Source organism: Vigna unguiculata, chromosome 2 (genome assembly GCF_004118075.2).
Source record: "Vigna unguiculata cultivar IT97K-499-35 chromosome 2, ASM411807v1, whole genome shotgun sequence".
Taxonomy (NCBI): Eukaryota; Viridiplantae; Streptophyta; class Magnoliopsida; order Fabales; family Fabaceae; genus Vigna; species Vigna unguiculata.
The window spans coordinates 21,279,113-21,336,798 of NC_040280.1; the positions used below are offsets into that span (position 1 = coordinate 21,279,113).

At 30.0% G+C, this 57,686-nt stretch overlaps 4 protein-coding genes across 5 annotated transcripts; 2 read left to right on the top strand and 2 right to left on the bottom strand.

Moving 5' to 3' along the window:
- Nucleotides 1-26,211: 26,211 nt before the first annotated feature.
- On the bottom strand, nt 26,212-31,101 carry LOC114171610 (single-stranded DNA-binding protein WHY1, chloroplastic-like). Its single transcript, XM_028056531.1, has 7 exons — nt 30,885-31,101; nt 30,703-30,803; nt 30,505-30,603; nt 27,452-27,546; nt 27,218-27,291; nt 26,815-26,912; nt 26,212-26,590 (listed from the first exon to the last, which is right to left on the bottom strand). The coding sequence occupies exons 1-7, from the start codon at nt 31,069-31,071 to the stop codon at nt 26,471-26,473; spliced, it is 774 nt and encodes a 257-aa protein (XP_027912332.1). The 5' UTR covers nt 31,072-31,101; the 3' UTR covers nt 26,212-26,470.
- A 346-nt stretch (nt 31,102-31,447) lies between these two features.
- Nucleotides 31,448-33,317, top strand: LOC114166856 (plant-specific TFIIB-related protein PTF2). The gene is given in 2 exon segments (XM_028051729.1): nt 31,448-32,023; nt 32,026-33,317. Coding segments are annotated over 2 exon segments (1,593 nt in total). The 5' UTR covers nt 31,448-31,488; the 3' UTR covers nt 33,084-33,317.
- A 9,179-nt stretch (nt 33,318-42,496) lies between these two features.
- Nucleotides 42,497-48,521, top strand: LOC114173830. Of its 2 annotated transcripts, none has more exons than XM_028058464.1 (13): nt 42,497-42,700; nt 42,791-42,852; nt 43,383-43,454; nt 43,560-43,638; nt 43,820-43,890; nt 44,137-44,238; nt 45,079-45,168; nt 46,161-46,235; nt 46,513-46,545; nt 46,739-46,816; nt 47,136-47,204; nt 47,388-47,500; nt 48,234-48,521. In XM_028058464.1, exons 1-13 carry the CDS (start codon nt 42,640-42,642, stop codon nt 48,253-48,255), a joined length of 927 nt encoding a protein of 308 aa, XP_027914265.1. In that variant the 5' UTR covers nt 42,497-42,639; the 3' UTR covers nt 48,256-48,521. The 2 variants fall into 2 exon arrangements, with proteins under 2 accessions (XP_027914265.1, XP_027914266.1); XM_028058465.1 differs by having other exon boundaries at nt 47,139-47,204; nt 48,234-48,509.
- Nucleotides 48,522-52,296: 3,775 nt separating this feature from the next.
- LOC114174263 (probable pectate lyase 3) lies at nt 52,297-54,961 on the bottom strand. The gene is made up of 4 exons (XM_028059071.1): nt 54,617-54,961; nt 53,849-54,515; nt 53,025-53,267; nt 52,297-52,737 (listed from the first exon to the last, which is right to left on the bottom strand). The coding sequence occupies exons 1-4, from the start codon at nt 54,835-54,837 to the stop codon at nt 52,513-52,515; spliced, it is 1,356 nt and encodes a 451-aa protein (XP_027914872.1). The 5' UTR covers nt 54,838-54,961; the 3' UTR covers nt 52,297-52,512.
- Between the last annotated feature and the right edge of the window lie 2,725 nt (nt 54,962-57,686).

Below are 57,686 nucleotides of genomic sequence, written 5' to 3' on the forward strand. Positions count from 1 at the left end.
CCAATTTCCTTCTTCATCTTCATTTCCATTTTGTGCATGGCAGCTCAAATTCTGTATATTTTTTTATGACATAATATCCTAGTTTTCTTACAAAGGCGTAGGATCAATGATCAATGTCATATCTCTATAACTAGATAGCTTTCTTCTTTTCATTTTCATTGACATTGTTAATAATAAAACTGCGTACAACCATTTTACATATTTTTGTGATTTTAACGTGTTTAATTTCAGTGCACTCTCACACTCTCATTTCAGTGAACAAAAACCAATAAAAAAATCATAGTAAATATTATTTAAAATAGTTATCATAAAAATAAACAAATTTATGATAATTTATTATTAAATGGCAGTGTGAGATCAATTGCTATCGAGCTACACTAAACCAAAATAGCTTGTCTTGTTCGAACATTAATTGATTGAAAAAAGAATGTTAATTTGATAACACCAAGTTGTAAAATTTGAGAAGACGTGTGCTATAAAAAATTCTTTATGATGCTGTAATAATATTTCTTATTCTTACGCATTAGGTAACAAGTAATATCTTTTACATAACAAGGATATTTTATAATTACAATATGCAATCTTAGAAACACGATTTAATTATTGCTATGAATAGTAAAAAATTAAGCAAACTTTAATTGTTAGTTAAAGACATGTGACCAAATCTCCAGTATTTGATCGGAGTAAAACTGCGGAACGGAAGATGTACTTCTTGGTTAATGTTAAATTTCAAAACTTCTAACCGTTTTTGATTGGCATTTTCGGTTTACGTTTTAATAAAATTATATTAATAAATTTTCTTATTCAAATATATTGAATTTTTTTGCTTGCATAAAATTTCTTTTAAACTATATTTTGGTATTATGAAGTCTGGATACAAATAGTATTTATAATTCATGAGTTGATACCAAACTTTTTTTTGTTTCATTTATGAGTTCAAAATGGTTTCACAGAATCACTAACAAAATCTCATTAGGATGACATGTGAGTTGAATTTTTCACAATTAGATTTTTTTTATGTGTGTGCATGTGCGTGTGTATGTGCGTGTGTGACTTAATTACAATTAATTTGAAAAGAGAAAACTATTATAATTAATTGAATATACTACTATATCATGTGATTCCACAACCATATGGTGATTATTAATAAGTGTGAAGAATAATTAAATTTTCCATTTTAAATTGACATTTATCATGTATCAAATAATTTATTTGTGTATAAAACAAACATCCTTAACTTAAGATACAAAATGAGGTATTTAGAATTGGATTTGTATAAATTATAATGATATTTTACTCAGTGGTGGAACTTGAAGAAAAAAGTTAGGGGTGCCAAATTAAATTTGTTATATATAATTTTCTTTTAGTTAGAAAAAAAAAGTTTTTCATTTTTTCTTCTCATTTCCTCTTCTTAAAACAAACACATAATAGTAGAATTCAAATATATATGACTATTATTCGCTATTATATCATGTTATTATATCATGATACCAAACCATGAATATCATTTTAGATCAGCCATTTGTACCTCATCAATTTGATTCGGTGGGTATTGTCAAATTTGAAGACGCTTTTTTCTGGATCGCGTTCTAATGAATTTTTTAATTCATTATATATAACTCTAGGAACTTTAGAGATTTGATTTTCATTGTCTTGAATTCTTGGTTCTCATGAAATTTCTCATGAAAAGTTTAGTTAACATATATGCATTTTTTTTCATCACAAACCTTCTTTAAATAAAGAATCAATTTTTTTACTCTTTATCATAATTTTTCTAATATAAATTTATCATATCTCACCTATTTAGAAAAAGATAAAATTTATATTCAGAAATCACAATTATCACAATGCAAGACATAACAAAACTCATACCACTTTAATTAAATAAGCAACACGGTATAAATCCAAAACTTAAAAAAAAAATTTACCATAGGCAGCAGAAAACACAAAATCCCTAAATTTCATTTATAATAATTTGGGAAAAGGTATAATTAGGGTTCATACCAATTTTATAAAAGAATCTTTAAAATCATAATTAGATTTATACTAATTTGTGATAAACTTAATTTGGAGAAAGATCCTAAAAAGAATCATAAATCTATCTTCATAAATCTATCTTGTTGTATTTATTTCTCTTCACACACTTTCACGATAATTTACACTGTAAACAAATCTTATAGCCAAAACAAAATCTTAATCTCTTTTATAAATCAATGTCTCCATTAAATATTTTATTTTATCCTTTATTATAATTTCCATAATATAAATTTAATATAAAAAATATATAAATATAATTGAATATATATATATATATATATATATAAAATAAATTCCAAAAAAAATATATTTGGGGGAGGCGTGGCTCCCCTCGGTCAAAGCATAGTTCCGCCCCTGATTTTACTGTTTTGCAATGAATATAAAAGTAAATATCAAGTATGCAGCTAAGCCACAATACTAGAGTTGAGTCATAGAAGTAAAAAAGATAGAACAACATATTTTGACTTTCTGGATGAGCACAACAAAAGGAATCTAGCCTCGTACGGAAACTCTCTTTGCAAGAAAACATAGAGCCCAAATCCATGAGGTTGAACAGCCAAGAAAACTCTTCCAAGAAGGGAAAGTCACGTGCTAAGCACCATGACAAGTGGTTGAGCGGAAAAAGAAACCCACTTGTGAAGTAACCCTTGTGGCTGAGCACCGCCAAAAAATTTCTATAAATAAAGACCTTGGGTCTTCATTATAACCATTGAGTGGAGGCTGAAAATGTAGCAGTAGTATAGAATAGGGTCTGTGAGGCACGAGGGAGGTACTTTTAGTGTAAATCTTATGTGCAGATGTTGCTGGAATTGCATTGTATATTTTATGAGTACCTGAACTCCCTCATGCTCAAGTTTGATGTAATCAATTCTAATTCTATATAATCCTACTTCTTGGGTATTTATCTTTGTTTTCATTCAATTGTTTGTGCTTTGATTTATGCTTAATGATGACTGACTTGACCACTCATCTATTTAATTGGTTTGGATTGAGTTGGGAAATCAGTAACTATGGTCTAATCAAATCATCATACATGTACTGGTGCTTATTTAAGAATAGCCCGAGGGGATGATGAGGGAAAGATTCATGCACATTAAAACAATGATTCATTCTACCATTCTACTAGGAGTTGAGGAATCACAATGGGTTTGAAGTCCTTAGGTTCTAGTGTATCAAGGATGGACCTATATCTACATAGAAAGAGTACTCCCAATACCTTGAATGATTTTCATAGTAAGTAAACAAGATGATAGTGGCGTAGTAGAAGATGAGATGAAACCATTTCAAAGCTCCTACTTCACTCAATCTATCTAATAACTACTATTTATTTTTACTTGCACTCTTTATCACAGACTAAAAACTCAAAAATCAAACTACCAATATACTTGTTGGGAAATGATTGTTGAGAAACTATCGTCAATTATACAACCTATTGTTATACCTCATGGACAATAAGAACATATCATTACATTTGGTTTATAATTACTTAGTTTATAGAAATGAAACATAGACGTGATCCCTTAATAAGTCCTTCATACTCAGTAAAAGATATTTTTTTTCTCTTCAATATTTTAATTGTTTTTAAAATTCTTATGATAAAATTTTCAATATTCTAAAAATTGAAAAATTTTAAGGAGTTTACAAAATTAAGCAAAGACCTTGGGGAGTTGGATGATAAATTGATAATTCAACATTTTTATCATATTCATATTCGTACTATGACATACACGATGAATTTTAAATTTTACCACATTAAAAAATACATAATACTTGTCTTTTTCAGTCATAGTTGGGAACATTAATGCAAGAGCTCATAAAAAAGTAATTGATATACACAAGTGCAAATTTTTTTGATATGGGATTACGGGCCAACCTGCACGGACTCGGGCTTCTGCGGACCAGACCACTACAAGCCTACAAGTTCACTATTCTATCTCACTTCACGTTATTTTTTTGGGACTGCAGGCCAGCCCGACGGACAGACCCATATTGTCACCTCTAAGTAGATGGGTGAAAGAACTCCTCGTAATACTCATAGTCCTCCTGGTACATTAAAATATATAATTTAATATATTTTATGTTTTTAGCTATTTCATATTTACTTTTACCATATAATTCCTATGATTTCCAAACTTGTACACTACAAACGCTAAATTGATTGACAGCATAGTATGGGATGATTCAATATATCACAAATTGTTAGCGGATCAATTTATTAAACAAATATAAATTTCACTACAAAAAAATATTTAAATAATATCTAAGTTCAGAGAAAAAAATAATTTATTTGATAATAACTAATTTAGATACTAATTTTTTTTTAAAATTGATTGTTATTTAATAATTTTTATACTGATTGTTAAATTTAATATAAAATATTCAAAATATTAAGTATTAAATAAGAATGAAATATGTTGTACTCCCATAATATTAGCCAAACAAACTATTTTGTATCTTCTAAATGATAATAGACATCCACTAAAAATAAATTTTGACAAGTATATGGTAAAATAATATTTATTTGTTATTTCTGAGTTATATACAACTAAATTCTAGAATCTAAACATATAATAAAAAAAATACAAGAAAACATATTAAGAATTGGTAAAGAAAAGATAATATTTGTCAATATGTGCTGAAGTTAGCAATTCATATATAATATTCACATTCAGCCTTACCATATTGAGAAAGGAAGGTTAATATTTGCCAAACGTATTTTTTTATACATATAAAACGTATTGACAAAGGCTAATAAATCACGTTTAATTCATATAATCATCACAATAGAAAAGACTACTAAATCTTTGTAAAATAAGTGAAATTCAAATATTTCATTTTAAAAGTATATAATCATCTCAATAACAAAACCTATTATAAAAACTTAGAGTATTATGTAAAAAAATAATAATAAAATCAATGTCATAGTATTAGAAATAAAGGTTAAATATGTTTTTGATTCTTCAACTTTTGATGAAAATTGGAATTAGTCTTTCTTGAAAATTCTGAACCAATTTAGTCCCTTAACTTTATAAATTTTTGGATTTAATCATTTTAACCAAATTTTATTAAATTTATTTGACACTTCAAACACATTTCATTATAAAACATATTTAATCCTAGAAATAATAACAGAAAATAATCAATCACAGACTATACTTATGCAGTTAAGTTGAGAGTTGAGCAAATAATTTCAAAAATACTACACTTTAAAAGATTCTATGTATTTTTTTAAAAAATAAAAACTTATTCAAAAAATTAATTAATCTTTTTACACTAATTAATTAGCACCTACTTGAACTACAACTAACTAAGATATTATGATAAGTTGACACTACTTTGAATTAATATTTTCATTAACCTTTTAATACATGTAAGTAACTTTTTATAATAAAAGGAAGTTTTAATGTTACTTTTAATTGAAATTGGAAGTTTATTTGCATTAGTTATATTATACAGATTAGTGAAGTTATTATATATATATCTCTTTCATGAGATAAAATTGAAATTTGGCATACTAGAAAATAATATATAAAAAGAATTAGAATATTGTATGCATGATTAGTTGAAGAAATGTTTTATGTAAAAAGAGAAGGGATAGGAAAATGATGAATAGGTATTAGAATTTCTTTTGTGACATCTCAAATAAAAATTTACAAGGTATAACACATTTGGCTCGTACATAGCATTGCAGAAGATGAAGGTTTTCTTGACCATATATTGCAACATGACAAGCCATAGACATGTGTATGTGTTGTGTCCCACTTCATACAAATTGAAAACATCTCCCATATGAAGAGCCAAAAGAAAAAACCTAGGGAAGCATAAGTTGCGTGCTTAATTTTGTTTTGCACAATAAACACTAAAACCGGCTTGAAAGGTGAAGTTTGCAACCACATATACATACTTTAAATTATTGAGGTGTTTGTACACTTTAAATATAGAGACTTTAAGTACTCTAATATATTAAAGGATAAGATTTAAGCCTAACTCAAGTTTCACAAACCGGCTTATAAGGTAAGATTTGTACCTTACTTATATACTATAAAATTACTTTATCTCTAATCGATGTGAGACTTCCAAAAAACACTGATAATATAAATAGTGAAGAGTAACAATGCTGTTTGAAGAAGAAAAGAAATTAGTTCAGTTGTTGGTTGAACCCAAGAGTTCCCCCAAACACTTCATTGAAAGAGAGAAAGAAATGCATATATATTTTCTTATGAAGCGTTCAGAGGAACTCCAGGAGACAACCAACAGAAATTACATATAGCTATACATGTTTCTCCTCTGCACAAAGGCACAACAACTGTGGTATTTATGGTGGAGATTTTCATGTTCATTGACCAAAAGAAACATGAATTTTTTATGTGGACATAGAGAGTTCAACGTAAGAAAGGTTCTGTTTTTTTCTGAACCTGGCCAGGATGTTGGGCAAGAATGGGAGTGAGTGATTGAGTGCGGTCGATGCTGCTAAAGTAATTTGAAAGATATAACACATAATAAGATGCTTTGTCCTACCAAGTCATTGTCATAGTCATCAACTTTAAAGCTAGGGCAAACATAGGAGGTGATCCATATGTTTTTATAAAACATCATATATTTTTATAAAACATATGGATTAGAACGTAAATGTTGTTTATGGGAATCTAAAACAAGTAACAATATAAATATATTTTTATAAAAGGATTAGAACACAAGTCATCCATATATATATAGACATATGTATTTTGCTAATAAAAAAAAAAACAGTTCGAACAAAAATATAACTGATTATTTTTAGAAAGATAGTAAGTTTAACATGACTAAATTTGCGATATGATTTATATTCATGCGCTCAAAAAGTCTAGAAATATACAATGCCACACCCTAGAATATATTTATTGAATTGTTGTTCATCATTTAATATATTATCATATTCAATACTCTCCAAAGTCTCGTTTTCTTTAGACCTTAATTATAAGTGTTTTTTATTTCTAATATATTCAATAGTCTTGTATTAAAAGTTGAAATCAAATATAATTTAAAAGTACTTCCCTTCTCTCTGTCCTTTCTGAAAAGAGATCCAAACTCTAAAACAAACATTATATATCTCGAGATGTGACTATTGATTCTAGGATGTTTTTTTAACAGAACTGGGGTCGGATCATTGAAGCTCTCTATAAAAACGAACCTCATTTTCCAAATAAAGTCATGAAACCTATGTCAGATTTTTACAGTAGGAAGAGATTTTTACATCGATCTTTCATTACTTTGATCCTGGAATGCGAAAATCCAAACGTGTAAATATATTGGAAAGAATACTTACTAACAGGCTGAAAAAAGTATTGAGCAACTTCATAGTGGAGGTTTCAAAGAATGCATTATTTCTTGAGAATAAGAATATGTTGAATGCAGTACTTTTAAAAATTAAGTGGTTGATGATATAAAAAGAAGAAACAACGTGTAATTAATACTGAAAGTTAACTTTAGTATATAATTAATTTAAAAAAATGATTAAGAATTTTAAATTTGAAAAAAATATTTGTAACACTAATTACCTGTTTAAATTAATTTTTTTAATAAATACACATCATAATTTTTAAAGATTTTTTTTATTAAAATGTAAAATTCTTTATTATATAAAAAACTAAATATAAAATATGTTATAACGAATCAGTTATTTACTTTAATATAAACAAGTTTAACTTTACATATAACTTTTTAATTATGTAAATATGTTTATAATTATTTATAACGATGATAATGAAATGTCAGAAAAATGAGGTTGGAAAATTGTTCTCCAGACAGGGGTCGCTGTTAGAGATGGCAACGAGGCGGGACGGGACAGGTTTCGCTATCCCATATACTCTCCATAAAAAAATGTTGGTAATAGTCCAAGTATGAGTCAAAAAGTCCCACATTAGATAGAAAAGACAAAGTTAAACACTATATAAGAATAAAGACCCATAACAACATTGTCTTAAGGTTTTGGGTTAAAATGGTGTCTAAGATCTTATATGTGTAAGACTTATATGTGTAAGACTAATGTCATATAATCATATAGAACCACAATCTCTCAATATCCATAACCATGTTTATAACTATAACTCATAACTCATATATGAAATAAATATAACCAACAGTGGTATCAGAGCCGAGGGACTCACCCTTAGGTACTTCAATATTAATTTTAATTAATTTTTATAAAATAATAAAAAATTACGGTTAAGGAAACATAATATTATCAAATATTTAATATTAGGAGGATGATTGTTTCTTCGATATCAAATACTTTGAAATAAATTAAATTATAATTGTTTACATTTTAGATTAGAATACCAAATAAAATTTCATGAGAAACTAAACATTTTAGTTGATAAAATTTAAAAATATTAAAAAAAAATAAAAGGAAAACAAATATTCAAATTAAAATATATTTTAAATGTTTGTTTATTTCAATTTTTTAAATTCTAATGAATCTCTTTTTTATACACTAATAAAAATTATAATACATCATTTGATCAAAATGACGCAAAGAATAAATAATAAACATAATAATAAAATTTTGACATAAATCTTGTATCTTTTGAACTCCAATATATGTTGGATGATAATAAAAAAATATCCATGGCAATTACATTAAATTTTTATACTGTAGTAAATAAAATTTATTTATACAATTATAGTGAAAAATTTACAGTATGATTGATAATGAGTTAGAAAATAAAAAATAATTAGACAAAATATATTGAAATAGTATTCTACATGATGAAAATAAACAACAAATAAAAATATTAAAAAATTAACAAATGTGTGTCTTAGAAATAATTTGAGAGACTATTGAAATAAATCGTACAAACAAAAATAAATGTGTAATTAAGAGTATGATAAGATGAAAAATACCTTAGAAATCTAAGAAAATTTTTCAAATATCAATATATATATACTCAATGGTTGAGAAATAACAAAAATTGTTTTAGCAAAACAAAAGAATTCTTCAAATGAAACACAAATGAATAATAATAAGTAAATAATTATTTTATATTACCTAATGAAAGATTTATGTTATTAAACACTTAAATAGAAAGTACTAAACATTCTTATGTGAAAAGAAAATATATAATAAATAAAAATATTAAAAAATAATAAAAATATTCAAATGTGAGACATAAAAATTTTTAATTGACATACATCATTTTAACATAATTACATAAAGGTTATGATAAGATGAAAAATATATTGGAAATACGAATGAGTTTCATGATAAATCAAATCATTATAAAAAATAAAAAATTGAAAGTACACACACACACACACACACACACACACACATATATATATATATATATATATATATGAGTTATTTAATTAATTGTGAATATTTTAATAATTTAAATGGAGATAGAGATATGGCGGAGACTGGTATTATGGTTGGGATATGTACATCCCCATATCCATCCCCACACCCAATTGAAAAAGTTGGGATTCCCCATACCCATACCCATACCCAGTCAATGCGGGGATTCCCCGTCAAAATGGGGACAGGTTCGGACAATACCCACGGGAACAGATTTATTTGTCATCTCTAGTCGGTGTCATTTTTAAACATTTATTTATGATTACATTTCATTTTCACAGTTAATTATTCATAGAAATTATATTTATTTTGTACACTGATAGTAAAGGATGTCAATGGGGCGGGTAGGGTACGGGTAGTAGCTCCCCCGTACCCTACCCGCTGGATAAATATTTGCCCCGTACCCGTACCCATATCCGTCGGGTATCCGTTATGCGGATACCCGTCTATTTTTTTCATATCCGCGGGTATCCACGGGTATCCGCGGATATTTACAAAAATATTTTAAAAAATAAATATTTAACCATAATTAGTTCTTAGATCAACAAGTCCCCTTTCTCCGATTGATTCTTAAAAAACAAACAAATAAAAAATCACTACCAATTTATATTTTAGTTTATTTTTGAATAAAATATTAAAAAAATTACTAACTTCATTAATGTCCACCTCTTGCAACATTGTATAAAGTTTCATGTTGTCCAATTTTAATCTAGAAGAGCCTTAAAACATCAGTACAAATTTCTAACAATCAATTAATTAAAATATCTAAGTAAAAGTGTTAATTTCATTACCTTCCATGTTGGTCCATAACCAGTCTTAGAGACACATCAATACCTCCACAGTATATGGAAGTAATTTACTCATTTGTGGGGTAAGAATCTGACCACCATTATTGGATGAAGACTCATAATGTTGTTTAATAATATATATATATGGTAAAGTTTAGCGGGTACGGGTATCCACGGGTACGGATACTATGATACCCGTACCCGCCCTGTTAATATGCAGGTATCAAAAATACTCATACTCGCGGGTAGTGGGTATCCATTTTTAATATCCATTTCCTACCCGCACTAGTACATGGAAGGAAAACGACATCAGTTATTTTTAACTTTTGGCTTCGGGTTCACACCCGAGGCATATATTGCCGAGGTAAAAAGACACTTCTTTATGCCTCGGTTATCAACCCGAGGCATATTCCATAGTTACTGCCTCGGTTTCCACCAACCGAGGCCTAATTGTGTACCAAAAATAAAAAAAAACTCGGGTCTTCATTTTCGTCGTTACCTGTGGGTGCTTCAATCACACTGAGAAAAAAAGAAACAGTTGCGAAGCATTGTAACATTAAACTTAGAGAAAATACCATGGATTCTGATGGAGGTAAAACAATAATTTTATTGCTGGAATGAAAAGAAAAAATGGCATTTGTGTGATTCAATCACTGCCAATAGCATAATTTTTAACACAAACATAAGCCCAGAACATGGAATGGCATAAACAATGACAAAATGGCATAAACATTCTTTCTTAGATCTGACCTCAAATTATCAACATCAATCAATATCACAAACCATAGCAATGACAATTTCATTTACTTCCATCAATAAATAAAAGCAATTAAAAGACCCAACCAGTAGTTGATCCTTGTAAAGCAACCCATAAAACACCAGATCCGGTGACGACGAACTTCATGCTCGGAGAAGACGAAGATGCAGCGGCACTGGAACAATCTCGTCGACGGTGAAGTGGCAGTGCAGCGGCGGTGCAGGCAGAACGAACGGCGCACTTGAAGAGTGGTGATGGTTGCTCGAAGAAGAAGAAGATGCAGCGGCGGCCCTGAAACAACCTCCTCGACGGTGTAGTGGCGATGCAACGGCGGTGTAGCGGCAATGCAGCGGTGGTGAAGCTGAAACGAACGGCTGGCGCGCTGCTCGGAGAAGAAGAGTGGAAGTTGTGTGCGGGTTGCTCGAAGTAGAAGAAAATCACGAGTGTTGCTGCTGCAGTGAAAAGATTTGGGGTTTTTGTTAACCCTACAATGCGATACTGCCTCGGTTAATTCGAAACCGAGGCATATTGCTTCTTATATGCCTCGGTTGGCAGGAGGACCGAAGCATAAGGTCCCTACTGCCTCGGTTATAAAATAACCGAGGCATAAAATGTGACTTTAATTACAAAAATGCCACCGCGTGTTTATATGCAGTGGGTGCACAGGAACTGAGGCATATACTGCGAGATAAAAACTCTTAAATATACTAGTGCCGTTGCGGATTTTATCCGCGGATACCTGCGGGTACGAATTTTTTTTACATCCTTAATAGTAATCTTATATTTAAATTATTTTAAAGTGACGATTTAAAATTTTACCAAGAATTTCAAAGTACATTAAAATAAAATATCACTCACATTAAATACGTATTTAATATTATATATTAAGAATACAAATTAATTAAGAATTTCAGTGTACATTAGTGATTTTTTAGAAAGCGTATCATACTAAATAATAAAAGAATAAAAGAATATCCACATATTAAAAGTCAATGTCATAACATGGCTGTTAGGTAACAGTTTTTAGGAAACAAGAATGAAACATCTATTGGTTGATACATGAAAGAAATCACTAGCAGTATTGGATCAAAAGCGTATGAGATTTTTATGTTCAATCATTTTTTTCATGTTTTTGTAGTAGGGTCTAGTATTTGCTTTGTATGTATGGACATGCAATATTCTTAATCTTTGTATTATTTGAAAATCTCAGGTTTATGCACAGTAGACCTAGTATGGGAGAGAAAACCTTAAAACTTTTTTTTTTTGTTTTCTTTTTGTACTGTGTATACAGGTTGAGGTAACCCAATTATCTCATTAATTTAATTTATTTTTTTTTTTCGATAAAAAAAATAACATTGGCATTTTTGCATTATATATGTTTATAAGTTTTATAATCTTATGTTCTGAAAATTTGAATAATACTATTTATGTAAAGTTTAATGTTTATATATATATATATATATGTATATATATATATATATATATTACAATCTCACTTGATTAATTTTCATAATATAATAATCACCTTTGTTTAGTATTTGGATGGTCTGTGATGCTCCGACACGATGGTTGGACGGCGCTTCCCGCCCCCGAAGCGGACACGGACACGGAGGCGCGGCGGACACCTGCACGACACGGTGTCGGAAGCTTCTCCATGAATCAGACTCGGCCAGTTCTCAGACACGCGACCGGCGGACATCTCTGGTTGTTTGGATGCGCGACTGATATGAGATTCAAAGAATTTTTTTCGCATATCTGAGCGAAAAATGGATGTTCACGTTTTGCTGTTTCACGATGTGTTCACAATTTGCTCTGTTCACCCTACCTAACATCATTCTGATATTTTATTTGATTGGCATGATATTTTTGTTTGTTATTTTTTTAGAGAATAAAGGAAAATCTAAAAAATTAAAAATAAAAAGGGAAATAAAAAAAATAAAAAATAATCTTTCATACATTCTATTAAAATAAACCCAAAAAAATTTAAATAAAAATGGAAATAAAAAGATAAAAAATAATCTTCTATTCTGTTAAAATAAATCCAAAAAGATTTAAATAAAAATGGAAATAAAAGAATAAAAAATAATCTTTCTTACCTTCTATTAAAATAAATCCAAAAAAATTTAAATAAAAATGGAAATAAAATGATAAAAAATAATCTTCCATACCTTCTATTAAAATAAAATAAAATCAAGATGATGAAAAAATAAAATCAATAAGAAAAAAATATTCTATAAATTATTTTAAAAGTTTTTTTTTTATTATGAAATAAAATTATTAGATTTTAATATGTATATTATCGTGTCCGTGTCTTATATTTTTTCAATTTTACCGTATCTCCGTATCCGTGTCGTGTCCGTATCCATATCCGTATCCGGGTATCATAGGATGGAATTCAGTTCTCTAGTCCCACAGAAACCTTTTTCATTATGCCTATTTTTTAAATGTATACTACAGTACATTATTAGTATTTGCATAAATATCATTTTTGTTTTGGGAGGTTATTCTGATATGTTAGAACCTTGACTACAATTTCAGCTCAATTTTTCTGGACTCGTAATAGAGATATAATATATATATATAATATATATATATATATATATATATATAATATATCTATATATATATATATATAATATATGTATATATATATATATATATACATATATGTATATATATACATATATGTATATACATGTATATATATGTATATATATATATATATGTATATACATGTATTTATATATATATATATATATATATATATATATATATATATATATATATATATATATATATATAGACTTATCTTATTTTTCAACAAGTTAAGACAAACAACTCTTTCTTCTTAGTTATTTCAACAATTATCCATTTCAGATTAGATTTGGGAAAACTTTCTTCATCAAACAATATACATTCATATATGTGATAATTGAATGGCTTTTTAAATGAGTAATAATTCACAGATATCAAAAACATTTATTAACACTAGAGAGAAAATGAAAATGATAAGTTTATAAGATATGTAATGTGATAAGAAGACAAAGATGAAGAGAAAACTATAAACCAAAATTAAGGTGTCCACTAAAAAAATCGTTAAATAAAAATCAATTTTAGAGAAAAACTAACTAATTTAGATCCATTTTATAGATTAAAAGTTATTGTGTCTAAAAGTGTTTATTATAAATAAAAAATTATAATTAATTTGTGAATTAGAGTTTAAATGGTTTTCTAATATAGGTTAGTAAGATTTTAATTACGAAGGATTTAGTGTCTAAATTAATTTCTCTAGTTTAAAATTAGAGATTAATTTAGGATCAATAATATTTAATAGTTAAAATCTTGATAACTAATGTTATAGTCTAATTTAGACTATAATTTACAAAATTAATTATAAATCTTTATTTACAATAAAGATTATTTTAAATGTAAATATTTTTTTATTTATAAAATAATATCTAAATTAATTAACCTAGTAACTAATTATTTTTTATTATTAATTATTCTTTAATGATTTTCTTGTGCTCTCCTGAATATTTTCCTATTTAAATATGCTCATTTTCTCCTTTGAAGACACATGATTAGTCAAGTACAATTGTAGCATGGACCCTTATTAAGTCAGTTCCGAATTGCACGAGTTTCCTAGAACTATTGTTTCTATGAAACAAAATTATCACAAGTCAATTTTTGGCAACATCTTCAGCAACTATGGGGTGACTCTAGGTATTCAAAAAATTCTAATCCATTATCAAATTCAACTGCAATTATTCATTTTAGTCGATTTTATTTATCAAACGTTGCTCACTCTCACTCAATTCAATCTGACTCTATTCTGAAATTTACTTTGAATTTATTTGGATTTGACAGAATACGATATTTTAACTGAATCCTATGAGCAACAACTCTTTGAACATGACTTGATGGGCAGTGTGAAGTCTTGGACAAATATCTTTAAAATGTATCTAAGATGCTTTACTCTTGGAAACTTGTAATGAATGGACTAAACTATTATCATTGAAAATTATTTATCGTTGAGATCCTCCCACACTAAAATATGTCCCTGTAAAATGACCTAGTTTCAGTTCACAACTATTTAGTGCAATATTATGTCATCGGTTTGGTTACAGTTGAATCTCTGCAAATTTTAAACAATATATGAAAAACTATGCATATATTACAAAATAAGGTTTGAATGCGTTAGAAGTGGAACAGGATATCCAAGAAAGTTCGTTAAGATAGGTTCTAACCTAGCTTTGATATCATGTTAGAAGTGATTTTTAAGTCTAACTCAACCCTATAAAATTGACTTGTAAAGTGAGAATTGCATCTACTTATATATTATGAATTGACTTTATCTCTAGCCAAGTAAGTCTTCCAACAGAATATACACCCAATACCGGCTATAATAAACTTAAGAATATTACACAGTTCTTTGAAGAAACTAGGGAATAAGTTATTTCTGCATTCGAATATGGAAGGTGTGGTGTGGAATAGAATATCAACTTTTGACAACATGGCTAAGAAGGGATCATATATCACCAGGACTTGAAGTTATGCGTAGGGTTTTGTGTTGAAAATGAAACTGTGTAATCACATTTGCTCTTTTGAGACTGAGTTCTTCATCACACAAAAAAGGATAGATAAAAGAAATAGTAAAATAAAAGGATATATAAAAGGGCATATATCAAAAAGTTATACAAACAGAAAATATTATAAATATGAGGTGTCATCTTCTAAGTAGTGTTGGAATATTGGAAATGAAAAAATAAAAAAATGAAAAATTATTTAGAAGATAATATCTAAGATTGTAAGAGAAAGTTGTCAAATTTACTAGTCAAAAAATTATTTTTCTATAAATAAATATATAGTAATATAATTTAAAGTAACAGGAAATAAAGCAGGTCATCCCCCATATGCTACTTTTACTGGAATATATGCATTAAACTTTGGTGAAGATAACGCACAATGTAAAGCTTGTGCTTACCTTTATAACCAAAAAAGGAAAAGGTTTTGAATGAATCATAAAAAAAAAAATTGCATAAAAAAAGTTCCAAAATATATATTTTAAACAGTTTCTGCAGTTAGCCTATAAACTATACATATACCCTTTTTTTTTTCTATCAGCAAAGTCGACTAACATTATTAAGGTACAACGGTAATGTTTTACATCATACTTTTCTTACAATAGTGACAAAAGAACCACTATCCAAAAATAATTCAATGCGTTTCTCCATCATGTGTGTAATATTGATAATTCTGGTTTGAATCCGGCGATAACATTACCATTAAAGAACTGTGCTCTGCAACTCGGGAACGAACCACTTCCAATCTTACACTGCAATCATAATGAAAAACATATGCTGATAACGTAAATTATGCTATGTTGGTTTGTGAATGAAGTGAAATCTTGTTCAGTTGTTGGTTTGCAGTGTTGGTTAAGCCCAAGAGTTCCCCCAAACACTTCATTGAATAAGGCTTAGAACGTTTGCACTAGCTAGCCCTTCACATGAAGCGTTCAGAGGAACTCCAGGATACAGCCAACAGAAGATCAATGAAACAGTTATACATGAAATGCAACAAAACTTGTCTTGAATGGACAAAGACACAACAAAGTGTTGTATTTAAGGTTGAAATTTTCGTGTGGGTTGATGAAAATAAATGGAAATATTGTGTGGAGGTGGAGAATTCTACGTAATGAAGGTACTTTTATTTCTCTGAACCTGGACGGGATGTTCGCCAAGGAGCTAAGTGGTAGTGATGGAGTGGGCTCGTTGTTGCTGCCAAGAAAGTGATTCAGAACATCATAAAAAAAGATTACATTCCTTCTTCCCTTTCTAGTCGTTTTCGATCATTTTAAAAGGCCATGTAAAATATAACAGGTTTTACAGTTACTTGTAGATATGTTTAGGAGAAAAATAGGCTCAGCTTTATACATTGACCTAATATTATGAGGTCTATCATACTTTTCTTTTCATTACTTTTTTTCTCTCATTAAATTCTTTATGATGTTCTTTAAGTTTAGACGTGTTAAATCTACGTATTTTTTTCTTAAATTTAATAACATTTTATAAAAGTGGATATACTGTAATCACACGTGAGGCTTTTTCTTATTCTTTTTATTTGAGACCGATTTGAAGTGAAAATTGTAAATATGGGTTGATTTTTTTTTTTATTAAAATAGAGTGCAGTCATTAAGAATCAAAATGATTTTACAAGTAAAATCGTCATGATATAGACCAATTTATTTCTATTTTAAAAGAAAAATAAAGTCATCATGAGTTATGAAAGTTTCAGTGTATCAGTCAAGTGAAGTTGTGATAAGTCCTGATGACTTTATTTGTCTAATACACTCAAACTATAATGAGTTCGATGACTTTACTTTCCTGATATATTATAATTATTAAAACTTGTGACAACTTTGTTTTTTTCCAAAAAAGAGAAAAGAAAAGTTGAATTGTATCGTAACGATTTCAAATTTGATATCAGTCGCACTTATGACAACTTCATCTGTTTTAAAAAAAAAAGACAAACAATCCATATTTACAAATTCAACTTTAAATCAACCCTAAAATAGAAAAAAAATCCACATGTGATTAATATAAAGATTAAAAACGCTTATTTTAAAAAGGAGAACTATTTTTATCAGTAAAATATAATATATAATATGAGAATATTTGGAATACCTCGTACTCATATACAAATTTTATTTACAAAATTAAAAGAAAGAAAAAAATATCCTCAAAATTTCTTAACAAAACCCACCTGTCAGCATACTGATACTGAAGATAGATCCTCGTCCAAGAATCAAGGTCGCAAAATATTCTTGGTGAAACAAAAGAAAATTAAAAAAAATAATATATATATATATAAATATATATATATATATATATATATATATATATATATATATATTAGATCTAATACATTGTACGTATATGACAAATACACCAATCTGAAAATAAAAAGTTTACTTTGTATTTTTATGCCTCATTCATGCCCACACCGTTAACTAGTCATGAATTTCTAATTAAACTATAGATAACATATAGATCACATTGAAAGAATTATATAAAGTATTACTTAAAATTTCATTACAACCAAAATTCTATTAATCTTGCAAACATTAATTAAACAAAAAGTTGATAAAGATAAAAAAAGTATTTTTTAAAACTTATAAAAAGAAAACAAATATTTAAGTTTTAAAATATTTTTAAATGTCTCTTTACTATGTTTATCCATATATATTTTTTTGTCTTTTTATATAATAGTAAATGTTATAATAAACCACTTAAATGACATTGCACAAAATAAAAAGTATTAAACAAATAATAATTAGATGTTATGCATGGATTTTTTTTCATTTTGAACTTCAATCTATGTTAAATGTTGATAAACAAGATACATAACAAAGATATTAAATTATTATATTATACTAAATAAAATATTTGTATACAATTATACGGTGGTATAATTAAATTACACTTGTGAGAATGAATTAGAAATAAAAATCATGAAAAAGACATTTCACGTAAAAAAATAATCAATAAATAAAAATATCAAAAGAAAGAAAAAAAATGATAAAAGGTGTCCTAAAAACAATTTGATATAATTAAATGTATAACAAGATGGAAAGTAACTTGAAATGTAAAGCTTTCCAAGTATCAAAGTAGTCATATTATTGAACGATATAAAAATTGTTTTAACGAGAACATTTCTTCAAATAACAAAAACTAAGGGTAAAAAAGAATAAACAAAATAAATTTTTTTCATTACCAACACTTGAAATTATGAATCAAACATTTTTATATAAAAAGTAAACAAAAAATAAAATTATTAAAAAAAATTAAATTATCAATTTGAAACTTAAAAGCTATTTTATTGATAATACACCACCATAGTGTACATATACATTAGTAAAAAATTTCATATTATATGTGATTTTTCTTGCAAATATGTTAAAAATGTTTACAATTTTTTCTAAGAATCTTAATTAGCATGTAATTTCTTCGTATGCAATTATTTCTTACAAAATTATAAAATTCATAAGTATTACCTATAAAATTTGTTGTGAAAAGTGTTTTATACAAAATATTTTGCAAAAAAATTGACAGCAATTTCTTGTAAAAAAATTTTCATAACAAAATTTATAAGTATTTCTTACAAAAAAAAATTCAAAACAAAATTGACAGGAAATATGAGTTTTTTTAGTAGTCTTAATAGTTGAAATATTTTCTAAATAACTTAAAAGTGGTTGTTAGATGAATTTTTAATAATAATGAATGTCAAGAGGTGTACTATAAATATGAGTATTGATTTTTAGAAAATAAAATAGATCGTCATAATGAGAAATAGATAAATAGGCTATATAATTCAATTCCCTTAAAATTTAATTGTAAAAGAAAGTTATAAACTTTTCTTATATAAAGAGATATTGGAAAGAAAGAAGACACTCAAATATAAAGAGAAGCCGAACACCACCTTAAGTGAGAGAGAATGGTGTTGTAAATGAAGGATTTTCTAAAACAAAATTCAAGGTAATTGGTAATGTGATGAATTTTTTACAGGTGAAGGTTAATTAACAAAAATAACCTTTTCTATCTAACTTCTAATATCAAGTACATCTTATATCTCTACAATTATTTAATATGTTTTGTTTTATGATAACCTTGATAAATATTTAGTATTTAAATATAACATCTATTATATGTTTTTATTTCATGAGTTTTGTGTTTAGTTCATTTGTTTTGTGTTTAGTTCATTGGAAGTTGGTAAGTGTTATGTGTTTTGTGTTCTGTCAAGTTAGGTATATTTTTCTTTTTCTACAATTATTTTGTAAGAAAATGGAAGATTGGAGAAGATTTCAAAATTGTCTATCAAGACTGTCTTGTCCAACTACAGCTTCAACACTCGCCTAGCGAGAATGTTGTCTTGCTCAGCGAGACAGAGCGGTTGGACTTGATTTTAACGTAATTCTCATCCAGCGAGAGATCAGACTCGTTCAACGAGCAAACAGTTTATGGATCGGTTAAGCGTCAAGAATGAAATGAAAAGAGGTAGTTCTTTTGTGTGGAAATGCAGAGACACTCTGAAACTCAATCAAGAGCACTTCTAGGGTATGTTCTAGATGTTTAAGAGTAGTTAATCTCCCATTTCATTAGGATTGAATGTAATGAATTCATACTCTTTGTAACTTTTTCTATGCAAATATATTCTATTTTGTATTCAATTGTTCTATCTTAATAGTTAATATGTATGGTAGAATATCATACTATTTGTTGTTACCGAATCATTAGAAAGTGAATTAAAACTTAGACACGGATAGAAAATCCAAAAAATTGGGTTCTAGGAATACACATAATCTCTTGGTCATTCTAAAAATCTTATCTTAATGCAAATTATTTACTAAAATAATTAAAGAATTAGAGTTTTAATATATAGTTTTAGAACTTGCTTCTAAGAAATTAGATGAAGTATACTTTTACTGTGAATGCAAATACATTAAAGATATATTGTGATATTGTTACATTAAATTGGTTCATGAAATCTAATCTTAACGAAACTTTTCCTTAATCACATCTTTACTTTTATAATTTTGAATATTTTTCTTTTAGATTGAATCAACAATATTTTTCACAATTGCTAAAATCAATAAATAATTATAATTAGAAAAACAAACAAAAATCTCTTAAAAATTTGATACTTTGACTTCCATTTTACTACTTCTAATTAATACACTTGTCAAAAAGTTAACATTTTATGAAGAAGCATGACCTTTCCCAAGTATGAACAACACAATTAATGTCTACACTTTGAAGAAAGTTATTAAAATATAAAAGGATAACATTGGGCATAGCGTATATATTTCAGAAGAAGTCCTCCACAATGAAATTAGGGCTTAAGTCCAACAAAACAAAATCTTATAAAGGAGGCAAACTTATCGCATAGTTATGGCGTTCTTGAAATATATATGAATATTTAAAATTAAAAGATTAATTTAGATCTATACAATTTAACCATTGATTTCTAAGTTTTGAAGGCACTAAGAAACAGGATTTTGGAAAGAACATGGAGTTATTCTCACATGTTGTTTCATCCCTTATCTCTAGCTATTTCTGTGGCCATTATTGCTGAGTTCTGCTATAGAAGGGTAAAAGTAATTTCAACAGTATCAAAAAACACTTCAATGTTGCAGTAGATCAATCTAAAAAACATTTCCCACAACCAGTGTTGTATTTAATCAATTGCCTTTTGGATCCAATCAACCTGAATAAGTGAAGCAGCTTTTCATGGCTGACCTGAAACACAAAATGCTTTCAAAATGTTGAATTCTGAAACCATAATTCATTAAATAATTTGGAGCAAAAAGAACACAAGATGACTACAGGTCGAGTTCGAACACATGAAATGGATTTTTTTTTCTCTCTTCATTGTTAGCTGAATCCAAGAGTTCCCCCAAACACTTCATCCAAGAAAGACCATCTTTTCCGATTAAAGAGCGGTAGCCTCTTGTATGAAGCGTTCAGAGGAACTCCAGGAGACACCCAACAAAGATCTGTCCACATATGTTTCAATGTTTTCTTTTCTCTTGGCTCAACAAATGCACACCAAGTAGTCTATTTATAGTAAAGATATTTTTCTAAGACAACAAATAAAGCTCATATTTTGTAACCGTATGCAGAAATATAAACAAAGTAAACTTTGCTTTTATTTATATGCAGAAATATAAAAATTTATTATTTTCATTACACTAAAATTCAATGCAAGTTTACAAGTGATCACTAAGCAGGCAGAAGTTAAAGATATTTATTTCTTATTTATATATATATATATATATATATATATATATATATATATATATATATATATATATATATATATATATATATATATATATATAGCAAATTCGAATCCTATTACATTCCCAACTTCATTTTTTAACATTAAAATTTTCAATTCACTTATATTTTACAACTTCTAATAAAAAAATTGTAATTTAAAAAGAAAATTATTTGTCTCTTGCCTTTAAATCTGAATTACTTAGGAAAAAAACACATTATACTTCACTGATGAAACGATCCCCAAAATCCTGTACGATTATGAAGTGAAAAAGCTTTGATAAATCTTGTGTAGAAAAGAATGTGAAAAAAGTTAAGGACGAGAGTGTTGTAGCTACAGGGCTTCTCTGAAGCCAAAAACATTGTAGTAGTAGCATCGCATTCGAAGAGCATGTGATTTCAAAAGTAAAGTTGAGACACTTTGACGTAGCAGATTCGCATCAGAAAAGATTAAAACAGAAGACGCAGCAGAAAGTTGGTACAGTTAAATATATGTGGCCTCTCGATATGCTTCTTTGATTCTCATCCCACTTTAGCTACTCCATTTCCCTATTACCCAATGTTAAGTCTAGGTTCACTCCTGCCTTTTTACTACTCTACCTTTCCATGCACAAGGAAAAAAATCTAGGGAACAAACCAAAGAGCATAAATTTATATTTTGAGTTTACTTCGACTAGGGATGTCAAAAAAATTTGTACCCGCAAGTATTCACGGATAAAACTCGCAACGGGTAGAAAATGGATATTGTAAATGGATATTGTAACGGAGTGGGTACGATTATCATAGTATTTGTACCTGTGGATACCCATACCCGCTATATTTTAATTTAAATTAAAGAAAACATGATTAAAATATTAAATATTGATTTTGAATAAGTTATTTTTTTATCAACTAGTTTTAAAAAAAATTCATTTCTTTGTAATGTTATTTAATATTATTGAAATGAGTTATTTGAACTTTGTTTAAAATTTATGAATGTTATGTACTGTATTTTCTTTTTAATTTACGATTAAAATATGTTATTAAATATTTATTTTTCGTTCTTTTGTAAATACTCGCGAATATTCATAAATATCCGTAGATATTAAAAAAGTATGTAGATACCCGCATAACAGATACCTGACGAATATAATTACAGGTACGAGACGGATATTTACCCAACAAGTAAGGTACGAAAAAACTAACTCTACCTGTCTCGTTAACATCTCTACTTTCAACCCAACCAAGTCGACGAAAAATTGAATTTTATAAGTCCATGTTAATTTTATAAAATTAATTTTAACGTGATTATAATTTTAAAGATCGAATGTTTGTGGCTGTTGTGAGAATTACGTTAGAAATGGAAGAATACTTTTCATTCAAGTGTCATTATAGAATCAACTTGAGTCAAAACATGACTTGTTAATAAAGAACTTTGACGAATTGTTTGAAAATATGATACTAATCTCAAAACAGTGTAATTGAAATTTATTTTTTTTATCAGCCAGTGTAATTGAAATACACTTTGTCATTGAATATGAACCGGCCTAAATACTTTAAAAAAAAAAAATTGGACGTAACTCTTTAGTATACCCACTCAAACTATTTTCTTCTCCATCTTATTATTGTGTCATTCACTAAGTGTTTTTCTTCCATTATCGCACTTCTCTAATTTTTATTTTCTTTTTCAATAGGAAACCTCTTTATTCCATCAATAACCCTATTTTCCCCTTCTCTAATCTCCGTGACACATCATACTTCTATGTCCTTTCTTAATCTACAAACTAACTCAATTAAACTTTTATTTCAAAAATATATATACTAATAATTATTCACGAACGAATCATTCACTCATGTATATCTATTAACGATTGAAAGCTAAAATTTATATAAATGTAAATATTAGATTTTTAATTAAATAAATTAAGACGATATGAATGAAAGCCAACTCATAACATTTGGATTTCCGCTAGTGATTACAATGTGTGTGAATATTGAACAGAAAATATTCATTATCACCGTATAAATTAATAATTTTGACTTAATATTATAATATATAAGGAGTTATTTGTTGTTAAAAAAAATACGGTATCAGAATCATGAGTTAGAATCTATTCTAACAAAATCTTTTACTTGTTGAATTTATTATTTCACTCATTATTAGACCGTTATTTGACTACTTATTAATATCTAGTTTTATTCTTGAGATGAATATGACAAGACAAAATTATAGAATATAAGTGAATGCAAAATTTGCCTTACAAGTTGATTTTATAAAATTAAGTAAGACTTAAAGTTTACTCCGTAACATCAACTAAAAAATAATTTAGATAAAGGTCAACTAATAATCTCATTAATATTACGGATACTGTTTCAAGATACTTTGATATTCAAATCAAAAATTAAGGATGTATAATAAATATTGTAATAAAGAGTATGTCACTGAAGATCTCGTGAATAATGTTATTTATATTATACTTATAAACTTTGACCTGATTCAACCTGCATCATAGAGATAATTACCTTAATTAATTTCTTTAATGCTGCTTATCACGTTTTAACTCTTAAAATTTGCTAATTACAGTTGATCCTTACAAACCTTGGTCATAAAGTTCTTACTGACATAATGTACTGCTGTCCTGAGATTACCTCAATCATATACGACACAATATAATATAATATCAAGAAATATGAGATGATCATGAATGTATAGGTCGATATGGTCTCAGAGTACATTACGCGAGATGATTTTAAGTATGTATTGTATGATTTTTCTTTTGAAACTAATGTCCTTCTAACCATTCTAACCACTCCAACTTGTTCTTCCAATAATTACTTAGTCAATATCTTAATTCCATTTTCATCAAATTAATGTTCTCTCATATTTGTTGAACTTTCTTGAACATATCTTAAAGTAGACTTCTTTAATTTAAATGTCTTTTAATAATCATTTTCCTCAACATAATACCTCGAATCTTCAATTATTTCTCACAATATCTGGAAATTTCTTCTTTTCTAGAAATGTATGTCATTATTTGTTTTTTTTTTCTCAATTTTTTTTACATATCTTCGTAACTCATAATTAATTCAATATTGATTCGATTCATCTCACTCTAGCAAAGATATATATATATATATATATATATATATATATATATATATATATATATATATATATATATTGTGATCCTTGCATAAAATGCTCTTACTATATTGTTAATTAATTTGTAAAATGGAAAATATATTTTAGAATAGGATGATTTTCGATTTATTAAATTTCAATTATTTTAAATATTTAATTGTAGAAGAGTATATTTTTGTTCTAAAAGCCTACTTTGAAAGTAGCAGAAATTAATAATTATTAATTGAAAACATTTTAGTTGCATCCCTGTCGCATCTTCAAGTCCTTTTTCAGTTATTTGAAATTTGAACATCAAAGACTTTTCATGTATGAGATTCCATTTAGCACTTACATTTGTGCATCATAAAAAGGGTTGAAAGAAAGGGCATATAGAATAAACATGGGAGAATATAGCATGAGCCCATACAATATTGGCTTTCTTGACAATATTCTTCTTCAATTCAACCTCCTATTGCCCAACGTTGCGTCCAGATTAACTTCTTTACTTTATTCATAGATAATAAACTAAAGCAAACCTGTTAGACGAATCAGAGCTGGTCCAAAGTCAGAATACTACTCTTCAAATTTAGGTTCATTAACAAAAAAAAAGTTCATTGGCATAAAAGTATTTGTTATTAGCTTTTATAAAAATGAAGTCATATATATTAGTAAAATAAACTCAGCATGGCACTTTGAGTAAAGTTTTCTTTAAATTTATTTTAGATATTGTTAAATTATCAAGGAAAGGAAAATATAAATAATTCATTGAATCAAATATGTACCGTTTATAGAAAAGCAAAGGCAGTATATTATATATACTAACAAGATGAAGACAAATGGAACAAAATAACATATGTTGACAAAAAATAATGAACATCTTTCTTCAATAAAAGATTTTGATGATGATGACTTATGAAAAAATATGGAAGACTTGATGATAATACATGAAAACTAAATAAATGTTTCAATTCAAGAAATTAATTGAAGATTTAAGAATTTAATTATTTAAAGTCTTGTAATATGTGTATGTTAGTTGAGATAGTTAAATTAGTAGATCAATAATCAAAAAGACAAAATCCAAACAATAGAACACCAAGAGAATTTTATTTATTTTCAAAATTTACTGGAATAATCGATTATTCTTAATAATAATCAATTATCTCAGTTAAAACTGATTTTGGAAAAAAAACCTTTGTGATAATCGATTATCACTGTGAGAAAAACATATCCTACGATCGTTCAATCTTACCAGATATTACTTACCAGCATAACAGCTATAAAAATTGCTTATTTGCATTTCTGATTATCAAAAATGCAGCAAGCCCTCTCTTGAATATAGTTTTTCAGCAATATATGAATTTGAATCTATTAATCCATGATTTGATGAAATATTTACACTGTCAATAAATTCTAATCGAATTCAAAAACAAAAGAAGAAAGTAAGTGCCAAAGAACAAAAAACAAGGAAAGGAATAAAAATAAATAATTAAATTAAAAATGAGTGTTCTAACAATGATACTCAAAATTTCTCAAACAACTCTATGCTATCAGAATGAAAAGATTCAACACATTTCAAAGTTGAGAAGGTAGCATAGGGTTTTGCTGAAGTGATGATCACTATCTGTTCCATTCATTGTTTGCAGTGTATCTGGGGTTGGCACTGTTCACTTGACTATATACCTCTGGCTTTATGGTGCTTGCAAATGCATTCCAACCTAGAAGGTACGGCACGATATACTGCATAGAAAAGCAGCAAAAGTACAATCAAAATATGAATCAGATTGCATAAAGAAAATTTAGATTCATTCAAGAAAAAGAAATGTTGTACAACCTCCTGTTCCTAAATGATATATCACTTTATTCAATAAACATAACCAGGCACTTTTTATTCCAAATTATAATAGGATCATGACAATGAATATTCAACTACTAGAGGAAAGAGAGAGAATGAGAAACCATACATTGAAAATTGACCTTAAAACTGCTAGCTGTGCTCTTGTAATAGGGAGATAGATGTTTTCCTCAATTTCCTCCATGTTCGCAGGTTTTTTATAAACACCTTAGGAAATTGACATAACAGAGTCAGAACTGAAGTAAATATTTGCAGAATTTAATATTTTTCCTTTATATTTCAGGTATTGGCTTAAAAATGGGTAAGCAAAATTATTCCTTAAAGTGAGAACATCAAGACTAATTGCTGTTAAAATATTGCATTACTAAGATTCGAGTAGAAGTTTACACAAAACAGTGAACTGAATCAATATAAGTGCACTGCAGAGTATCCCAACAACTTCAAGATGGCAGGAAAGTAAAATCAAATTGACACAATAACAGCAACAGAAGTTTATGAATAAAGAAAATTACTTAAGCTAAATGAGTGACCAGTAGCATCCAGAAGTGGTTCCACCTTCAAAACTTTTCTGACTTCAATTCCATTGCTGCATAACAATACAATTTTCAAAATGCTTTAAAAGATGATATCACAGCAGTCATTACTTATGGCATAACACACACAAAAAAAAAACGAACTCAACAGGTGCAGAGGACACTCATGTAGTTATTTGTTAATACAGATGAATCCACAGAGAAAGAAAATACCTTTTCGCCTTAGAAATCTTACGAAAAAATTCCCAAGACTCCATTGCACCAAGGCTAATTAGAGTCCCCATTTCACTTACCGAAAGTGAGAATACCTGCATTCAAGCAAAGTGAAACATTACCTCATGTTCTATGTTCAACAGAATCATAAATTCCAATGAAATCACATTGCTTTCCTTCAATGGACGGCTGTTACAAATCCCACACATCAAAAGCAAGAAAAAAAAGAAAGAAATGAAGTAAACACAGATGTTTGTATTATTCTGTTAATGAAAGCAGAATACAGAAGGATAACAAATCCCACTGCCCAGAGCTATGCTCCTCTACAGCAACACAAGCAGTTCCTCCCCTTTTTACCAAAATCCCTCTCCCTTAACTAACAGCAAAACCGAATACAAATAGGATTTCCATTCACCAAAATATCCTTCTCTTTGATCTAACTGCTTTGTCCCAAAGTCATGCCACCTCAACCATCCGATTCTTCTTTCTCACATACACTTTTCCCCATCTAGTCTTACTACCTTTAAGGCGTAGTGGTTCATGGAGCCCACTCATTCTTTAGGCCTCATCAGGGGCCTTGTGGGAAGCCCACAAGTGGTCTTATTTAGAGAAGGCCAGAGAGAAATTGAGGCATAGTGCATTGCAAGATTTGACATTAAACATGAGCACACTCCTTGCATATGTCATTATGGGTAGTTCTAACAACTACACTGTCTCATAGGAACAATGAAATCATATCTTTATTTTTTTTCTCAAAGAACGGATAAAAAACCAATCGGTTGAACTGGCAATGGCAAACATACAGAAGCATCAATGCAATGAATGATGAGTAGCTTCTTGTTAGTGATAGGATGGCAAGAGAAAAGAGACCATATATAAAATTTATTATGTACTTGATAATGTCTAATTCAAGTCTCGTTCAAAAACAAAAATTTAAACTTCCTTAATTTAATTCATTTCAGCTTTACATAACGGCCTTGTCCTGAACTTCTTCTTCAACTTCAAGTTTCAGACTTAAGTCCAACCACTGCACCGCTTTCTCCCGATACATTATTTTTTTGTTTAACACCACCTCTAATTTGTTACACACAACAAATTAATTGTCAGCATTATCCATTTAATTAGCATAATTTTAAACTAATCAAAACTCAAGTTTCACCAAAGTGAAACACAAAAAGATGGCATACCACGTAGCCTCTAAGTAACCACTCAAACCGATGTCAACAACACATTTGTACATTTGAAGAGCAAAAACATACTAATCTTGAACCACCTAGGCAAGACCCCTAAAGTATAACAAATGGGAGCGTATTTTCCAAGAAATCCAAAGTTCCTAAAAACAACACTCCCCACTGTCTTAATCTAAATTTATTTTAAACAAGATCTAATGAGAAATTATTACTTGTCTAGGATCACCCTGGTCAGGTCACATGTAATTGAGTGTTGTTAACTCTCTTCCGTAAATTGAAAATCTTTTATGTGACACGAATATTCTTGGGGATCATGCACACACGGTGGTCTGGGACAATATACTAATTTTTCCAGTCCAACAGGTTGTATTTATCCACACAATGCATTAATGGAGTTGGTGTAGCACACTCACAAGAATACATAACAAGTCCTTATATTTTAGAGAAACCAAAACATTAAGTAGACAGAAATGCCCAAGCACCTCTCGGACGCTCACTTATTTTAGCAAGACACCAAACCTACCTTAGTAAGGAAAGTTAACGAAAATGTAAAAGACTAACATAACAGTAGAAAGATTTAACATCTCCACCACATACATGTGTCTTCTAAATTACTCATTAAAAAGATAAGGTAATATTATCTGTTGGAATAAGCATTAAATATAGTTAGGAAGTAGTTGTATTGGGAAAATATTATTACCTATTAGTCATACCTGTCTTTGTACCGAAGTATCTATGATTGATCTTTGATCTTCCCTATACACATTGTATCAGAATCCTATCAATATAAAAAAGGTGAATCTTTCTCTGATCCAGAAATATATAGAAGATTGATTGGAAAGCTTATTTATCTTAGTATTACTAGACCTGATCTATTCTTTGCAATTGGTGTAATTAGTCCGTTTATGCAAGATCCTTGCGTTGACCATTGGAATGTTGTCATGTGTATCCTAAGATACCTCAAAAAATCTCCAAGACAAGGTTTGTTATATGAAGATAAAAGGTAATACTCAAATCTTTCGGTATTGTGATGCCGATAGGGCAAGATCCCCAATGGACAGACGTTTTACTACGCGATATTGTGTTTTCCTTGGAGGAAATATTGTTTCTGAGAAAAGTAAGTAACAAAATGTAGTCGCTTAATCAACAACTGAAGCTAAGTATAGGGCAATGACATCTCTTACTTGTAAAGTTATATGGGTGAAACAATGCCTTCAAGAACTTACCTTTTGTAAGATTCAGCGAAGATGTATTGTGACAACTACATAGCTCTCCATATTGCTTCCAATCCGGTGTTCCATGAGAGAACTAAACACATTGAAATTAATTGTCACTTCGTACTAGAAAAATTGTTTTCCAAGGAAATTTGTACCGAGTTTGTTGGATCCAATGATCAACTTGCAGATTTGTTAACAAAATCATTAAGGGGATCTTAAATTGATTTTATTTGTTCCAAGTTTGGTACATACAACTTGTATGCTACAACTTGAGGGAGAGTCTTAGAATAAGCATTAAATATAGTTAGGAAGTAGTTGTATTGGGAAAATAGTAGTACCTATTAGTCGTACCTATCTTTGTACCTAAGTATCTATGATTGATCTTTGATCATTATCCCTATATACATTCTTTCAAAATCCTACCAATATAAATATGAGAGCATATGAGGAGAGTTTTGAAGCTCCCTCAATTTAATCTTAAATATAGTCTCTTTTATTTATCTCAATTTTATCTTACCATGGTTAAGGAACCTAAAAAGTGGACTAAACAAAAATTTCAGTATCTTAATTATAATATTGTTTTTACAAAGACATGAACCCCATGCCAGTTACCTAATTATTAGACTCAGTAAGAATATTAAGTTACCTGCTTTTGGTTCCAATCATATATGGATTCTTCAGTACCAACCGAAGGAGCAAACTGGAGCAACATATAACCATCCCTAGACACCCCAAACGCCCCAGACTGCAAAAACAAAAACCAAAGCCGTCTGCCATAACTAAGCATTTCACTCACTCACATTAAAACACACAAAACACCAGAATCTCAGATATCAGAGCATACAGCTTTTGATTCAAAATCCGGAGGTCTAGGAGTCAAGGTGAGCACACCCCTCGCTGTATAAACGGAGTAATCTGCGAACACCCTTTGCGGCAATTCTGCAACTGAAAACACAAACACCCATTATTCCACTTCGAGTCTTCAAAGAAAAATGATGAATTTTGGAGTTAAGTTGAAGAATAAACCTGAAGGATATTGTGGCAGTGGTGGGAATGGTTCCATGAGGTTGGAGTGGTTACATCTGACAGAGAGTGAAGTTGGAGAAATGAAAGAAGAGTTCCGATTCAAAGGAACAATGAATTTGGGAGGAACCAAAGAGTGGAAGGGTAGTGAGAGGTGTTTTAAGGGGTGAGCGTGAACAATGTGGGACATCTTGTTCTCCTTAATCTCCTAGTCTTCTCAGCTGAGACACACACAGATATATATTTAAATTAAACCCACATATCTATATTATATTTTATATAAATATGTATAATTTAATAATTAAATATCGTATAATTATAATATTATATTTAATATTTATAAAATATTAGTTTATTGATACATTATATTAGTCATTATTATAGCATAGTAATTATCTTTTATAGAATTATATTTACAAATATATTTTTAATAGTATGAATAATGTTTTTTTTTACATTAATTAAATAAAATATAATTAAATCTTAAGGACGGTGTGTTGTTTATAAATAATTTTATTTTCCTTACATACTTTGCTAGATTGAAAAGGGTTATGTATATATACTCAATTTAATTAAATTTGTAAAACTCTTTTGAACGAGGGGCTTCATGTCTCCTTCTTCTTGCAGCTACTGTGGCAAAAGCTCATTCATCCGCGACGATGAATCTGGCGCGTTGATATGTTCTTCTTGCGGTTGCGTTCAGCAATTCGACCAATTTGAAGCCCAAATCGGCGGCATCGATGGTCCCCAGGGTACCTTCATCCATGTCGGCACCGCCGGTTCCGGCAGCGTATACTCTTACAGAGAGAGGAAACACTTTGCCGCAAAAAGCACCATCGAGGAAGTAACCTACAGTCTAGGGTTATCTTCCAAGAACGGTGACGTCAGGAGCATGGTGAACACCGTCACCGATGGTGAGTTTGGCCAGGGCGAGTGGTTCCGCGTGCTCGTAGGCGCGTGCGCGTATGTTGTCATGCGGAGGGAGGACCGACCCTTGCCCATGGCTGAGGTTGCCTCCACGGTGGGGTGCGACGTGTATGAAATTGGTAGGATGATTCAGCGTGTTGTTGATTTTTTGGATCTGAGACCTGATTTTCCCGAGTTTGACATTGTGCATTCGTTGGAACGGACAATTAAAAATTCGAGTCTTTTTCCTCTGTTGAGAGGGGTGTGATTGAGAGGATGCGGAAGCAGGGGGTGTTTTTGATTCAATGTGCGGTGAAGTGGTTTTTGAGCACTGGCCGCCGGCCCCTTCCGCTGGTGGTGGCGGTGTTGGTGTTTGTGGCGGAGTTGAATGGGGTCGTGGTGGTGATGGAGGAATTGGCTAAGGAGGTTCATGCTAGGGTTTCGACTTGTAGGCTTAGATATAAGGAGTTGCTTGAGACGCTTGTGAAGGCTGCGCAGGTGTTGCCTTGGGGTAAGGATGTTACTGTTAAAAACATTATTAAGAATGCGCCTTTGGTGATTCGGTATATGGAGAGGAAGGTTATGTTGAATCCTGGGAAGGCTCAGGAGAAGAGGAAGGGCCTTGATCAAGCTGCGGTGGACTTGGAGGATGTGGTTGCTGAATGCTTGAGACATGACAATGAATTTGAATACGGCGTTGATGGTGTGACTTCGCGTAAGGATTTACAGTATTTTTCGTTGGAGAGTAAAAGTGTTGGGCATGCTGACAGGATGCAGATTTCCACTGAATGCTTGTCTGTGATGTATAAGAAGTTCTTAGATCAAAATCGTTGTGCTGAGCCATTGAGAGGGAGTGGAAATGCTCGGAAAAGGTTTATTTTTCAATTTGATATTCTGGAGTGTAGGGAGTGGTGGGATGGAAAATCTGAATTGAGCAAGAAGCTTATGCTTAAAGAACTAATGGAGAAGGATGTTGGTGTGGATACAATGCCGCCATCGTTTGTCAATGGTCTGTTGAAATGTAAAATCAGGAAGGAGAAAATCAATGCTGCTAAGTTGCGCATAAAACGAATTATGCAACCATTAGATGCTAATCTGGGTGATGTTCCTGTCCCTTTAGATAGCTCTTGTCCTGAAAGAAGGAGGAAGAGAAAAGGAATGGTAGTGGACGATGTTGATTGGGAAGACCTTATTATTGAGACCCTTGTTCTTCATCAAGTAAAAGATGAGGAAATTGAGAAGGGGCATTACAATACCTTACTGGATCTACACGTGTTCAACTCTGGGATTGTATGAGAGGTTCGGATACAGAGGCATTCTGTGAGAAATTTCAGATATATTGCTATTGTAATTGTCAATTTTGTCCTAGACAGCCATCTAGAGCATATTTTTTGTTGCTGCAAGTTTTGTACGAACATCTTTTTTTGTATGAATGATGATGGCAATTTTGTTTGTTACTTTTTAACAATTCAGGGTCCTTAATGTACATACTTGATATCTGCACACAATGATGATTCTATATACATTTTATTTTGGTTCTGCTTTTACTATATTGCTGTTCAAATTTTAGTTACAGCTTATTTTTGGTCATGATAGAGTTTTGGAATATTCATTTTTAGCTAATGGTAGGGTTTGGGAAGATTTGTTTTCAAGCTCGTCTCTTTATCAGTGGCTGTTACCGTAAATGCCTGTGGTTCCCACGAATTTGGAAAGATTGTCTGAAACTGTTGCTACATATATTTATATAAGGTACTTGTATTTTAGTTTTTAATTCTATATTTGTATGTGTCATTTTCTTGACTAATGCAATGAACCTTGCACACTCAACTGGTGAGACTGTAGTTTATAAGTACTTATTTTTCTGTCTTTGTAGTTCTGTTTTACTCTTTTGGGTCATAAAATTGAATCTAAAGTAGGCTACCATTCAACTTAATGATGTGAAATGGCAAAATTCTGGTACTGTAGCAACATTCAATTGCTAATGGAAAAGGGTGAACATGAGAAAAAGAAAGACACGAGTGCTAGACATGATGGTCTATCAAACAGTCTTACAAGATATTTGTTGAGATTCAAGGGTTTGGGAATGCATGTGACAACAAAGCTTAGTGTTAGGGGCATTGGCTTTTGGGGTTTATGCAATATATTCTACCTTCGGCTACCTGTGACTTCAACTAACTAAATAGTTGTACAATATGTTATTCCTCATTAAAATAGCATAAACTTTATTATTTGGTTGCTGTTTGTCGAGCACGTAATTGAGTCACATTCACAACACTTTACCCATAAATCACTTTGTAGGAGAAGATATTATGTTTGTGTTGTCAAATTATAGCTTTAGCACTTTTATGACACACGACTTAAGTATGTTCAATGAATCTGAAGGATTGTATGTGACTTGCTAAGTTCTATTGGATCAGTTGGCTATGCTAAGGCCTTCAAATGAGTATTATAATTGTTAGGTAAAGAAAGGCTACGTTTGTATGTTAGTATGTTTGTTTGTTTGTTAGGAGCATGTAGCAGTGTGACTAAAAAAGCATGCTAATTGCTGATTAAAATTTGATGTTGCTGATGTAATTTGACTATTCTTTCATTTTGTCGAAATGCAATGTTTCTTCTGACCTGTGCCCTCGATTAGGTGGCCATGCATTTGAAAGCTTAAGCATTATCGCGTTATAAATTACTTGTGAATGAGGCAGGATATGTGGCATCTTCTTCCCATCCACCTTCATCATCTAGACATAATGAGACATAATGAGAATGAAGAAGATAGTGACCATATGGAAGATGATGATATTTAATATTTTATTCTCTAGTTATTATATTACTTTGATTTTAATTTTATATAATATATTATTTTATATAAAAAATTTCATTTGAATTTGCAGAGAGTACAATTTTTTTGGTTATAGGTACAACTTATTGGCAATGCAGGGAAGTTTTATAGCCATTTGATGGATGTGTGCGTTTAATTATTATTAGTGCTAGTAGTGACTCTTGAGTATTAAAAAACCTATACAATCGATTGCACTTGAATTTTATGACATTTGAATTTATTCATGATTATGGCAGGTTATTGAAATATTGGAGGCAAAGTTGGAGCACTGATAAAGCATAAGGCAGTTACTAGAACTGTTCTGTTTAAAACTTAGAAGCAACGATATCCTACTTGTTCCTTTTTCATTCTAATTGTGCCTTTTGCCATATACATAACATGTTTTCTTTCTGGTTCAGAATAATTGTGGTATATGCTGGCAACTTCTGAGATTTATTGAACTTGTATTCAATGAGGTGGAAAGGTACGGAGCATGTACAATAATTAGATTACCGGTTTCAATTTGCTTAGCTATTCATTTCAAATCTACATGTACAAATGGGGACGTGTTTGATTTGCTTGACTATTTAACATTAATTATTTGATTTTTCTTCAACTAAATTCTTTGTATTTTCACTTCTTTTACTTCTTCTTTTACTTCTTATACTATATTCTCATTGTAGCTACTCCAATTTGTTATACATCTAGTTTTAATCTATCACCTGCATGACAATTAAGTGCCTACACATTTTCTCATTTCCAACTATTAGCAAGCATCTAGTTCTTCCAAGTCTCTTATCCTAGTACCTCCTCAGCCCTTTAGTGTTGCTTAGGCTTGAATCTCATCTAATTAAGAGTAAGTTAGGCCACTTACTCTGGTGCCATTGTTTCAGCCTCTGACTTCCTACATTGCTTATTATATTGGTATTCAGTTTTTTACCTTAATTTTACTATCTTCCAGAACTTTAATTATGATATTCTTATCATTTGGTGTGCTCTTCAAACCCTTATTGCAGTAAATGACAGTATAGTAGCCATCAATAACACCCTTATATATACCAGTCTTATATATTCCATTACTTAGCAAAATAGCATCTTCAATCCTTGCTATGACTGCATGGTTCTATCCCTGCTAAATCCAAAGATCTACTTTCCCCTGCACTCCACCAATCTATGTCTGTTCACACTGGGACCTCATTTTCTAACAATCTGATGGCCTCAATAATTACATTTGTTGCTGCACTTGGCCGTACATACAAAATTCAGATGTACGACCTAACTTGCAGCATAATTCGAATATTATTCCGGAATCATTTCTAACAATAACAGAAAAAAGCTTACAGAGGCAACATATAGCCACACTGATCCAGTCATATAATAAGTGCATATGCATGCACTGTGATCAATTACCTGACAAAGTGGCTTTTAAACAAGATGTGATGTACCATTTTTAATGATCTTTAATGCTATTCTTTCATGTCTTTCTCTCCTTTCATAAAAAATAAAAGAAGGTTTTCTGCAAGGCTCTTAGCGGCATCCCATAATAATGGGCATCCACTACTCAATTCAAAATTTTGGGGCAATTAATGCAATTATATTTATATTTGGATTGGATGAAAAGAATTGCCTGTCTTTAAGCATGTTTCTTTGCCCCAAGTTACAAAGGACTATCTTTATGGTTTCTCCTTGGCCTAATGTTAATTTTTCATGGGAGTTTCCATTTACGACATTAAGACAAAATTGACAGTTTTATCGCATTATTATTGAAAGGATTATTTGTTTCTTTTCCCATTTTTTCTATTTTAGATTATATGTCTTGGTTCCTTTCATGAAATTTCTTTTTCATTAACAAGCCCCAAGCTTAATGATTGATAAACCACCATTCTCTCAATTTATTTGTCAGAAATTTAATGATCTTTTATCTTAATGGTGTTTGTTATAATTGACTCCTTTGTTGTTTTTTCATGAAAGTAGTGATTACGATTGCAAAAACTAGTCTCTCTGGCTGGGATACGGCTTTTGAATTGATTACATCTATCTATTGAGGCTACTCTTCTAATTGATTTTAACAAGAAATTATGTTATCTAGGAAAAAGAAGAATTCACATGGAGGCAAATGGAATTCTCTCTTTCTATCTCTTCTCGGCCTCCTTTATGCTCTGTTAAAATTTTGTTTCACTTGTTGAACAGGTTGTCCTTGCTGCATCCATTGTGAGCAAATATGGAAAAGGTGAGTTCTCTGTGGCCCTCAACCCAAGTCCCTGACCTTTCTCTTTGATTGAATAGTTGACTTCTTCTTTTTTTAGTAATCTCTGAACCTGAAACACAGGTTATATGGTTTTAGGAACTAAAAGGTATAAATTCCTATAGGGCTAGTTGCTTTCCAGAAGTATATATATATTAGTTTGATATGTGGGAAATCTATTATCAAAAAATCTTTTGATTTGGTTTGTGGTTGATATATGTTGTATACTCCAATTCTTAAATTTATGATACATGATGTGTCATTTTTAGTCTACGTTTTCTTTTATATATGGAGTTATGAAATCCTTTCCCTAGTTAATAACTCAATCTGTTAGTTGTGTATGTATTTCAAATATTGTATCTTATCAATTGGCCCGTTACTTACTATTGTCAAATTCAAGATTAATTTTAGTTTTGTACACCAAAACTTAATTTGCATCACTTATAATGTTGAGTTTGGTGGTTAAAAATTGCAAACTTTTTCCTCTATCCAGTTTCGTTAAGTCCTTCAGCATGAAGAAATCTTTGCTCAGTTTTGTTATATGTATTGAGCCTCGAAGAGTAATTATATAATTTTTAATTTATTAAGAAGAATTCTTGTGGAATTTTTTTCAAAAATATTAGTAGCAAAATATATTTACAAATTCAATTTTGCATGAAAAAGTAGTTAGATTTATTTTTTTGTAAAAAACTATTCATGAATTTAAGATTCTTAAGCAAATTAATGAAGTTTAAATTTGCTGTAAAAAGTATTGCTATTTTTTAAATTGATTTTGTTATGATTTTTTTTTCATGAAAATTTGCTGTAGATATTTTTCATTGGAAATTTTGTATGAAATTTTTTGTAAATTTTTAAATTTTACAATAATTTACCTACCAATCAAAATTTATAGGTAGGAAAAATAGCAAACATATTTTTCTTTTATATATTTGTAAAATGTCTGAAAACTCGAAAAATTCTAATAGGAATATGGTGGTCATAGTGTGATTTCTATAGTCTTCGTCAAGTTTTTTTTTTTTTTTTTTGTTTATACGTCTAATTATGAGTTTGAGAAGCAGGATTATTAATTTTTTATTACTCCAGATATCGCTGATAAATTACATTTTATATATATATATATATGCATGGTGACAGTGTGTAATATCTCTGCTTTATGGGGTTGTAGTTGCTGCTGAAAAGGTATTGGAAAAATCTGGGGATCAGGCTGAAGGTGAAAGGAAAATGTTGCTAAGGAGTTCATATCTTTATACGGTTTAATATAACCAAAATATTGTCTTTATATATACGAGAGGCTGAAAAATGATACTTTAACAAAAAAAAATTAATAACTTTTGACAAATTACTCATTTGGGTAAAAAAAGTACATTTTTTTTATTTTAGTTAAAAGTAAAAATTTATTTATTTTAATTTTATTTATGAAAATTTTGTCAAGTTCGTTAAAACATAATTTGTCAATCTAAATTGGTAATTTGTTAAAGTTTGGTAAAACAAACTTTATTAAAGTATCATTTTTTTCATTTATAATCTTTGTCAAAAGCATATTTTATTGTAGCAGAATTATGTATCCCACTATCGTTCTTCTTCAAAGACTTAATATGAAAATTAATTTGTAAGTTATATGGGAAGTGTTTTACTTTTAAATGAGGTTTAAATACATTTTTCGTCCTTATTTTTGTAGTGTTTATTGCGGATGGTTCTCATTTTGACAGAATGTTTAAAATGATCATCATTTTTGCTGAATGTTTAAAATGGTTCTCAATTTCACAATTTGTGTTTGATTTGGTCCTTTTCTGTGACGTCGTTTAAATCAATAACGGAGCACTATATAGGTGACATTGTTTGTATTACATTGCATTGGGGTGTGTTACGTGTACTGTACAGGTGTGGTAATTTAGAAACTATGCAGAACATCACAACAATCCAAGCACAAACAAACCCCACAATAGAATTACGAAAATCCTAACCCACGAGCAAACACAACCCAGAAAATCCTAAATCCACTTATTTCATTGATGATGATTAATTGGAAAATTGAAATAAAATGTGCGACTGCAATCCAACGATGAAATGAAAATTTCTTCTGCAAATCTGAGCTCAAGAAAGACGAAGATGAAGAAATTGCCTCCAACGATGAAGAGCACGACTCTAATCCAACTCAAGCCCTAATTGCAAAATTAATTAGCCATCTGTACAGTACACGTAACACACCCTAATGCAATGTAATACAAATAGTGCCACTTGTACATACAATGCTCCGTTACTGATTTAAACGGCATCACATAAAAATACTAAATAAAATACGAATTACGAAAATGATGACCATTTTAAACATTCGGTAAAAAATGATGACCATTTTAAAACATTCTGTCAAAATGAGGACTATCTGCAACAAACACTACGAAAATGAAGACGAAAAAGGTATTTAAACCATATAATTACTATTAATTAAATTATATTTTATTAATTTTCATATTTTTTATTTTATTTTATTTTTCAATTTAAATTAGCATTAGATTCGATTTGTTTTTACTTGTAATTTTGTATAAGATCGTATCATAAAATATTAATTTCTTCAATTTGATGTTAACTTTTTTATTTCAACGTGTAAAAGATTAAAAAGTAACCCACCTTATACTAAAATTAATACAACAGTTAATTGTTTTTTAGGATTAAAATAATTAAACTTTTAGTACTCTTTTTATGTTTTTAAGAGTTATATACATTTTTTTTAGTATTTGAAAGAGTTGATGGAATAAATATTAATTAAATTTTATTTATTCACTGATGCAATATTTATTATGTGTAATTTTGATATAACATCATGTAATATATTAGTTATTTTAATTTATAGCTAAATATTTTAATTTCAATGAAATAAAACATTAAAAGATATTCTAATAAATATTAAAAATGGTACAATAATTAATTATTTATTTAAAATTGAAATAAGTAGTAATATGTAAAAAAAAGTAAAGATAATAAAAGTTGTATTAAATTATAAAAGGTAGTAATAAAATGAAAATTGAATATGCTACAAGTTAATTGATGTTGATAATCTAATAGCTTCACTTTAAAGTATCGACCAACACTTTTATATCGGTAAAAACTAACCTATAAATTACTCACACGAGAGCTAATAGCTAGGTTGGGTCTTATCAAATGCATTCTTAATTTTATCTAAAAGAAGTAGTGGTAACATTTTACAAATAAATCAAACTTAATTGTAAAGGAAAAAGTTGTTTTTTATAAATATAGTATAGAGTTAAAATGTAAAATCTTCGAAAATAGTGTTTTAGAATTGATTGTGATTTAAAAATAGTGAAATTTGATTATTTTAATATTATAAATGAGATTTGATGACATATGATGAATCTAAGTCGATGTGTATGTGTTTAATGTGAATTGTTGTTATATATATATATATATATATATATATATATATATATATATATATATATTGATGCTTGAATGGTCTGATGGAATTTTATGTTGATTGGGAAACTTAGGATCAGATCAATTGAACGAATTGATGTTCCTTTCCATGTGCTAAAAATATTTTGAACCAAAGAATTTTGGGGGAATACCAATTTGAGCAGTAAATTAGGCATGAGTTCACGTAAATGCATAAAATTTATCTGTTGTGAACTAATGTGGCGTTGAGCGTCAGTTTTCATTGTTGAGCGTAACTTTTTACGCATTGTTGATGTTAAACGGTCGCACTGAGCGCCAAAGTTCACTGCAGGTCTAGGAGCATTTTAGTTCTAGGACATTGAGCGATAGATTGTACCACTAGGCGTCACTTATTGTGAGGGAAATGGCATTAAGCACCAGTTTCCTTTGTTGGCCCTATTTTCTTTTCTTCTTTCTAATTGTTTTGTTTGGATTAATATATTATGTTTATTGTTTTATGATTAATAATTGATATAGGAAAGATGTTGTGAGCATGTCAGTTTTCATTGCTAAGCGTAACTTTTTGTGCATTGTTGACGTTAAACGATATCTAGGTCGCGCTGAGCTCCAAAGTTCACTACAGGTCTGAGAGCATATCAGCTCCAGGACATTGAGCGGTAGATTGTACCACTAGGTGCCACTTATTGCGAGGCAAATGGTGCTAAACCAATTTCCTTTGTTGGCCTTGTTTTTCTTTTCTTCTTTATAATTGTTTTGTTTGGATTAATATATTATGTTTGTTGTTTTATGATTGATAATTGATATAGGAATGATATTGTGAGCATGTAAGATGATTGTGTTTAAGGAGTTTCAAGGGAAATTCTTTATGATGGTAATCTTAGTGTATGCCTTGACATAGAAGATGTTAGTAAGGAGATGTCATAAATTATAATAATCATTCACACTCAAATAGAGTATAATAAATTATGTGGTGAGAGTCACATGAGATTCTAGTCTTTGAACTTGTTTAATTTACCTAGTGTGTGGTTGGGTGATAACCCATTGAGGTTAGACTTTGCAGAGTCTAGGAACCATCACAGGTGAATGCCACTAGTGAATTCTATGTTAGTGACATATATCTAGATATTTGACTTTAGTGTCAACTAGTTGATGTACATATACATATATATTTTACTTATGTTGGTATGAAATTGACAAGATTTACTCTTTTAGAATAAATTTTTTATGTATACTATCTTACCCTATTGTGATTGTGTGTTTTGTGCTTTTTTGTGTTGTTCGTCTGTTACTTTTGTGATGATCACTTATTAAATGAGAGCATATGAAGTTACAAGTTTAGAGACAAACTAAAAGAGGAGAAACCATCAATCAAAATAGTGAAAGATATCAAGGAGCTTTACGGTTGTTAGTTTTTATATAGAAGTTGTTGAGTTTAGTTTAAATATATAAATGTTATATTTTTATAGTTTTATGTTTTGTGAGATTATAATAATATATTTTATACAATAAATTATTTGTTTTAAATAATAAAACATTCTATTTTATTAAATTTAAACTAGTAAAATATCGAACAATATATAAAAATGATTTAAATCCGATTTGACATCATGAACATTATTTTTCTCTTACATCTGAAACCCTAAACTTAGATTAAAAAAATGGTATCATAATAAAACAATCGACAAAGCAGAGTTATGGGTAACATTTAACTTTATACCGGGTTAAATAAAAATAGTACCTAACCCATAATAATATTTTTTTAAAAACTGAATAGTTAATATAGGGAATGAACATTTAACAATTTTTGTTAATAAAATCTCGAGAATATATCTGATATTTTGAGAAATTAAAACTAATGATTTTTCAAATCTTAAGATTTAACTTTTAAAATGCATCTACTCATAAGATGGAAACAAATATTTTGAAATAAATCATCTCGAATTTGTTGAGATAACAATTAATATTTTCATTATATTTTAAATAAAACAATTTTTTCGAAAATTGAGATGTTTTAAGTTTGTTAAAATTAAAATATGTTAACTAATGATATTTAATTAAAAACAAAATAAATATAGGACACATGATTTTGAAAAATGAAAAAGTAAATTTCAATTTAATGGGATAATCATTCCAGTTTCTCATATTTTCCGAAAAAGAAACAAAAATAAAATATCTTAATTAGTTATCTAAAGACATAAATAAAATAAAATTTGGAGGTGTATGGAGTGTTTCAACTTTTATTATAGGCTACAGAGTAGATATATATAAAATCGTAACGAAGTCGTTTGGAAGGCGGTTTCGTTCTCGTATTGGGTCAGTAGTGAAAGCATTTTATAGAGCAGACGAACCTGATCAACGAATCTTCCTCACTTTTCTCTCTCGCCATGGCTATGGCTATGCAAAGCGGAATTGGGATCTCCAAGATCCTCTTCATCGCTGGAGCAGGTACCTCTGTCTCACTCTATCTCTCTCTCTTAATAGCATATCGGTAGGTACTTTTTTTTTTCACTTTTGTGTTTCACTCTCTTCCTTCAGGTTACACCGGCACCGTCCTCATCAAAAACGGCAAACTGTCCGATATAATCGGCAACCTTCAGGTATTTCCAGCACCACTCCTTTTTCTCGTCGTAATATTCTACATCTCTCTCTTAACTTCAATTTTTTGAAATCCGCGTGATAAATTTTGTGCGATTGCTTTTCTGTTCGTTTTTCATTTGAGTTATGGATTTTGTAACGTTGTTGTCGAAGTTGAGGAGGCTGTGTTATGAAACCAGTAGTGGTGATGGAATTTTGGAATATTCGTTTTTAACCTATGGTAGGGTTTGGGAAGATTCGTTTTTAACTTCTTCTGTTTATCAGTGGCCGTGCGTGACCGCAAATACCTTTGGTTCCCACGAATTCGGTATGATTGTGTGATGCTGTAGCTACATATGGTGGTCATCTTGTATTTTCTATAGTCCTCGTGAATTAAATTTTCCTTTTTTTTTATTCGCCTATTATCAGCCCGAAAGCTGTATTATTATTTTTTTAATAACTTTGGATATTGCTTATATATATTATATTATATGTGTATTTGTGTATATATGTATGCTGATGGTGTTCAATTTCTCTATTTTTGGGGTTGTAGGTGCTGGTGAAAGGATTAGAAAATGGGGATCAGGAAGGTGAAAGTGAATATGCTGATGCAATAGCTGCTCAGGTAATGAACTGGGTGAACATGTCTCAGAGTCTTTTGTTTATGAAATGAGCTGGGAGGAGAATTTGAATTTTCTTATTACCGAAATGTTGCTTGACTTTGCTACAGGTGCGTCGTCTGGCAAATGAAGTTCGGCAATTAACATCAAGTAGACCAATCACAGTACTGAATGGGGGCTCTGGACAAAGTAATATATTCAATTCTACTATCTAATTTTGCTGTTACTTAAGATGGCTTGTTCTACTTTTTATGATTCTCTGCTATTCATATGTAGGATGTCAACAGGTTGATGTGTGTTGTGCAGATGTAGGCGTATTTTGTATGATCCATGCGTTGCTTTTCTAATTGTTTGTTCCCTATTTTGACAGGTAATTTATCATCTCTTATCGTTCCAGCTGCCGCCGTGGGTGCTCTGGGTTACGGTTACATGTGGTGGAAGGTGTGGAACTGTTTCTTGTTTGATTCTTGCACACTCTTCGAATAATTTCATTGAATGGTTGATAAGAAAATTTTCTGTATTTCTCGTTTTCCAGTATTTTTATAATTTTTTCTTAATTTTCTCTCGTTTAAAAGTAGCAAGTTGATGATATTCACCCTACAATTATTGTAATTTATTTTATGCGTTTAATATTTCTGAATTAACTGCTTGTGATTCTGATTTCTGTTTTCTCCGTTCCAATAACAGGGCATTTCCTTCTCAGATCTTATGTACGTGACTAAACAGAGTATGGAAAAAGCTGTTGGAGATTTAACAAAAAAGTTGCAACATGCCTCTGATGTGATTGCTGTAAGTGTTCATTTATTGCTTGGCATTTTCTTTTTATATCTTTATGTAACTATGTTTGTTAGGTACTGCTTACTTATTGCACTGGAAACTGAGACCCCATTGATGTAGAATTTAAAAGTTCTTCGTCCAACTGGATTAATTATAATCTATCATTCGTATGATTCACAACCAAGGTGTTTCACTTTGATTTCTATGGAGTTGCTACTGTGCTTTAATTTGTATTACAGGATGACTAGTGTAGGATTGTAGTAGAAAATGGTGTTTAAGGGTCAGTACAAATATATTGCTTGTAGACTCATGATCACAAACACCTTAAAACAGTAAAAGAATATCATCAAGGTAGATAATAAGCATCTGTAGCAGTGTTGTGCCTTATGAAATTGCCTCTTTATAAATATATAGGTTTCCCAAATGCAGGAATGTAACCACCTCAATCTGCTGGGCCAGATTTTGATGGGTAAGCAGTGATCAAGGGATAGTAAGTTCCATAACCACTTAGTTAAGGACCTATTGATGCACAACTTTTTTAACACAGGAAAGAGAAACGAAAAGAGTTGCTTACATTCTGTAGGTAACTTTGGATTCTGAAGAAGAAACGGTCTTCCCTATTACAAATAATTAGTCTGAAATTATTATTTTTATTAGAACACGGGACAGATCAAGAGATATAACTCATCACCAATAAAGTCGACTTATACATTTTAGTATACTAAAATGCATGTTGTCCCTAATAAGTGCGGGGGATTGTTCTGTTTGGAAGACTAAATATGAAAAATAGTACGTAAATTATATAATAAGATTTTTACTCGTACAATATCCTGTCAATTGTGATGATGGCAGGATGCCAAGAAGCATTTGATCCAGAGAATTCAGAATTTAGATGACAAAATGCTCAAGCAGATTGATTTGGCCCGGTCAACAAAGGATGAGGTATGTCTTTTGTCACATAAAAATTTATGCTTACACTCGTAGTGGCATCAAATGCATTCAATGATGCAATTATGAAGAATTCCTGGCAAAAATTTAAAATGCTCTTACATACATTCCTTTTCTATTTATCATAGAGCTGGTGCTTACTTATTCATTCTTTCCAGTCAAATGGATCAACTATTCTTTTAAAGTTACTGACTTTAACACTCAGTTTTGATGGATATCTATGTTAGTGAATACTGTGGTAGTTATAGCAAAACCCTTCATTGGGATGTCGTCTCATCCCTATCAGTGACCACTAATGAAGATGCTCACATGCATATCATCTGATTTATTCTTATTCATTAGTAGTGGAATATAAATCTTGAATCTTGGTTAGTAGTGGAATATCACGTTCTGTAAATATTAGATATGTTCCATACTTTCCCTCCTTCTATACCTCTTTTGGAAGCCTGACAGTTTCTATTCAGGGCAAAACATTCAACATTTTTTTTAATTAATCTCTATATTCTGCCAAAGACCAGTTACTGTATCTTTACAATTTCTCACAATATACACCTTTTCACCATACAACTTCAACCAGCTATATTAATTCTCCTCAATAAATTCAATCATAATTTTTAAACTGACAGCTAACCTGTTATCCAATCATAAAAATCTTCCAATCTCAAAAATCATTCTTTTTAAAATTCTTAATCTAGAATTTTTAACTTGGAAAGCCTTATATAGTTACTATAAGCAAATTACTGAGTTTTCTTTCATTACTAATTGAGGATCTACACGCAGTCTAGAAATATTCAGGACTTGTTTTTGATAGATGCCTATCTATTTACAAGTTACATAAGGTCGGCTGGCAATCTCTTTTAAATCAGCTGTGTAGTTCAGGATAAAGGAACTGAAACCAAGTTTATTAATGCCATATCCATTTTTATTATAATTTATAAACATCATGGGAAGCAAACAAATCTGTGGTTGTGATTCACCTTTCACAGGTTGCTGGAGTTCGAAGTACTATAACTAGTCTCCATGAGGACTTGGGTTTCTTGCAACAAACAGTGGAACAAATGGTATGTAATGTGTTCACTTTCTTGCTTTGGCCAGTTGATTGTCGTCATGGTTGTCTTGCTAGAATAGACCTACGATGATGCTTCGGCTTGATTATTTGATTTTCATTTGAATGAAAATATCTAACCTAAGTTGTATCAAAATAATATATTTGTGTTTTCCCCCAAATTGGCTAGCTGTATTATTTGACACTAGCTATATTTGTGCCTGTGACCATGCATGTACTTGTGTGCATCAAATTTTGATGTATTCTTATGTTGTATAGTTATGCCTTTTCAGGATGAAAGGTTGACTACATTGAGTTCTAAGCAGGTAAACTTTTTCATGTCCTCGCTGAATATCTAATTCTTGAACATTTTTATTTATTTTTATTTGGAACATCTCTTCCTCGTGTAAAGAATTGAAGTGCTAGAATTATTTGGTTGGTATGCACTTAAGATCTTAGTATTAAAATAGTTACACCAGTTGGTACACTTAAAGAACTGATTTAGTTGTGTGGTTGCAGGATTATGCAAATTATGGATTGGCATATCTTATTGACTTTGTACATGGAAAAGGCCAGAAAATGCCTGAACTTTTGCAGGTTGGAGTTTATTTCTTATATTTGTCTGTTCTGATCTTACTCACATTTGTGGTTTGTCACACTCAAATTTCCTTTTAATTTGCTGCTGAATATTCAAATATATTATTATATATGGTCTGGAGACTGGCTTATCACTCATCTGCTGAGAGTTTTGATGTAACAAGGAGAAACCTATATTAGCATGAAATATTTAGTGCTAACTTTTAGCTTACAGTATTACAACACATTCAGATATTTTTCTTGTGTGTGCTTGCTTTCTAGTTATATCTTTTGTGTTCTTGTTGAGATGATGATATGATATTAATTAGTAAATATTCAGCAGGAACAACTGAAAATTTCGGGGAAGTCCCCTAATATGATCACGTTTAAAGGAGCTCCAAATGTGATGGTATTCTTCTACCTTGTACTCTGTTTTCTACTGTTATTTTCCTATTGGCAAAGTGTCTGGGTAAAATATGTTAATATGCTTTAATGTTGCATTTATATCCTTAGTATATGGTATCCTACTGTATTCGTTAATTTGAAATTTGTTTCTTGTAATGTGCTCAATGATTCTTTCTTTCACTTGTAGGGTCTTAAAGACATAACAGAAACGTTGTCTATTGGTTTAGACAGGGCAGCTTCAGACACTATCATGCCTGATGGTGCGGAAAAGCTAACACAGCTACGGAGGCCATTGTTGAGGTTTGAATGAGCTCATTTTAGTTCTCTGAATATTTTCCGTGTGGATACATCACATGCGGTGTATTCTGGGGCACTATACTTTTCTATTACCTGGAGAGGACTGAAGAGATTGATTATAATTTCAATTTGATTCTCACCTTTTGAAAAGAATATTTGCTGTTAAACCGACTGCTTAAATTTTTTCTTTGTTAATGTTACTGTCGGGTGTGAAAACATAATGATTCTAACTGCTTAAACTTTTTCTTTGTTAAAGTCCCTGTGTTGTCGGAAGAGCATTGTTTTCCTTAAGAAGGCAATTTTATTTTTGCAAAAGTACAATGATTCTAAATCTGGAGATGGTAAAACATTCAATGTTGACAGTCAAACAAATTTGAAGTTTAGTTATTTATAGACTTCCATTAGCCCAGAATCTTCTCTTTTGAGAAAGAACAAAGCCTAACATAGTAGAGAAATCTTTTGAAAGTGTTTTGAATTGTGGGCTGTTTACTTGTTGTCTTTGTAATTAAGTCATTTATATACTTTCGTATCAGTTTCAGCAATGAAGGAATATTCGCTTTACTAATGTTAGTCTTGAGAGAGAGGAAACTAGGCACGCGATGCACTGCATGTGTTTCATCTATAAATAATATATACATATACTGTTACTCTGATTGATCTTGATAACTATTTCCTTGCGATTACAATTGCTCAATCTGCTTGCATTATTTTGATTCAAACAATTTGATTTTTTCAGGACTTCTTCAACCAGATGTTGATGACAAGGTCTTAAATCATGATGACGTAGCTTTTAAGCCCTCTTCCCACCTTGTTTTTTATTCAGCAGCGACTTTCAATTCTCTTGTTCATTAGATCATAACATGAGCTGTTATGATTTTTCACATATAGAAATTTACTTCTCTATAGCAGTACTAGACTGTATAACATTATATTGAAGCTAATGAATTGTTATTTTATGTTGTGAATAAAATTTTGCTATCAAGACAAGGTGTATGTTGGTTTGGTAATACCACGTCTTATGCCAGTTGCTTGTGTATCATTCTTAACTTCTATATTGTATTCGTTTTTCCGAACATTGTTATCGTCCTCTCCTAATGAACTAAGAACAAACAGTTTTTTCTTTTTCCTTGAGATTTTCTAAGCTAAAAATAGAAAGAAAAATTAATGTAATTTCTTTGTATATTAAAATTAACAAAAAGTTCGTCCAAGTATAAATTTTTTAAAATTTATTTATTATTAAAAATTTATTAAAAGAAATACTTTAGTTGATGTTCTTCTCTATTTACTTTATGCATGTAATAGTAAAAAATAAAAGTTGATTTGGGTAGTTGTAGAAAATCTAACTATTATAATGTATGAAGTAGTTCCAGAAAAGTTAACGATTGAGGATATGTTGTATACTCTGAATAGAAAAATCCATAATTTATATTGTTCTATATGGCTAATTTGTGAAAAAGTATAAAAATAAAAAGTAATTGGAAACTAGAATTGTCAATACTAAAATATATCTTTTTGTGATGCAATAAAATAAAAACTCTATGAAGCTTGACATGTCAATGTTATTTTATGTAAACAAGGTATTTTAACATATAATTTTTACCAAAAATTTAAAATTTAATAAGTTCATGTTACATCTCATTTAATGGAGAAATTGTAATAAAAGATATCACATATTATAACAAGATAAAATACCAGAAAGCATGCGAGAATAACAATGTTATGTTTTAAAACAGATTGGCAAAATGTTGTTTAAAAAAAGCAAAGAATTATAAAGAAAACAAATTTTCAAAAGAGGTTTAACTAAACATCTCTATCATTATGGTTATTATTAGGGGTACTCCACATCTGTTTATACTAACATTGATGATCATTGCAAAAAGAAAAATACTACAAGAAAACATAACATAAACAAAAATAAAGGTAAGTTAGAGAAAGATAATTTTAACAGATAAACAAATAGATTATGAGCACGACAGCATGTGATAGAAGACGATAAAATACCCTTTAATTGGATTATTCAGATATATTTTGTGAAATCGAATTCACCAGTCATTTGCACTTGTGGTAGTTTCTACTATTGTAAAGAGTCATTATTAATAAGTTTCACCTTACGAGATATAAGGTTAGTCCATAATCATCTAAGATCATTATCCTGCCAAAAGTCTTATTACTCTCACCACATGAACTAGTCTACTCTACGTTAGTTTAACTGATTCATTAGAGTGTCAGGATCCTTACTTGAATCCTTAAGTCACTACACACACTACTTTATCATCAAAAGGGGTTTCTTTATGAAATTTTCACACCAAGTCCACATGTTATCTCATAGTAATCATCATCTTATGTTAAAAACATCCAATACAGTCTCAAAATACAACATCATATATGCAACACATTATACAACATGCTCTTGAGGAGTAAAACAGCCAATCATGTAAGAAATCAAGCATTTCAACATTTTCCTGCACCAGCCTCGCTCAAATTAGGAGCCCTCGCTTAAGCTAGACATTTTTGCTTAGACGAGAGCTCGAACAGAGGCACTGTGAGATTCTACGAGTTCTCGCTTAAGTGAGATCTTCTTGCCTGAGCGAGATTGCTTTTTGCTCAAAATTAAATCTTCTCGCTTGAGCGATAACTCGAACAGAGACAAAGGTGAACTTTTACTACTCTCGCTTAGGCGAAAGCTGCTCGCTTGGAAAACAATAGTAGGTTTCTCATATGTTCACGCATGCAAACCCAGAACACAAGCAAAACAAAACTCAATTCATTTTCATAGAACATAAACATCAAACAGGAAAACATGATTCAGAATCCAAAGACATGCAATACTCTTAAAAAGTTTTGAACCCTAGCTTCTCTTACCCTAACAGATGCTAACCCCACAAAACAAGCCCCAAACAGAAGTGTACACAACACTACATCTTAAGGAGACTGGCAAATAAGAACAAAGAGAGTAAATAGTGAGGTCTATGACCACAAATTCGAATCAAACCAGAAACTTCGGAACTGAAAAGAAAAGAAAAAGAAATGGAGGTTTTGAGTTAGACTTACGCAGAGGAAAAGAACGATCAGTTAACTCGGAGAAGGATCTCGCAAAGGTCCTAGCTCAACTTGTGTTTCAAAGGAGAGAAAGAAAGTGAGTTATTTGGGTTGAGGAGACAGAAAGTAAAGGTAAAATGGAAACTGAAAAGATTATAGAAAGAAACCACTGAACTGGCTAGACCTTTTAAACAAATTAGGCCCAAAAATTTTAAAAACATAAATGAGTTTTACAGTTCATATAACCACTATTTGTCATCAATTATGATTGTTGAATTAGTTTTTCAACTTTAAGTTAAATTTATAGTTTGACAAATATTGTTTTTGAATTATTCGTAGGAAATCGACTCATGACCTTTTCTCATTTTCTTTTCATCAAATGACAAGTCATCTTATGAATTCATTAATTTTATAGTTAATTTTGATAAATTCGTTGTAAAATTTTTCACGGAGACTCAAAGATGTGATTTTATTATTTAGGACAATTAAGAGAAATTTTACTTAATAGTAGCTATGTATTAAAAAAATGTAAGCAAATTTTTAGATTTTTCTTACATCAGTGCAAGAGACGTTTTATCAATATTCATCTCGGGAATTTTTAAGCACTTTCACGATTCGGTTGGAATCAATGAAATTCAATTAATTGGCTGGAAAAATGATTTTGAATGCAAACATTCTTATGCAAAATAGTTAAAAATTAACCAAAAGTTGCAAATAAATATTTGTTTTGAGAGAAAAACATATAATTTACTTTGGAATAAATTGGAATCAACCACCCAATTGAATTGGTTGATCAATATTTTGTCAAGATTGCTTATGGATAGTTTTACTAAATTTTAGTGTTATACTGATTTTGAAATGTGTTCTGACATCATTTACACTTTATTTGACTTGTTAGTTAGCCTTTTCCTTTCTTCCTAAAAGCCTTATAACTTGTGTGTTCCAAATAAAGTGTTGATGTTGTTAATATAGTTTCTCACAAACCTGTTGCTAGTTCTCCACTCTATTTCTCTCTTTAACTAGCCAGTTACCTGTGCATTCTAATTGAATTAGAGAATTGATATTTTCAGGAGTTTTAATTTGGAATTTTTGTCATATCATTGTCATACTTTATTTATGTTTTTTCTTAAAAAAATGGTGATAGAAGATTCAGGCTTGGGGTAAATAGGTTTGCTTTATCATATGAAATTCAAAAATATCATAAAGGAAAAGGTTGGAGAAAAAGTGGTCAAAAGTTCATACTCCTCCCGAATAAAGCACACTTGCTCAGATATAAGAAACCCATTTATATTCTAATTCTTAAGTTAATATATAATTTTTTTATTACTAATCAAATTATTAAAGTTATTCATTTTTCCAGAGCTCAGGATTTTATTAATATAAAACATCTTTTAAAGTGTTCAAGAATTTATTATTAGATAACTAAACTAGTAACGATTTATAAATTATTTAAAACTTCTTTAATCAGATATTTTCATTCAACGGAACTCTACCATAACTGTGATGTAAGATCCAAATACACAGCAAATGTGATTTAAACTGCATTGACATCCATTTTTTCTGATACATACGAGAAAGAAAGCCGATACTGTACAAAGAAACAGAAACGGTGACAAATTCACAGCAACGCTACGAAGCATCTGGAATATACAAGAAGAAAATTATACTATGATTCCTAATTTTTTGATTTACATACTTTACTTTCTGATGTGAATTAGTATAAGTCATTTATTCTTTTAAGAAAAGGATAGTAATATATTAATCAATGATCCATATTAAACTACGTCATGAAATAAAAGATGAAAGTCAAAGGATGAAAGTCATACTATAGTTATCCTATACAAGAATACCTACCTATCTCTACATGCATGCGTTGCAAAAGGATTCCCCATAGCTTAATTACACTGTACACACATGTCACAGAAAGATGGATTTGGTTCTCATGCACTCTCTTTTGGGACTTGAATGGGGTCTAATTAACAAGGCTTGCCCTTAACGCATTTAAGGGCCCCAGCATAGCGACTGAGCCTTACCACATATGAGCCAGGTTTGGAGGACACCATGTCATTCTTTGCGAAGGGCCTGTTGGTTAGAACGGGCCCACTTTCTATGAAATAAGCTCCATTCACCATCTCATCCCTTATTGATCTCCATTGCCAGTTTTTCCACTCTTCCTGTGTTGTTAAGGTCCTCTTTGTTATCTTCACCAACACCAAAACATCAAATTATGTCAGTATCTCTTGCTTTTACGATGAGTTGAGAATAGTTCAAATATGAGTCAAAGTCCCACATTATTTAAAAATAAAATTAAACACTATATAAGACGAGAAATTCATAATCCTATTGTCTTGAAAGTTTAAGTTAAAAATAATATGAAATGTCTTATATATGTAAAATCAATATCATATATATATAACCACAATCTCTTAATGATATCAGTATAAGAAGAATGTAATGAAACTTGTACCAAGGTTTGAGTATACATTACCTCTTTAGCATTGTGGTCGTCAGGGGCTCTAAATCGGTTTCCCTCACTAATAATTGTAGGATGCTTGCTACCACCAACGGCATACATTTCCCAATTAGTGTAATCGTTGTTAACCACATGAAAAAAACCATGCCTGCATCTTGGCATCCTTTGCACTAATCTCTTACCAAAGTGGTTGAATAACAGTGTGATCTGCATTACCTTATCCACAGTATGGCTGTCACTCGCACCAAACAGCATCACCTGCATCATTATTTCATCAAATTTACTCATCTATTACTAAAAATCATCCATGTGATTATAATTACAAGTATTTCCAAATGTTTTGTGGAACTAAACAAACAAGTAATGATGATGCTCAGAGTTAGAAGGTGACTCGGTGGTAAAGTTAGAAGAAGAAGTGAGAGAAGTTGTTGATTCAACTCTTATCCAGACTCTTGAAAATTAACATTATAAGGTTAATTTAACAGGTTTAGAAACGTATCTTGAAAATAACACTTTAGTATATTATGATTTTCTGTATTTTATATTGAGCACTACTCTATTATTTATAGGTCCTTTAACCTGAACTCATATACATTAAATATAACTATTACTATCAAATCACAGTTATTAGTAACAGCGTACCTACCCAACTATATTATCTAAACACAATTAAATGAATATCATAATTATTATTAAGAAATACTCCTATCTTTTATATTTTTTCAACTACTTTTATTTAAGTTTGTCCAACAAAACAAGGGATGAGATAAGTTTTGGTCTAACTTTTCCACTAACAAATATCATTTGTGAATAAAAAAGAAAAAGAAACGAGTGATGACCTCATTGTGATCTGTGAAGTGGCTATTGGAGATGGTAATAGCAGTAGAACCCATAATAGCATCGATCATTCCATCTTGGCAGTTTCTCATGGAAACATGGTCAATCCAGACATGGCTAGAGCCAAAGATGGAAATTCCATCACCATCACTCTGAGTCCTGTGGCCGTAGTGGGTCTCAGAATCTCTGATAAGTCCACCATTTCCAGTCTGAATGTCAAAAATTTTGATTCCATGAATGATCACATTCTTGACGAATTGGAGGGTAAAACCAGCCCCATTCACAATGTAGACATCAACTCCTCTTCCATCAATGGTCTTGTTACTTGCCACAATCAGCTCCTGGTTCAGCCTAATGGTCATGCTTCGAGAAAAATAGATCCACAATGGTGCTGTTCTTGTAACCGCATACCTAAGAGTACCAGGAACAGGATTCACCATGTCATTATCCAAGTTACTGGTTACCTTGTAAAACGAACCATTCTTTCCCCCAACAGTGTTTCTGCCAAAACCTAGCACACAATCTGCCAACTTTTTTCGATTCTTTTCCCAGTCCTTGTCACACCTCCAACATCTGTCAATCGGGTTTGTTGCCACGCATGCAGAATTTGCTAACTTTCCTGCCAACTTCCTTCCCTTTTTTTCCTCTTTTTCATCACTAACTATCAGGCTGTTATGTCATAACAGACAGCAGAAAAACAAAAACACTATCATTCAACAAAACAACATGGCATATATGAATATATGTGAAGATTTTCCCATGAAACTCACTCAGTAATATTATCAGTCACGTTGCCGGTGAATGAAAATGGGTCATCAATATAAGCTTTCTTGTTCTCTTGTTCAGCACTTGCTTCTCTTTTCTTCCAATAATCATCAAATGAATTAGCTTGCTTCTCCCAGAACTCCTCATCCTCTAACACATTGCCATATAAAGTAGGTATGTTCACTACCAAACAGGTTAAAAACAAAATGGTGTATAATTTAGTCATGGTGTTTCTCTCTATCTATCACTCTTTTTTTTTTATTATTATATATTTATCTATTTAAGTAATGATTTTTTTGGGTGATAATGGCCAAGGGGAATTAAGAACCTCAGCCGAATTGATAGAGTTATTAATAATGCTCTAGCAATGAAATGAATACATAACTACGTGTTTATATATGCTACATGACTGATCACATTAAGAGAGACAACAATGGAGATAGTTTCGATTTCAAGGCTATCAATGATTTTAACCCTACAAAAGTGGATCATTTCAAACAATCTTAGACGCTATAATTTTTGTTTGTTCTACCTTGAGAGGTGGAAGACCAGACATGTTATGCTCCATTCCTTTTTAAGCATTACTAGTCTTTCTACCCGTGCAACGCACGGATTTTTTTAAATGTACTATTTTTGATAATAGGAATTGATTTTTTAATATTTATTAACCTATAAGGTTATAATATAATGTCTTTAAAAAAATAACAATAAAAGAAGAACAAATTACATACCTATAATCTGTTTTTAGTTAATCAACTTCATAACTTTCTTTGGTACACAAATTTGATTACTTCTTAAATCAGCATAATGTTCATTGTAAGCCTTGAACTTTAGGCAATAGATCCTGCATTGAACAACAAAATTATAACAAATATTTTAATTATAACAATAGATCATGCATCTATATTTATACAAACTTTCAAATTAAAAGAAAATTAGAAAATGAGTTGTTGGCTAAAGAAAACTTAAAACAAAAAATATTTCTCCGTTTAAACCTGTAAAAAAAGTGATGAAGAAGTTAGATCTGACAAAATATAAGCAGAAAATGAGTTGTTGGCTTAAGAAAACTCAAAACAAAAAATATTTCTCCGTTTAAACCTGTAAAAAAAGGATGAAGAAGTTACATCTGACAAAATATAAGCAGAAAATGAGTTGTTGGCTTAACAAAACTCAAAACAAAAAATATTTCTCCGTTTAAACCTGTAAAAAAAGGATGAAGAAGTTACATCTGACAAAATATAAGCAGAAAATGAGTTGTTGGCTTAACAAAAATGAAAACAAACAATACTTCTCCGTTTAAACCTGTAAAAAAAGGGATGAAAAAGTTAGATATCACAAAATATAAGAAGAGGATGAGTTGTTCGGTTGAGATAACTGAAAATAAAATCGACTTCTGGGGTTATCAAACAGTTGAAAAGAGGAAGATGAAGAGTTGTTGAATGTGGTGAGAAAACCAGAGAAAAGAGGAAGGTTGAGAAGAAGATGAAGAGTGTGGACTGCGAAAGAGAGGAGAAGAAAAGAGAGACAGAGAGAGAAAGAGAGAGAGAAACTTTTTGAAGGTGATAATAATTGCATTTTGAATTTTTTTTAAAACGCTGAAAATTGTGGTTAATTGACACGTTAGCCATTTTCCCTTTTGTAGAATGAAAATTTTGAAATGAAGTGGGTCAGATATATTAATTTATAGAGAAAGTTGTCATTTGTTAATTTATAATTGTATATAGTATTAGATTAGTAGCTAATAACATTTTTAGTTTAGGTTTTAAATATAACCGCAACATTCTTGTTTTAATGTCAAATAGCTTTTGGCTACGGTTTGTTTTATGACAAGGAATTTTCTTGTGGAAAATCTAAACTAAATGTCTCACCCTACTAGTTTTAAAGCTTATTTGATTGATGTTTTTAATAAATTAACTATATTTTCTATGATTTTAAACATACACGTACATATCTTATTATTTTTTAATAAATAACATTCAAATTTTCTCATACTTTTAATAAAATTGCACTCATCTTATCTTAAGAAATTATTCGATATTTTTAATTTCCATAATTCAAGTTTCAATTGGTATAATGTTCTTAAATAAAATAATAAATATTACTAATAAAAATATAAGAATTAATGTGAGTATTACTTATTTAAAACATAAAAGATATAAAGGTTTTTTAACGAAATAAAATCGTTATAAAACTATTTTAGTAAAAATCTAAGGAAAATAAATGTTCAAAATTATAATATTCTTCCTCAATTTAGCATTAAACACATATTTTCTCATGTTGACCAAACTTTTGTTTGGCAAGTTGGTGACGATATAAAATCTGATTTAATTTGGACATATTCATGGTTCACTAGATTTATTGTTGATAGAATGAATATTAACTTCTTCATTCATAACAAATCCAGTCAAATTCCTTCTTTTATGCTAAAATTTATAGGTTAGGATCTTGAATATTATGATTCTTATCTCAGAAACATGATGATAAAAGCAAACTCACATCTAAGGATGCATCATTTAAAACCACAAATCCTCATTTTGTTCATTGTAGCTATGTTGTTGTGGGTTAAGCGATATCACATACCAAAAATTTATGCAACAATATTCTGAATATGATTTTAAAGTTGAATATGATTTTTTTTTTTAAAAACTAATTTTACGGGATACGAGTTGTTTATGTACATGAATTACAAATTAAAGGATTAAAGGGACAAAGATTCTTATAGACTGAAATGTTAGGAAATGTTAAAAGATACGTGTTTTAAACTTTGTTAAAAGAAGATAAGAAATGTATTGATAGTTTAATTAATTAAGATATTAAGGGTTTTTCTTTTATTTAGTGCGATGATATTTTTCTAAAAAAAACTACACAATTATTATTACTGGTGATTTTTTTCTGCATTACCAAACAAATAATTGAGAAAAATGTCAAGGTCTGACCCTTTGTTTTTCTTTGTTACAGAGAATAATCAATATACAGAACTTCTTCATTTTGTTTGATGCTCTAACAAAAAAAATGTTATATTTTCAGTGTCATGTTATAAGTGTTAAATGTTCTGTTTTGCAGCGTTAATAATGT

Coding starts and splice junctions, on each gene's coding strand:
- LOC114174263 (XM_028059071.1), bottom strand. CDS start 54,837: ATGACTAAATTATACACCATTTTGTTTTTAACCTGTTTGGTAGTGAAC. Junction 54,516..54,616: donor GTGACTGATAATATTACTGA/GTGAGTTTCATG, acceptor ATGACATAACAG/CCTGATAGTTAGTGATGAAA. Junction 53,268..53,848: donor ACTTCACAGATCACAATGAG/GTCATCACTCGT, acceptor ATAATGATGCAG/GTGATGCTGTTTGGTGCGAG.
- LOC114171610 (XM_028056531.1), bottom strand. CDS start 31,071: ATGTCCCACATTGTTCACGCTCACCCCTTAAAACACCTCTCACTACCC. Junction 30,604..30,702: donor CGGATTTTGAATCAAAAGCT/GTATGCTCTGAT, acceptor TTGTTTTTGCAG/TCTGGGGCGTTTGGGGTGTC. Junction 27,547..30,504: donor ATGATTGGAACCAAAAGCAG/GTAACTTAATAT, acceptor GCTTGAATGCAG/GTATTCTCACTTTCGGTAAG.
- LOC114173830 (XM_028058464.1), top strand. CDS start 42,640: ATGGCTATGGCTATGCAAAGCGGAATTGGGATCTCCAAGATCCTCTTC. Junction 42,853..43,382: donor ATATAATCGGCAACCTTCAG/GTATTTCCAGCA, acceptor TTGGGGTTGTAG/GTGCTGGTGAAAGGATTAGA. Junction 45,169..46,160: donor CCCGGTCAACAAAGGATGAG/GTATGTCTTTTG, acceptor CACCTTTCACAG/GTTGCTGGAGTTCGAAGTAC.